The following is a 60,948-nucleotide window of genomic DNA, read 5'->3' on the forward strand; positions in this document are numbered from 1 at the left end:
GGGCAGAGCGCTGGAGCCCGCCTTGGAGGACCAAAGGAGACGATGCTCCCGTCCTGCGTCATTAAAGTCTCCCCACTTCCGGTTTCGCAGCAGGACGCTCTGTCCCACAAGGCTCTATGATCATCACTTCCGGTTTAGCGAGCGACTCTCTCTCCCCCGCGCCAGCGACATATCTATGGTTCTCACACCCGCGTTCCTGGCGACGCTCTCTCTTGAGCCTCTACGTCTCTATGGTCGCCCGCCCCCACTTCCCGCTGACGCCTTTAAAGGGCTGGCGGAGGGGAGATTTTTTTTTTTGCCCTCCGATAGGCCAGAGCTGGGGGGCAGGGGCTATGGGTGGAGTGTTGGGGGAGGGGCTATGGCTGGAGCATTGGGTTGCCAGATGGGTTAACAAAAAATACTGAACATCCCCCCCACCCCAAAAAAAATCAGGAAAAAATTCTGTTAAAAAAAAAAAAGGTCACTGCCCCTTTAAATGGCCCGAGAGCCTCACTCCCCCTCCCCCTCCCCCTCCCCCTCCCCCTCCCCCACCCCCACCCCCACCCCCACCCCCAGCAGACGCTTGTCCCCGCCTACGGGACATTTCACGTTTGGTGTTTTCTGGGGTTTTTTACCGGGCGGGGGACCCGAATAATGGACAGTCCGGGTGACAGGCGGACACCTGGCAACCCTGCTGGGGTGTTGGGGGCGGGGCTGTGGCTGGCGAGTTGGGGGTTGGCAGGGGCCGTGGCGATCACGCATGTGAGGTCACGTCCGGTAGCCGTGTGGCTGCACTGTCACTAAAATACTCCCCCAGCCAGTGCAACCCGCCCCGCTCCTGGGGAGTCCCCTGCTCCCCGCTCATAGACAGGCAGCAGCAGGGAGGAGAAGGGGAGGGACAGGTGGCTCTGCAGGTGCCAATAGGTGCGGGGGTCATAGACTCACAGAACACTAGAAGTGGAAGGGACCTTGACAGGCCCCGAGTCCCGTCGCTTGCCCTCGTGGCAGGACCAAGCGCCGTCTACTCCAGGGCTACTCAGCTTTGGGAGCTCCGGGGGCCGCAGTGATGCTCACAGCACACGCCGAGGGCCGCAACTGAAGTGTGGTTGCATCGACATGCAAATATATGCAAATAGCTTCTTTCACACTGATGGGCACGAATACAAAGATTAGGGCAAGACTACGCAAGACACAGGCCCCATTTCAGTCAGTTCTGCTGATATTAATACAATGCAACATTGACCCGATTTCCACCGTATGACAGAACTTGTAATGAGCAACGACAGTCAAGGAATTACTAACACACATCAACAGAAGACCATTATAATGACGACTCTTTTGTTTTGGCTCCCATCAACGGGCCATGAATCGAGCCCTGTGTAAACCCAAACTGCAGTGTGGACCGCGGCAGCCCACAGCCCACGCGTTGAGTAGCCCTGGTCTAGACCATCCCTGAGACACGTCTACCTAACCTCCTCTTCAACATCTCCAGTCACAGAGATTTCACACCCTCCCTCGACAATTGATTCCAGTGTGTCACCCCCCTGACAGGCAGGAAGTTTTTCCTAATGTCCAGCCTAAACCTCCCTTGCTGCAGTTCAAGCCCATTGCTTTTTGACCTATCCTAAGATGCCAAGGACAACAATTTTTCTCCCTCCTCCTTGTAACACCCTTTTAGGTACTTGAAAATCACGATCATGTCCCCTCTCAGTCTTCTCTTTTCTAAACTAAACAAGCTCAGTTCTTTCAGTCTTCCCTCCTAGCCCCTGTTCTCTAGACCGTCCATCAGTCTTGTTGCTCTTCTCTGGACTTTCTCCAATTTCTCCACATCTTTCTTGAACTGTGGTGCCCAGAACTGGACACAATACTCCAGTTGAGGCTTAATCAGTGCAGAGTAGAGTGGAAGAATGACTCCTCACGTCTGGCTCACAACACTCCTGTTAATGCCTCCCAGAATCATGTTTGGGTTTTTTGCAACAGTGTGGCTATGTCTAGACTTTAGGCTTCTTTCCGAAGAAGCTTTTCCGGAAGAGATGTTCTGGAAAAGCTTCTTCTGAAAGAGCATCCACACGGCAAAAGCACAGTGAAAAAGCAGTCTGCTTTTTTGAAAGATAGCGTCCACATTGATTGGATGCTATCTCGCATTGAAGTTGTGATTACTATGGACAGAGGGACCACCAGGGCTCCTGTGCTTTTTCCAGGAAGCCTCCTCTTCTTTCGAAAAAAACCTCCTCTTTCCTGTCCACACGCCTTTTCCCGAAAGAGCTCTTTCAGAAAAAGGCTTCTTCTTCATAGAAAGTGGTTTACCAATGTCAGAAAGACCCCCTGCATTCTTTCGACTTTCTGTCAAAAGAACGCAATTGCAGTGTGGATGTAAGTGTAGTTTTTCTGGAACAACTCTGCAGTGTAGACATACCGGCTGTGTCTACATTGGCACCCTTTTCCGGAAAAGGGATGCTAATGAGACAAATCAGAATTGCAAATGGCTGCCGCTTTTTTCCGGCTCGGGGCTTTGCCGGAGAAAAGCGCCAGTCTAGACGGGGATCTTTCGGAAAATAAAGCCTTTTCCAGAAGATCCCTGATTCCTGATTTTAAGAGGAATAAGGGATCTTCCGGAAAAGGCTTTATTTTCCGAAAGATCCCGTCTAGACTGGCGCTTTTCTCCAGCAAAGCCCCGAGCCGGAAAAAAGCGGCAGCCATGTTCATGCAAATGCCACGGGGGATATTTAAATCCCCTGCGGCATTTGCAATTCCGAAGTGTCTCATTAGCATCCGTTTTCCGGAAAAGGGTGCCAATGTAGACACAGCCCCCCTGTCACGCTGCTGACTCATATTTAGCATGTGGTTCACTCTGACCCCTAGATCCCTTTCTGCAGGACTCCTTCCCAGACAGTCGCTTCCCGTACTGTGTGTGGGACACGGATTGTTCCTTCCTAAGTGGAGCACTTTGCATTAAACTTCATCCTATTGACCTCCGACCATTTCTCCAGTTTGCCCAGATTAATTTGAATTATAATCCTCTCCTCCAAACCACTTGCAACCCCTCCCAGTTTTGTATCATCTGCAAACTTAATAAGCGTCCGCTCTGTGCCAATATCTAAATCGTTGGTGAAGATATCGAACAGAACTGGTCCCAAAACAGACCCCTGGGGACCCCCCTTGTTCTGCCCTGCCAGCAGGATTATGAACCGTTAATAACGACTCTCTGAGAACGGTTCTCCAGCCAGTTATGCCCCCGCCTTAGAGTAGCCCCATTTAGGTTGTATTGCCCGAGTTTATTGCTAAGAAGGTCGGACTGTGTGAAATGCGTTGCTAAAGTCTGGGTATCCCACGGCCACCGCGGCTCCCTTCTCCACAGGACTCGCGATCCCATCGAAGAAAGCGATCGGATTGGGGAGCTGGCTTGAAAGCCGCTTCCTGCCTGCCCCTGCGATGCTGCCTCTGATATGGAGGCAGTAGGGGGGAGGTGCATGTCGTTCTCTGGATGAACCGATAAGCGGCTTGCTGGGCAATTGTTTAAAAGGCCGAACGCTAATATCCCCAGTGGGACTGCGGAGGGGGAGGGGCTCCGGAGATGAGGGGAAACAGGCTGGATGGGAGGGGCTGGGGCTGAAGTGGGGCAGGAGATGGGTGAAGAGGAGCCAGTCGGGGGAAGGGCTTGGCTCCCCCAAATCCCTCCCACCTCGCTGCTGCCTGGGGTCTGGGGGTGCCGAGGGACGGGGCTGGGACCTGGCAAACTCGGGTCTGGATCATTTCCTCCGGAGGGGGGGGGGCAGGGACACGGGTGAACCCCGCCTCCCAGCCCTTCGCCCTGCGGATGGGGGCAAGGTGGGGTCAGCGTGGAGGGCAGGCGGCACTTTGGGGTCAGGGCAGAGGCCTCGCAAGGGGGCATGTATGGGAGGGGCACAGGGCGTTACCTGGACTGGATGGACCTGTGGGTCAGATCTGGGGGGCAGAGGGATGGTCCCGGGCTGAGGGGCGTGAATCTGACCCCTCCCCTCTCTCCCCAGCCAGAGAGGCCTGGCAGCTGAACAGGCTGGCTGAGGTGACCCCTGGGGGCAGCTGTGGGGTGGGGGCTCCATGGTGATTCCTCCCTGAGCCACTGAGGGAAAAGCAAGAGAGCTAGGAGCCAGGACGCCTGGGTTCTCTCCCCAGCTCTGGCAAGGCAGTGGGGTCTAGTAGTTAGATTGAGGAGGACTGGGAGGTAGCTCACAGGCCGGGCTCACCTGGGGCTGAGATGCAGCCACCTCTGGAGCAGGGCAGCTGGGAACAGCCGCACAGAACGCCACACGGGGACGCCTCCTGCAAACTGCAGGGCCCCAAACTGGGAACCAGCCCAGACACCTGGGTTCACATCCTGTCCGTTGGGGGGCGGAGTGGGGCTCGGGTTCACTTCCAATCCGCAGGGCAGCACCCCCCACCTATCCCGAAGGGGGAGCTGGGTAGGGGTCACATCTGGGGTTTTTTGTCCAGTGCCCTCTCCAGCTGCCAGGTTTTTCTTCCCCCTCCCTTATGGCTCTGGTCCTTGGGGTTTGACCCGGACGCCTGGGTTCACACTCCCCTTCTCCCCCCCACCCCCTTTCCTTCTGTTCTTCCCTTCCCCATTCGTGCCTCCTCCATATTCTTGCTGCTTTTCACCTCCCTCCTGCCTTCCCCTCGTCTGCTCCCCTTCCCTGTGCACTCACCCTTCTTCCATTCACTCAGTCTGTCCTTTGCCCGCCCGTCCATCCCTTGGGATGCTCTGTCCCTCAGCTGGGCTCCTGCCTCCCTCCCTCCATCCCCCACCATCCATCTCACACCCACCGTCCTTCCTTTCTAGGGGCCGAGTGGGCCACACGCTAAAAACGAATCAAAAGGGCGACGCTGTTGCAAAAACAGCAAACGTGATCCTGGGAGGCACCGACAGGAGGGTGGGGAGCAAGACAGGAGGAGTCGTTCTCCCGCTCTGCTCTGCTCTGCGCTGGTCAGGCCTCCGCTGGGGGATTGTGGCCAGTTCTGGGCACCACGCTTCAAGGAAGATGTGGAGACATTGGAGAGGGTCCAGAGAAGAGCAACAAGACTGATGGCCGGTCTAGGGAACAGGAGCTGGGCGGGCAGACAAAGAACGGGGCTTGGTCAGTTTGGAAAGGAGAAGACTGAGGGGGACATGAGTGAGGCTTTTCAGGTATCTAAAAGGGTGTCACAAAGAGGAGGGAGAAAACTTGTTCCCCTGGCCTCTGAGGACGGGACAAGGAGCAAGGGGCTTGAATTGCAGCCAGGGGCGTTTAAGTTGGACCTTAGGAAAATCCTCCTGCCTGGCAGGGGGTGACACGCTGGGATCCATTGCCCAGGGAGGTTGTGGAATCCCCATCTCTGGAGACATTGAAGAGCAGGTTGGATAAACGTCCATCAGGGATGGGCTAGACCATGCGGGGTCCTGCCATGGGGTCAGGGACTGGACTCGATGACCCTCGCGGTCCCTTCCAGTTCCGGGATCCTACGATTCCGTCCAGCCCTTGGGACGTTCTGCGCCTCTGCTGGGTCCCTCTCTCCCTCCCTCCGTGCACCCCCAGCCCCACCCACCCTCCAGCCAGCCCTTGGGATGCTCTGCCCCTCCGCTGGGTCCCTCCCTCCGTGCACCCCCACCCTCCATCCATCCACCCACCCACCCTCCAGCCAGCCCTTGGGATGCTCTGCCCCTCCGCTGGGTCCCTCCCACCGTGCACCCCCACCCCCACCCTCCAGCCAGCCCTTGGGATGCTCTGCCCCTCCGCTGGGTCCCTCCCTCCGTGGACCCCCACCCCCACCCTCCAGCCAGCCCTTGGGATGCTCTGCCCCTCCGCTGGGTCCCTCCCTCCGTGCACCCCCACCCCCACCCTCCATCCATCCATCCACCCACCCACCCTCCAGCCAGCCCTTGGGATGCTCTGCCCCTCCGCTGGGTCCCTCCCTCCGTGGACCCCCACCCCCACCCTCCAGCCAGCCCTTGGGATGCTCTGCCCCTCCGCTGGGTCCCTCCCTCCGTGCACCCCCACCCACCCACCCTCCAGCCAGCCCTTGGGATGCTCTGCCCCTCCGCTGGGTCCCTCCCTCCGTGGACCCCCACCCCCACCCTCCAGCCAGCCCTTGGGATGCTCTGCCCCTCCGCTGGGTCCCTCCCACCGTGCACCCCCACCCCCACCCTCCAGCCAGCCCTTGGGATGCTCTGCCCCGCTGCTGGGTTCCTGCCTTCCGTTCATTTTTCCCTCCATTCATCTCTGCCCGTGTCCCTCTCTTCTCTCCTCCCTGCACTTTCCCACCACCCAGCTCTTTGGTCTTTGCCCTGATCTGCTGGTTTTCTCCTTCCTCCCCCTAGTCCATCTTCCTGCGTCCCTGGGCCCTGGCTTTTGGGGTCCTGGCTCTGCCCCCCAACAGGGGGGCTGCGATGCACTTGGCCACGGGCTGATCTCCCTCCTGCCCTCCTGCCCTCCACACCTGCAGGGAGGGGGCGGGGCCAAGGGTGCCTCCTAGCTGAAGCCCTGCCCCCCAATGGGGGGGGGGGGAGATTTGCAGGGCTATGTCCTTCATGAATTCTAATTCTGTTCTCTGTTCTCCATGGGACTGGGGGGGCTGCACCGGGGGAGAAACTGGAGTGTCAGAGAACCCCCCCCCGGTAGCGGGATGGGGGAAGTACCTAGAGGCAGTACAGAAGTTGCATCAACCCAGATGCCTAGACAGGGGCTGGCCCCAGCAATAGAACCCAGGACTCCTGGCTCCCAGCTCCACTCCAACCACTAGCCACCACTCCCCTCCCAGACCCACGGAGGGAAGCCAGGTTCTCAGCCCCGCCCCTCCGCCTCTAGCCACCACTCCCCTCCCCAAACCAGGGACAGAACCCAGGAATCCTGGGTCCCCTCCCTCCTACTCTAACCACTAGTCTCCCCTCCCTTCCCAGACCCAGGGAGAGAACCTAGGGATCCTGGGTCCCCTCCCTCTCACTCTAACCACTAGTCTCCCCTCCCTTCCCAGACCCAGGGAGAGAACCTAGGGATCCTGGGTCCCCTCCCTCTCACTCTAACCACTAGTCTCCCCTCCCTTCCCAGACCCAGGGAGAGAACCGAGGAGTCCTGGCTCCCGACCCACCTCACCCCCGACACCGGGATTCGAACCCGCCACCCTCCATCCCCCGCTCCCTTTGCCGGGGAGTGACAGTCCCCCCCCCTCGTGACGTCACCCCTAGCTCTTCCCTCCTGCGGCTGACCCCCGCCGGAGGCTGTTCCGGATCTAGCCCTGCCCCCCTCCCTCCGCCTGTCTCCAGACAGCTCCAAGATGGAAGTCCTCAATCAGGTACGCACCTGGCTAGCTCAGCACCATAGACAGCGATCGGGGCGAGCGGGGATTCCACCGGGGGAGAGGGGGGGGGGGGCACGGGACTGTCGGCTCCCCCCCAGGCAAACCCCCCCGCACCTCCCCTGGGCTGGTGTTTTGCAGCAGCAGCTGGAGCGGTTACGTCCAAAGGCAGCGCCCTGCGAATCCGGGGGGAGGGGGCAAGCGGGGGGGGGGGCAGGGTATTTGCTGCAGACGGGGGGCAAATCTGAGCTGGGTGCGTGGGGGGCACAGAGGGGCTGGATGGGACGCGCTGAGGTTATCGGGGGTAGCATCTTCCCCGGCTGCAGATGGGGGGGGGGCTGAAAATGATGCGGGGGGGGGGGGCAGGTTGGGTGTAGGTAGCTTGCAGTTGGGTGGGAATTGCAGGCTGTTTGGTGGGGGGGGGGCGCTAGGGGACAGGGTAGCTCCCTGCTGCAAGGGGGGGGCGAATCCAAGATGGGTGCGTGGGGGGCACAGATGGGGGAGGATGGGGGGATCTGACATTAGGGGGGCCCAGCTTGAATGCAGGCAGACTGCAGTGGGTCTGGGATTGCAGGGCATGGGGGGGTTCTGGAGCTCGGCTATTCCCGTGCTGCAAAAGGGGGGGCGATGGGCTGGCCGTGTGGAGGGAGGCTCGGCGGTGGCGCTGGGGGGATGTTACCAGATATGTTGGAGTGGGGGGAGGTGGGGGGAGGATGACACCCCCCTCCCTTTGCAGCAGGGGTGGGGGCGGGGAAGGAAGATGGCTGACCTGCTGCAGTGAATTCATTGCCTGCCGTAGCGCTCGGGTGGGGGGGGGGGGGGTTTGGGGGCTCACGCAGGGAGGGGGTGAGACTATTCTCCCACCAGCTGCTGCTGCAGAGCCGGGCTTGGGGGGGCAGGGAACCCTTGGGTGCAGGATGTCTTGGCTGGAGGAATAGGAGGGTGCAGACCGGGGGGGTCGCGGGGGGGTCTAACTCGGGATAGCGAGTTTGGGGGTGAACATAGGGCCACAGGGGTTGGGTGGATATAACCTGGGGGGGCAGAATATTCCCCCAGCTGCAGCAGGGTGGGGGGGGAATGCAGCAAAGACCCCCCATTGGGCAGGCGGGGTTGAGGGATTCAGGTGGGGGGGGGGCTGCTTATGAATCGAGGTTAACATGGACCTGCCCCCAGCAGGGGGGGCCGGCCTGGGGGGGCTGAGCGCACTGAGGCCTTTCCCGTATGGTTATTCCCCGTAGGGAGCCGTGGGAGGAACCGTCTTGAGATGGGTTTTCTCCCCAGCATGGGCAGTGGGGTCTGGTGGCCAGGACTCCTGGGTTCTCTCCCTGGCTCGGGGAGGGCAGTGGGGACTAGCGGTTAGAGTGGGGGGAGCTGGGAGCCAGGACTCCTGGGTTCTCTCCCTGGCTCAGGGAGGGCAGTGGGGACTAGCGGTTAGAGTGGGGGGGGCTGGGAGCCAGGACTCCTGGGTTCTCTCCCTGGCTCGGGGAGGGCAGTGGGGACTAGTGGTTTGGGGGGGGGCTGGGAGCCAGGGCTCCTGGGTTCTCTCCCTGGTCGGGGGGGGGGGGGGGGCGGGCTGGGCGTAAGGGAGATGGCAGCTGTTTTAATATCCGTCCCGCCCTGCCCCCTCTGTCTCCGCCTCCGCCTGGGTTCCCAGCTCGTGGCAGGGGGGCAGTTCCGGACCCTGAAGGAGCCGCTGGGGTTTCTGAAGCTGCTGGAATGGGTGAGTGCCCCGCGGCCGGCCCCAGGCCCTGGGGCGGAGGACTCCTGTTTGCACGGCCTCTGAGCTGGCCTAGGCCTGGGGAAAGGCCCTGTGCCCCGCCCCACCTGAGGAGCAGGATGGCGAGGGAGGGGCTGTGGGGTGTGGGAAGGGGACGGATGAACAAGGGGTTATCACAGCCTGCTTGCCCGGCACTCCTGGGGAGATCAGACAGCGAGACACTTCCAGGCCCCTGCTGCTAGTTCTGGAGCACTTCCAGACTCCCCTCCTCCTCCTGCTGGTTCTAGAGCACTTCCAGACTCCCCTCCTCCTCCTGCTGGTTCTAGAGCACTTCCAGACTCCCCTCCTCCTGCTGCTGGTTCTAGAGCACTTCCAGACTCCCCTCCTCCTCCTGCTAGTTCTGGAGCACTTCCAGACTCCCCTCCTCCTCCTGCTGGTTCTAGAGCACTTCCAGACTCCCTCCTCCTCCTGCTGGTTCTAGAGCACTTCCAGACTCCCTCCTCCTCCTGCTGGTTCTAGAGCACTTCCAGACTCCCCTCCTCCTCCTGCTGGTTCTAGAGCACTTCCAGACTCCCCTCCTCCTCCTGCTGGTTCTAGAGCACTTCCAGACTCCCTCCTCCTCCTGCTGGTTCTAGAGCACTTCCAGACTCCCCTCCCCCTCCTGCTGGTTCTAGAGCACTTCCAGACTCCCCTCCCCCTCCTGCTGGTTCTAGAGCACTTCCAGGCTCCCCTCCCCCTCCTGCTGGTTCTGGAGCACTTCCAGACTCCCCTCCCCCTCCTGCTGGTTCTAGAGCACTTCCAGACTCCCCTCCCCCTCCTGCTGGTTCTGGAGCAATTCCAGACTCCCTTCCCCCTCCTACTGGTTCTGGAGCACTTCCAGACTCCCCTCCCCCTCCTACTGGTTCTGGAGCAATTCCAGACTCCCCCCCCCTGGTTCTGGAGCACTTCCAGACTCCTCTCCCCCTCCTGCTGGCTCTGGAGCAATTCCAGACTCCCCTCCCCCTCCTGCTGGTTCTAGAGCACTTCCAGACTCCATTCCCCCTCCTACTGGTTCTGGAGCAATTCCAGACTCCCCCCCGCTGGTTCTGGAGCACTTCCAGACTCCCCTCCCCCTCCTGCTGGTTCTGGAGCAATTCCAGTCTCCTCCCATCCTGCTGGTTGTGGAGCAGTTCCAGACCCCCCCCCTCCTGCTGGTTCTGGAGTGATTCCAGATCGATTAGCGGGACATTTTTGCCACGTTCTAGACCCATGTACCCAGCTGGTTGTGGAAGGGTTCCAGAGCCCTCAGCCCTGCGGGTTCTAGAGCCATGCCCCGTCCCCGGATCAGACCTGTGGGCCCCTCCAGCCTGGCATCTCCCCACACCAGGCCCAAAGCCGACCAGCCAGGTCTCCACTGCCCCGAGTGGCCCCCCCCAGCATGGGGCAGGGGGAGGGCGGGGGAAGCACGAGAACCGAGGCGGGAGGCCGATGCAGCCAGATGGACAATTGGGTCAGACGGGTTCTTATCTCGTCCCGGCTCCCTGTGGGGATTAGAGGGGGCGGGCCCAGCTAACCCTCGAATTACCCACAATTCCTCTGGGCTCCATCCCCCCGACCCTGGGTTTAATCTAGGCTGCAGCCAGCTCTCCTGCCCCTCCCCCCCCCCCCCCGCCCACAGCTCTCCTGCCCCTTCCCCGGGGATCTTACCCGCCCCCCCCACAGCTCTCCTGCCCCCCCCGCCCCTGCCCCCCCCGCCCACAGCTCTCCTGCCCCTCCCCTGAGGTTCTCACCTGCCCCCCCGCCCACAGCTCTCCTGCCCCTCCCCTGAGGTTCTCACCTGCCCCCCCCGCCCACAGCTCTCCTGCCCCTCCCCTGAGGTTCTCACCTGCCCCCCCGCCCACAGCTCTCCTGCCCCTCCCCTGAGGTTCTCACCTGCCCCCCCGCCCACAGCTCTCCTGCCCCTCCCCTGCCCCCCCCCAGCTCCCCTGCCCCTCCCCCGGGGTCTCACCTGCCCGCCCCGCCCACAGCTCTCCTGCCCCTCCCCTGAGGTTCTCACCTGCCCCCCCCCCCCCGCCCACAGCTCTCCTGCCCCTCCCCCGGGGTCTCACCTGCCGCCCCCCGCCCACAGCTCTCCTGCCCCTCCCCCGGGGTCTCACCTGCCCCCCCCCCGCCCACAGCTCTCCTGCCCCTCCCCTGAGGTTCTCACCTGCCCCCCCCACCCACAGCTCTCCTGCCCCTCCCCCGGGGTCTCACCTGCCCCCCCCGCCCACAGCTCTCCTGCCCCTCCCCTGAGGTTCTCACCTGCCCCCCCCCACCCACAGCTCTCCTGCCCCTCCCCCGGGGTCTCACCTGCCGCCCCCCGCCCACAGCTCTCCTGCCCCTCCCCTGAGGTTCTCACCTGCCCCCCGCCCACAGCTCTCCTGCCCCTCCCCCGGGGTCTCACCTGCCCCCCCCCCCACAGCTCTCCTGCCCCTCCCCCGGGGTCTCACCTGCCCGCCCCGCCCACAGCTCTCCTGCCCCTCCCCCGGGGTCTCACCTGCCCGCCCCGCCCACAGCTCTCCTGCCCCCCCCCGCCCCCCGCCCCGCCCACAGCTCTCCTGCCCCTCCCCTGGGGTCTCACCCGCCCCCCCCGCCCACAGCTCTCCTGCCCCTCCCCCGGGGTCTCACCTGCCCCCCCGCCCACAGCTCTCCTGCCCCTCCCCCGGGGTCTCACCTGCCCCCCCACCCACAGCTCTCCTGCCCCTCCCCCAGGGGTCTCACCCGCCCCCCCCCCACCCACAGCTCTCCTGCCCCTCCCCTGGGGTCTCACCCGCCCCCCCTTGCCCACAGCTCTTCTGTCTTTCTCCTGGGGGGTCTCACCCACCCCCCCGCCCACAGCTCTCCTGCCCCTCCCCCAGGGGTCTCACCCGCCCCCCCCCCCACAGCTCTCCTGCCCCTCCCCGGGGTCTCACCCCCCCTCTCGCCCGCAGCTCTTTGCCATCTTTGCCTTCGCCACGTGCGGGAGCTACAGCGGGGCGTTCCGCCTGAGCGTGGAGTGCGCCAACAAGAGCGAGAGCGACCTGAGCATCGAGGTGGGGTTTGGCTACCCCTTCAGGTGAGCGGGGGGGGGGGGGGCTCCCAGGGGCCGACCCTTCAGGTGAGCGGGGGGGGGGCTCCCAGGGGCCGACCCTTCAGGTGAGCGGGGGGGGGGCTCCCAGGGGCCGACCCTTCAGGTGAGCGGGGGGGGGCGGCTCCCAGGGGCCGACCCTTCAGGTGAGCGGGGGGGGGCGGCTCCCAGGGGCCGACCCTTCAGGTGAGCGGGGGGGGGCGGCTCCCAGGGGCCGACCCTTCAGGTGAGCGGGGGGGGGGCGGCTCCCAGGGGCCGGACCCTTCAGGTGAGCGGGGGGGGGGCGGCTCCCAGGGGCCGACCCTTCAGGTGAGCGGGGGGGGCGGCTCCCAGGGGCCGGACCCTTCAGGTGAGCGGGGGGGGGGGGCGGGGGGGGCGTGCGGGGGGGGGGGGCTCCCAGGGGCCGACCCTTCAGGTGAGCGGGGGGGGGCGGCTCCCAGGGGCCGACCCTTCAGGTGAGCGGGGGGGGGCGGCTCCCAGGGGCTGGACCCTTCAGGGCCCCGCACTCGCCTGCCCCCCCCATGCCTCCTGCGCGTCCCCCGGCCCGCCAGCCCCACCTGCTGCCCCCAGGCATTTAGTGCCACCCGGGGCGCCCCTGTGGCCAGTGCACAGGAGGGGGTGGGGCGCTTCCCTGGGGCCCCCCCCCGGCGGCAGACCACCCCCACATCCCACCCTGAGTGCTGCACCCCCACCTCCTCCCCCTGCCCCCAAACTCCACCCCAGAGCTGGCAACCTGCATCAGTCTGGAGCCTGCCCCCTTCACCCCCTCCTGCACCCCCCTACCCCCTCTGCCCCAGCCTGCCCCTTTCACCCCCTCCTGCACCCCCACCCCTCTGCCCCAGCCTGCCCCCTTCACCCCCTCCTGCACCCCCACCCCTCTGCCCCAGCCTGCCCCCTTCACCCCCTCCTGCACCCCCACCCCTCTGCCCCAGCCTGCCCCCTTCACCCCCTCCTGCACCCCCACCCCTCTGCCCCAGCCTGCCCCCTTCACCCCCTCCTGCACCCCCACCCCTCTGCCCCAGCCTGCCCCCTTCACCCCCTCCTGCACCCCCCACCCCTCTGCCCCAGCCTGCCCCCTTCACCCCCTCCTGCACCCCCACCCCTCTGCCCCAGCCTGCCCCCTTCACCCCCTCCTGCACCCCCACCCCTCTGCCCCAGCCTGCCCCCTTCACCCCCTCCTGCACCCCCACCCCTCTGCCCCAGCCTGCCCCCTTCACCCCCTCCTGCACCCCCACCCCTCTGCCCCAGCCTGCCCCCTTCACCCCCTCCTGCACCCCCCACCCCCTGCCCCAGCCTGCCCCTTTCACCCCCTCCTGCACCCCCACCCCTCTGCCCCAGCCTGCCCCCTTCACCCCCTCCTGCACCCCCCACCCCTCTGCCCCAGCCTGCCCCTTTCACCCCCTCCTGCACCCCCACCCCTCTGCCCCAGCCTGCCCCCTTCACCCCCTCCTGCACCCCCCTACCCCCTCTGCCCCAGCCTGCCCCCTTCACCCCCTCCTGCACCCCCACCCCTCTGCCCCAGCCTGCCCCCTTCACCCCCTCCTGCACCCCCCTACCCCCTCTGCCCCAGCCTGCCCCCTTCACCCCCTCCTGTACCCCCACCCCTCTGCCCCAGCCTGCCCCCTTCACCCCCTCCTGCACCCCCCTACCCCCTCTGCCCCAGCCTGCCCCCTTCACCCCCTCCTGCACCCCCACCCCTCTGCCCCAGCCTCCCCCCCCCCTCCTTCACCCCCTCCTGCACCCCCCACCCCTCTGCCCCAGCCTGCCTCCTTCACCCCCTCCTGTACCCCCCTACCCCCTCTGCCCCAGCCTGCCCCCTTCACCCCCTCCTGCACCCCCCACCCCTCTGCCCCAGCCTGCCCCCTTCACCCCCTCCTGCACCCCCCACCCCTCTGCCCCAGCCTGCACCCTTCACCCCCTCCTGTACCCCCCACCCCCTCTGCCCCAGCCTGCCCCCTTCACTCCCTCCTGTACCCCCCACCCCCTCTGCCCCAGCCTGCCCCCTTCACCCCCTCCTGTACCCCCCTACCCCCTCTGCCCCAGCCTGCCCCCTTCACCCCCTCCTGCACCCCCTACCCCCTCTGCCCCAGCCTGCCCCCTTCACCCCCTCCTGCACCCCCTACCCCCTCTGCCCCAGCCTGCCCCCTTCACCCCCTCCTGCACCCCCCTACCCCCTCTGCCCCAGCCTGCCCCCTTCACCCCCTCCTGTACCCCCCTACCCCCTCTGCCCCAGCCTGCCCCCTTCACCCCCTCCTGCATCCCCCTACCCCCTCTGCCCCGGCCTGCCCCCTTCACTCCCTCCTGTACCCCCCTACCCCCTCTGCCCCAGCCTGCCCCCTTCACCCCCTCCTGCACCCCCCTACCCCCTCTGCCCCAGCCTGCCCCCTTCACCCCCTCCTGTACCCCCCCACCCCTCTGCCCCAGCCGGAGCCTGCACCCAGACTCCAGCCCAGAGCCTTAGGCAGGTGGGGGAAGGGACCATACATCGGCCATAGGCCCGGCCACATGGGTCAGAGCAAAGGCCCATCCAGCCCAGCGTCCTGCCTGCCACCAACGGCCAAGGCCAGATGCCCCAGAGGGAGGGAACAGACCAGGGAACCGTCCGGCGAGCCCTGCCCTGTCGCCCATTCCCAGCCTTGGAGAAACAGGCCAGGGACACCCTCCTGGCCCGGCCTGGCCCAGCCATCCATGGACCCACCCTCCAGGGATTTCTCTAGCTCTTTGTGACCCCTGGCACAGTCCTGGCCTGCACAGCATCCTCCGGCAGGGAGTTCCACAGGTTGGCTGTGCACTGCGTGAAGAAAAACTCCCTTTGGTTTGCGTGAAACCTGCTGCCTGTTCATTTCATCTGGTGACCCCTAGTTCTTGTGACGAGACCAAGTCAATCACTTTCCCTTGTGCACTTTCTCCGCACAAAGGGAGTAGGCTGGGGGAGGAGGGGTGTGGTCTCGGGGTGTTCTGGGCACCACAAAAAGTTCTACACACCTGCCCTGGGGCAGTATTTCAGTATATGGACTAGCACCTCCAGTACGGACAGGGCTGTAGTCTGTGTACAGTGCCCTTGACTCTGGGTTAGACATGAGGATGCACTCGGGGGCTCTGCTCCTGGGCTGCCCGGGCTGTATTTCTAGAAGAGATGACGTGGTTCCTTCTGTACAGACCAGGGCTGTGTGTTTTGTATGGACTGCTCCCAGTTTTGACTGAGCTGGGCTGCAGTTCCTGGATGGGCTGGGCTGGTCGTACAAGGTATGGACTGGTATCTCTTTTCCAGGTCTGGTAGGTGTAGCCCATATATTGTTCGGCACCCCCTACGCAGGCCAGGCAGTATGCTGTATACAGACCTCTCTTGGGTTGACACTGGTCCCCGTGCCTGGAAAGTCTGGGCTATATACAAGCAAAATATAGCCCAGCACCTCTTCCACACACCGGTCCATATTTGCTTTATATGGACCAGTACCTCCTGCACAGACAGGGCTGTATTCTGTATATAGACAGCGTTAGTTGTCCTGGTTGCCATTCGCTGGTATTCCTGGGAGCTCTGGGCTGTATATACAACATATTGACTGGCACCTGCTGTACAAAACTGGTTGATATTTGTGGTCTATGAGCTGATGCCTCCTACACAGGCCGGGCTGTATTCCATATACAGACCGCCTTTGTCTGTGCATGAGTGGCCAGTGTTGGGGTCTTTTCCTGGGAGGTCTGGGCTATACATACAGTGTACGGACCAGCCCCTTCTAGATGACCGAGTCCCCTGCCTTATCCCCACCCCGTCACTGCCTCCAGACTCCACCAGGTCTATTTCAACGTCCCGGCCTGCAAGGGGACCGAGGTGGAGAAGGTCTTCCTCATAGGGGATCACTCCTCCTCGGCTGAGTTCTTCGTCACCGTCGCGGTCTTCGCCTTCCTGTACTCGCTGGCTGCCACGGTCGTCTACCTCTTCATGGAGAACAAGTACCGGGAGAACAACAAGGGTCCCATGATCGTGAGTGTGGGGGGCACAGGGAGCCGGGGGGGGAGGGACTCGGGGCCGGGCACGGAGCAGGGGTGAGCTCCGCCTTCGCTCCCCCAGGATTTCATCGTCACGGCCGTTTTCGCCTTCCTGTGGCTGGTGAGCTCGTGCGCCTGGGCCAAAGGGCTCTCCGACGTCAAGGAGGCCACCGACCCCGACAACGTCATCGAGGTGCTGGAGGTCTGCAAGAGAGAGGGGAACAAGTGCAAAGAGCTTCAGGAGCCCGTCACCTCGGGACTCAACACCTCCGTGGTGAGCCCCGGCCCCCGACAGGCCCAGCCTGGAGGGGATCGCCCCCCCCCCCCAGCCCCTGCCCTGGGCCGGGTGGGATCCGGCGCCCCCGACGTGCATTGACCCTGCCTCCCCCGCCGCTCCAGGTCTTTGGCTTCCTGAACCTGGTGCTGTGGACGGGGAACCTCTGGTTCGTGTTTAAGGAGACCGGCTGGAGCGCCCCCTTCGCCAAGTACCCGCCGGCCGCGCCGGAGAAGCAGCCGGCGCCGGACACCTTCGCCGACTCCTACACCCAGGGCACGGGCTACGCGCCGCAGGATTCCTATGGGCAGCAGGGGGGCTACCAGCCTGAGTACAGCCAGCAGGGCTATGGGCAGCCCGACCCCTACAGCCAGCAGGGGGGCTACGGCCAAGGAGCCCCCACGTCCTTCTCCAACCAGATGTAGACGGGTGAGTGGGGCTGGGAGGGGGCGCTGGCTGGTGCGGGCTGTGGAATGTGACGGGGGGGGTGTCTCCCGGGCATGGGCGGCAGCAACCCACGCCCTGCCCCTTCCAGATGAGGCCACACCCCTTCCAGATGAGGCCACACCCCTTCCAGATGAGGCCACGCCCCTGGTGCCAAGCCCCGCCCAACCCAGCCCGATCCTTCCTGGCCACTGGTAGGAGAGACCTGAAATAGGTGAAAATCAGGAGGGGGGGGGATGCTTCCAACGTCTCATTTGCCCAGCTGTGAAAATCTAAATTGCCGCCCATCAAACGAGAGCTTAAAACCCGTAATGGTGCACAGCCGTGGAAACGTCCATCGGCCCGACGCGTCACCGCCACTGGCTTAGCGGTGCCCATTTCGACTGGGAAAAATCCCAAATCCCAAACCTGTCACCGGGCACAGCCGGGGAATTTGAATCGGGGAACATAAAATTGGTTTGAGAAAACTTGACACCCGTAGTTGGACACGGCTGTTAAAATTTACATTGCGAAAATTAAACCCTCCAAATGCTGAAACCCGCTCATTTTAGCTGCGAGTGTTTAAACTGGGTAACAACGTGGCTCCAGACCCGGACCTTTGCACAGCTGGGCAGCTTTAAACGGGTACAGCTGCAAAATGCTGTAGCCCCCCTTCCTCGGAATCGTGAATCCCAACGATTGGAACAAAGCAAACGCTGCCAAGCCCCATGTCAGTTAATTACCTGGTTCACCTTTTTCAAGGCTTTTCCCATGTCTGTGGCTTTGCTAATGAACAGGAACGCGAGGGCTGAATTGAATGCTCTGGGCCTGTATTAGCCACGCACACCAGCAGCAGTGAATAGAGCAGGACCTAAGGAGACAAGCAGTGGCGCGCTCTGGTTTGGCTAAAATAAACACAGAATCTACTCTAATAGCACAACGGAGCTAACAACACCTGTCTCCACTCGCTGGTGGGGAAGGTGACTTTGTTTAGCTTTTTGAGCCCTGCGGAACATACCCCGCTGGTGCCAGTTGCTTATTGAATCTGGTGGGGGTAACACAAGAGAGGAGAAACAATCCAGCGCTGAAGCGGAAGACACTGAAGGCTTCTTTAGTCAACCCTTTCACGTACTTCCCCGGGAATTATATTTCCAGTTTCGTCTTTGTCTTCCTGTTTAGCACCTGTGGCCTTTCTCTACCATCCCTGGCTCTATACTGAATTCTATTAAAACCACAGGCAAACTATAATGAGGCGAGGAGTTCCGCAGGTCGATAGATAAGTGGGATGCTTCTTTGGGTCTGTTACAGATTCTCAGACAGGACCGCTGTGCTCATCTAGTCTGATCTTCTGTATGCCACTGGGCTTCACCCCGCTGATTCCTAGAGCAGCTCTTTCAGAAACCCATCCCGTCTTGATATCAAAATTCCCCTTGCCGGAGGCTCCCCCCGAGCCTTAGGAAAACCATCGGATGGTGAATTCTCTTGGATAGTCCTTGAGGCGGTGGGGGCAACGTTGCAGCTTGGCCAGGGGGTTCTCTGGCCGGGGGAACTTTCTGTTTCAGGCTGCTCAGCTCCTGCCCCAAAACAAGGCCCCGCCCAGGTGTGGCAGGCAACCTTGTTTCCCACCCCTGGGCGCATCCCATGGCGGCTTCTCCTCTCTGTGGCCCGTTCCAAGCCCCTTCTCCGTCCCAGCCTCTAGCTGGCGAGTCCCCTGTCCACTCCGCCCCCTTCCGGCGCAAAGTTCTCCCAGCTCAGCACGGTGCCAACCTCGCCGTGTCGCGTTCTGCCCCAGCCTGTGCCCGTCGCAGCCCGTCCCTCGGTGGCCTGGCTGCCTCTCCGCGCCGGGTGTCCCTGGGTCAGCACATGCTCTGCTCCAGAAGTGCCGGTTGCAGATCCACTCTGCACGGATGGGGGGGACGCTTTCCCGCTCCTTCCCGCGGGAGCTGTTGTGCAGAGACACCCGCTGCGGAGGCGTCGGATTAGCTCAGGCTGTTCCCCTGGTGCAAAACTCCCCCAGCCTCGTGGTGTTCATCACGCACACACGCAGCGCCGCCATCTGCCCCTGCTGTCTGAGGCCGTTGGACGTTTGTACCTGGGCTCTAGCAACGCCTGTATCGCCTGCCCGGTGTTCCCACAGCGCTTGGCGGAATACGCCCTGATCTCCGTGCGCCGCGCCTCGGCCCGCGCCCGCCTTCCCGCACTGCTCTTAGCTCAGCTACCGTGTGCAGCAGGAGTCGGGGCCGCGGGTGTGACGCCAAACGGGGGTCGCTGGCGCTCTGTGCGCGGGTGGAAAGGCAGCTGGCTCTCCGCCAAGGCTGCGGCGCAAACGCTGTCTCTCCGCGAGCACGCTCGGTGTTGCTCCAGGGGATGGCGACCCAGCCCAGCTGGCACGTGGGACTTGCAGGCCTGGCCGACAGGCGGGACGGATGTTTCTCGGGGCGCCAGCGGGTGCTTCTTGCTCCCTCTCCCGGCTGGGTGTCCCTGGCTTTTGGGATCCCATTTCTGCACCGCGCTCCGAGCTGGCTCCTCTTTCCGATTGGAGATGGCCAGCCGGGGCAGGAGGCCTCTCTAGGGGCTGCCGCCCTAAGACACGTCGGGCCACGGCCGTCAGTGCAGCCGGTTTGGTCCATCCGTCGGCCGGTTGGCTCCGCTCGGCCGTGCTTGCTCCTCCGGGGCCCACGCTGTCCCGTGTCGGACACGGCCTGCCCAGCCGCTTTCCCCCGGAGCCTCGGGATCTGGGGGTCTCCTGGCTGGGTCGGGGACCTGGCCGCTAGCTCGGCTGCCGGCGAGCGACTGCAGAGATTGGTTTCGCTCCTTTGCCGTCGCCGCCTGCCCCGGCCTCGCGGTGCCGCTGGCCCGCGTGTGTCTGAGGACAAGTCGGAGCCACTTTCGCCACCGTCCTTACGAAATCCACGTGAACGCCGCGGGGGCGGCCTGGCAGTTACGCCCCAGGGTTGCAAGACTTCTCTCCCGCCCCCGCCACCTCACCTTCCTTGAGAGATTTGCATCATTTCCCCCTCCCCCCGGCCGCATTGGGCCACAGGCAGAGGCTCCTAACAGCCGCCAGCTCTTCCTTAACCTCTCCGCGGCTGGCCGGAGGCTCACGGCCGTCCGGAAATTCCTCATCTCGGGTCCATGGGGGTCTATGGCTTGAGCTGAGATGCGGGAGACCCGCCAGGCTGGGACAGGACTCTGACCACGTGTATCTTCACCCCACGCCAGCCTGAGCCTTGTGGCCAGGCGCTAGAACCCGAGCAAGCCCGTCCCACCCCCAGGCCAGCAGGCTGTGCCCCCCCAGGAGAACAGTGGGGCCCCTTGGACAGCAGAAAGAGAAACACAGGCAGCGATGCTGGGGTGGGGCGTAGGGGCTGTTGGTACCAGGGGGCCCGGTGCTGAGATGCGGCCAGGGCTGGGGTGGGGCGTAGGGGCTGTTGGTACCAGGGGACCCGGTGCTAAGATGCGGACAGAGCTGGGGTGGGGCGTAGGGGCTGTTGGTACCAAGGGGCCCTGCGCTGAGATGCGGCCAGGGCTGGGGTGGGGCGTAGGGGCTGTTGGTACCAGGGGGCCCGGCGCTGAGATGCGGCCAGGGCTGGGGTGGGGCGTAGGGGCTGTTGGTACCAGGGGGCCCGGCGCTGAGATGCGGCCAGGGCTGGGGTGGGGCGTAGGGGCTGTTGGTACCAAGGGGCCCGGTGCTAAGATGCAGACAGAGCAGGGGTGGGGCGTAGGGGCTGTTGGTACCAGGGGGCCCGGTGCTGAGATGCGGCCAGGGCTGGGGTGGGGCGTAGGGGCTGTTGGTACCAGGGGGCCCTGTGCTGAGATGCGGCCAGGGCTGGGGTGGGGCGTAGGGGCTGTTGGTACCAAGGGGCCCGGTGCTGAGATGCGGCCAGGGCTGGGGTGGGGCATAGGGGCTGTTGGTACCAGGGGGCCCGGTGCTGAGATGCGGCCAGGGCTGGGGTGGGGCGTAGGGGCTGTTGGTACCAGGGGGCCCTGTGCTGAGATGCGGCCAGGGCTGGGGTGGGGCGTAGGGGCTGTTGGTACCAGGGGTCCCGGTGCTGAGATGCGGCCAGGGCTGGGGTGGGGCGTAGGGGCTGTTGGTACCAAGGGGCCCTGCGCTGAGATGAGTCCAGGGCTGGGGTGGGGCGTAGGGGCTGTTGGTAGCAGGGGGCCCTGCGCTGAGACGTGGCCAGGGCTGGGGTGGGGCGTAGGGGCTGTTGGTAGCAGGGGCCCGGTGCTGAGATGTGGCCAGGGCTGGGGTGGGGCGTAGGGACTGTTGGTACCAGGGGGCCCGGTGCTGAGATGCGGCCAGGGCTGGAGTGGGGCGTAGGGGCTGTTGGTACCAGGGGGCCCGGTGCTGAGATGCGGCCAGGGCTGGGGTGGGACGTAGGGGCTGTTGGTACCAGGGGGCCCGGTGCTGAGATGCGGCCAGGGCTGGGGTGGGGCGTAGGGGCTGTTGGGCCCGGTGCTGAGATGCGGCCAGGGCTGGGGTGGGGCGTAGGGACTGTTGGGCCCGGTGCTGAGATGGGGCCAGGGCTGGGGTGGGGCGTAGGGGCTGTTGGGCCCGGTGCTGAGATGCGGCCAGGGCTGGGGTGAGCTGTTTTCATACAGGGCCTTCACCGCGTCTGCTGGGTTGTTATAATGTGTGTGGGGGGGGGGGGCTGGGAGTGTCAGTGTGGCCCCTAGGGGACCCCGAGGAAGGAAAATGGGGCACCGGGCGGGTGTTGCTTTCGAATTGGTTTAGCCCCCTGGATTTCAGAGCGGCAACAGGGTCAGGCCCACTAGACCACAGTCCTTACCCACCCCCAAGAGCCAGGGATAGGCCATCACTCCCAGCTCCTCTCCCCCCCCCGCTCTAACCACTAGACCTCACTCCCCGCCCAGATCTGGGAAACCCTGCAGTGAGGGGAGGGTGAGGGGGCAGAGAAATGCAGGATGTGGGTGCCCGGCCAGCAGGGGGCGCTGGCTGCATGTGTTATCAATGACCTTTGCCCCCTACTGTCTCTCTCTCTCTCTCTCCCTCCAGGTCTCCCCCCCCAGCAGGGGGCGTCATGAGGAGGAGACGCCCGTCCCGCCCCGCCCCCCCATGTCCCCTCTCGGGGGGGCTGGTGGGGGGCCCCCAGGATGAATGTAGATGTTCGTGCTGTTTATATATATTATATATATGAGAAACTACAACTCTAGATAGCTGCGTGCCCCTTCCCCGCCCCCCAGCCCGAGTCTCGCTAAGCCTGCGCCCCCTCCACCCCCCAGGCCCAGCAACAGATAGCTGCACCCCTTTGGGGAGGGGTCAGGTCTCTTGTGGTGGCTGGGGGGCAGCGGTGGGGGTTAGCTGGGAGAGTCCAGTGTTTCTGGGGGGATGGGACCAAGGAGGGTACCTGGGGCATGGAGGAGGGGCATGTGGAGGTGTCCCTCTTCTCTGCTGGGGTGTCACCTGCTGAGAGGCTACTCTAGGAAATGGGGGACCACCCCCCGCCCCCACTCCCTGCCCCTTCTGCAGGGCTCAGGTGGGAGGGGGTACACTGGGGCCTTTCCCTAATACCCTGATTTCCACCAACGGGCGTGGGGTGGGGACGGGGGGGTAGAACCCAGCTGTCCGGGGGCAGCATGTCTGTACAGCCACCCCTTCCCCACAGCCACCCCCCGTCCCCTCGCCCCGTCCCCAGGGCCCCCTGCCCGCCCCCCCGGTAGCACCGCCTATATATCTCTATACGCCATGTCTGTGCTCCAATGCGTGCCGTGCTCGTGAGTTTGGGTTCGTTCGTTCAGCCCCCCCGCGCCCCGCTCGGTGTCGTGAGATTTATTTTTCCTCCCATCTCCGCCAAACGGAAACGGACGTTGACAAAGTCGAGGCAAAGACGAAACAAGGCAAACGCCCGAAGGCCCCTCAGTCCGCCCCACCAGCAACCCCACGACTATACAGAACAAGCTCCCAATAAAAAGAGAAAGAGGAAAAACCCTTTCACCCCGTCTCCTCTCTCATTTCTGGGGGGGCCTGGATAGACAGGGGCCTCCCACCCAGCCCTGAGCTGCAGCCACCTCTGGGGTGGGGCCTGGTTAAAGGGGCACCCACAGTGGGAAATGAGGTTCGGGATGATGGTCGCAGGCAGGACAGCTGCCCCCGATCTCGCCGGGCCCCAACCTGGCACGAAGGCTTGGCTGAGCGAAGCACGGAGCTCACAGCGTGACGTGTTTGTTAGCAGGAAATACGGGGGGGGGGGGGGGGGATGAATTACTCCCTCCCAGTAAAATCAGGCGCTGGGTACCCCCATTTCCTTACCCAACCCCCGAGCTGAGAGCGGCCCCCAGCTCGTTCCCTGTGTGTCAAAGCCCCTGCCCAGAGACCTGTTGTGGCCGGGGGGGGGGGCTGGCTTGAACCGGGCAACTCTCCCCCAGCAACCCAGCCCCAGCTGGAACCTGCCAGAGCAGAGGAGGGGGGCTTATCCCACAGCCCCCACCCCGGGATAAGCCCCCCACCACGAGGAGAGGTGGTAGTCCCAGCACCCTGCTTCACCCCAAACCCATCAGCCTGGCCCCACCCCAGAACCCTCCCCTCCCCTCCCGGACCCCAACCCTCTGCCCCCCTGAACCACCCCCCCAGCCAAAGCAGACACTCGCACGCACCCCTGTGCACACACATTTATTCCGCACATGGATGGAAAAGATGAGAGGGAACATTGGAGTCCGCCCCCGCTGTAACCCCCAGCCCCCCCTCCCCACCCAGACACAAGACAGACCCCAGGAGTCCTCCCCCGCTGTAACCCCCAGCCCCCCCTCCCCACCCAGACACAAGACAGACCCCAGGAGTCCTCCCCTGCTGTAACCCCCAGCCCCCCCCTCCCCACCCAGACACAAGACAGACCCCAGGAGTCCTCCCCTGCTGTAACCCCCAGCCCCCCCCTCCCCACCCAGACACAAGACAGACCCCAGGAGTCCTCCCCTGCTGTAACCCCCAGCCCCCCCCTCCCCACCCAGACACAAGACAGACCCCAGGAGTCCTCCCCCGCTGTAACCCCCAGCCCCCCCTCCCCACCCAGACACAAGACAGACCCCAGGAGTCCTCCCCCGCTGTAACCCCCAGCCCCCCCTCCCCACCCAGACACAAGACAGACCCCAGGAGTCCTCCCCTGCTGTAACCCCCAGCCCCCCCCCCACCCAGACACAAGACAGACCCTAGGAGTCCTCCCCCGCTGTAACCCCCAGCCCCCCTCCCCACCCAGACACAAGACAGACCCCAGGAGTCCTCCCCTGCTGTAACCCCCAGCCCCCCCCCCCACCCAGACACAAGACAGACCCCAGGAGTCCTCCCCCGCTGTAACCCCCAGCCCCCCACTCCCCACCCAGAGCCAACACAACCCAGGTAATGGCTCGCAGCCCCCCACCCCCGCTCTAAGCACTAGCCCCCACTCCTCTCTGAGAACCCAGGCGTCCTGGCTCTCAGACCTCTCCCCCTCTTCCTTCCCCCCAGAGAGCGCCCAGGGCTCTTGGCGCTCACTGTGTGCTGGGGGGCTACATGGGGGTCACGTCCTCCCAGGCTCGGGCCTTCTCTGCCGCCCAGCCCATGAGGGCCGGGGCCCGGGCGAGGAAGATGGCGAGGAGGGTGCGGACGTCGCCCTCGGCCGAGTGGGCCCTGTCGGGCTCCCTGCCGAAGAGCCCCCGGAACAGCGCCCCCAGGTTGTAGCCCCTCTCGCTCCCCAGGCCCAGCTCCTGCAGGGCCCTCAGGGTGTCCAGGCAGCCGGTGCCAGGAGGCAGCTCGGCCCCCACACGCGCCAGCTCCGCCCGCAGCAAGGGGAAATCGTAGTCAAAGCCATTGTGGGCCACCAGGCAGAGGGGGGCGGCTTGGCGGGCCAGGAACCCGCCCAGGGCCCGAGCCACGGCCTGGTCCAGACCCCGCTTGCCGTTCTCCTGCAGGCCCTGCTGGCTGAGCCCCGTGATGTCGGCGGCTTTCGGGCTGAAGGGCTTCAGGGGGTCGATGCACAGGGTCAGCTGGTCCAGGATGCGGGGCAACTGGGGGGCGCCAGCGGCGTCCTGCGGGGGGCGCTGTAGGAGGGAGCGGCGATGCAGGGCGAAGAGGCACAGCTCAGCCAAGCGGGGGCGCTCCTGGGGCAGGCCGGTGGTCTCCAGGTCCAGAAAGACGAAGGTTTGGAAATCCTGAGGGGCCAGCATGGCTGGGGTCGGAGAGGAAGAGGAGTGAGGGGAAGCAGGTGATGCGGCTGTCTCTGGGGTAGAGCAGGGAGCCAGGACTCCTGGGCTCCGTCCCCAGCAATGGGAGGGGAATGGAGTCTAGTGGTTAGGGCGGGGGAGGGAGGGGCTGGGAGCCAGGACTCCTGGGCTCCGTCCCCCCCCCGCAATGGGAGGGGAATGGAGTCTAGTGGTTAGGGCGGGGGAGGGAGGGGCTGGGAGCCAGGACTCCTGGGCTCCGTCCCCCCCCCCCCCCCGCAATGGGAGGGGAGTGGAGTCTAGTGGTTAGGGCGGGGGAGGGAGGGGCTGGGAGCCAGGACTCCTGGGCTCTGTCCCCAGCAATGGGAGGGGAGTGGAGTCTAGTGGTTAGGGCGGGGGAGGGAGGGGCTGGGAGCCAGGACTCCTGGGCTCCGTCCCCAGCAATGGGAGGGGAGTGGGGTCTAGTGGTTAGGGCGGGGGAGGGAGGGGCTGGGAGCCAGGACTCCTGGGCTCCATCCCCCCCGCAATGGGAGGGGAGTGGAGTCTAGTGGTTAGGGCGGGGGAGGGAGGGGCTGGGAGCCAGGACTCCTGGGCTCTGTCCCCAGCAATGGGAGGGGAGTGGGGTCTAGTGGTTAGGGCGGGGGGGGGACCAGGACACTCACCTGCTCAGTGACTGCGTGCCTCAGTTTCCCAGTGTGTGCAGGCGCCCCGCTCTCCCTGCAGGGGTGTCTCTCGCGGTGCCCTGGCGCTGTGTGAGCTGCGGGCGGGCGAGGGCAGGACACCTGTTTGGGGGGGCGGGGCGCTCGTGGGGAAATCGAAACTGGCCAAGGAGAAGTGATGAGTCACACGGGCTCGTATCTCCCGCGGCCTTCTGGGGGCGGTGAGCGCCCTGCCCCCCTCCGAGGGCCCAGGGGCCCTGCCCCCCCGAACCCAGGCGCCCTGCCCCCCCCGAGGGCCCAGGCGCCCTGCCCCACCGAACCCAGGCGCCCTGCCCCCCCCGAGGGCCCAGGCGCCCTGCCCCACCGAACCCAGGCGCCCTGCCCCCCTCCGAGGGCCCAGGGGCCCTGCCCCCCCGAACCCAGGCGCCCTGCCCCCCCCGAGGGCCCAGGCGCCCTGCCCCACCGAACCCAGGCGCCCTGCCCCCCCCGAGGGCCCAGGCACCCTGCCCCCCCGAACCCAGGCGCCCTGCCCCCCCCGAGGTCCCAGGCGCCCTGCCCCCCCCGAGGGCCCAGGCGCCCTGCCCCCCCGAACCCAGGCGCCCTGCCCCCCCCCGAGGTCCCAGGCGCCCTGCCCCCCCGAACCCAGGCGCCCTGCCCCCCTCCGAGGGCCCAGGGGCCCTGCCCCCCCCGAGGGCCCAGACGCCCTGCCCCCCCCGAACCCAGGCGCCCTGCCCCCCCCCGAGGGCCCAGACGCCCTGCCCCCCCCGAACCCAGGCGCCCTGCCCCCCCCCGAGGGCCCAGACGCCCTGCCCCCCCCCCCGAACCCAGGCGCCCTGCCCCCCCCCAGGACCCAGGCGCCCTGCCCCCCCCCGAGGGCCCAGACGCCCTGCCCCCCCCAGGACCCAGGCGCCCTGCCCCCCCCCCCAGAACCCAGGCGCCCTGCCCCCCCCCAGAACCCAGGCGCCCGGGCTCAGCGGGGCGGGCGGGGAGTTCCCCAGCTGGGAGGGGGCGTTGCGAGGGGCGCGAGACCGTTGCCAGGGAGGGGGGGGGGAAGCTGGGCGGACACGCGGGCTAGGGCGTTGCTAGGGCGGGCCGAGCGAGCCGTTGCTAGGGCGGGCCGAGCGGAGCGGAGCGGGGCGGGGCGTTGCTAGGGCGGGCCGAGCAGAGCGGGGCGGGGCGTTGCTAGGGCGGGCCGAGCGGGGCGGGGCGAGCCGTTGCTAGGGCGGGCCGAGCGGGGCGGGGCGTTGCTAGGGCGGGCCGAGCGGGGCGGGGCGAGCCGTTGCTAGGGCGGGCCGAGCGGGGCGGGGCGTTGCTAGGGCGGGCCCAGCGGGGCGGGGCGTTGCTCGGGGCGGCGCGCTGCGCCCTTGCCGGCCCCTCCCCCGCGTGTCACTTCCTGTCGCCGCTGGCGCCTCCTGGGCCCGCTCCGCGCCGGAAGCGCCCGCCCCGCCCCGCCCGCCATGGAGCGGTACCGGGACCTGTCGGACACCGAGCTCGTCGCCCGGCTGCAGCGCTACGGCATCGCGCACGGGCCCGTCGTGGGTACGGGGGGGAGGGGCGCTGGGGGGGGCCGCGGGGGGGGATCTGGGGGGGGCTGGGGGGCCGCGAGGGGGGATCTGGGGGGGGCGCTGGGGGGCCGCGAGGGGGAGCTGGGGGGGGGGCGCTGGGGGGCCGCGGGGGGGGGATCTGGGGGGAGGGGCGCTGGGGGGCCGCGGGGGGGAGCTGGGGGGGCCGCGGGGAGGCAAGAGAAGCAGGCTCTGGGGGGCAGCCAGCGGGGTGTGATGGGAACAGGCGGAGCAGGGATCGGGGGGGGGCAGAGACATTCTGTGAGCTGTGGGGGGCAGGGCACCGTGGGCCCCACCTGACCCCCCCCCCCCTTGTCTCCCGGCCCCCAGGATCGACCCGGAAGCTCTATGAGAAGAAGATCTATGAGTTCGAGAGCCAGCGCACCAAGCTGTCGCCCCTGGGGGGGTCTGTGAGCTACTCGGGTGAGTGGGGGGCCAGGAGGGCTGGGGAGGAGCCAGCAGCCGTAGCCGCTGACATCCCCCCCCCCACTTTTCTGTGTGTCCAGAGCCCAGCACTACCAAGACCTACATCCAGGAATCCTACAGCTACCGCCCGCCAGAGGAGCGGCACCGCTACGGGGACGACAGTGAGAGGGGGCTGCGGGGTGGGAGTGAGGGCCGTGGGCAGAGCTTGGGGGTGGGCAGCCTGGGTCGGGCAGGGCCGGAGGGGGGGGCTGGGCTGGCAGGGGCTGTGGGTGGCAAGTGAGGGGCGCCAGCAGAGCTCAGGCTGGGATGAGCAGCAGACTGTGGGTTGGGAGTGAGGGGCATGGCAGTTTTCCTGGACTTGGGGTACAAAGGTTGGGGCATCTGGGGGTTCCTGTCTCCCATGGGGGGTGGGGGGCTAAAGGTGCCCTCCCACTAATCCCTCCTGTGTGTCTCTGCCTCCAGATTCCAGCTCCACCAGGACGTACACGCGGGAGCTGTATGATTTTCCTCGCCGAGAGGGTCGCACCAGCTACCTTGGGGATGGTGAGGGGGGCAGGCATTTCCTCTGGTGCGGGTGCAAGGGGGGTACAGAGCAGGGAGGATGTGTGGGAACACAGAGGGGAGGGGAAGCTTTGTAACTTCTCAGGCCTGGGCCTGACACCCCATCCCCACCCCGTCCCCCAGGCCACATTGACATTCCTGCACCAGGGAGTTCCAGGGGTGGTGCTCTGGGGGGGGTGGGGGGAGAAGAGCCACGCCCAGCCCCTATCTCACCCCACTCCTCCCCCCCAGATGTGGACAGCGAGTCTTACGAAGAATCTTCCTCCTCCTCCTCCTCGTGGTTCTACGGGTCAGGCCCAGGTCCCATGGGGGAAGCCACTGCCCGCCAGCCGGTAAGTCAGGCCTTATTTGGGGGCAGGGATCTGGGGCAGGGGGCAGCTCCAGTTCTCTCCCTATGCTCTCTGCCCCCCGCCCCAACCCAGACTCTCACACTGTCCCTCCGCTCCCTCCTACTTGGTCCTACCACATCTGACCCCCAATTCTGCCCCATCCCAGCACCCTGGGGCAATCCTGCACTTGGCTGCTGGTCCAGCCTGGCAGGCTGTTGGCGGCTGGGTGATGGGAGGGGCTGGTGAAGCTGGAACTAAGTTGGGTGATGTTGTGTGGTGTAGAGTCAGTCCCTTGCTGGTTGCTCTGCATGGGCTGTGGGTGACCCCCGCTGGCGGCTGTCCGGAAGCATGACCCAGCAGCAGGTGCCTGGCCGCCCCAGGGCACCTTTGTAACAAAAATGTCAACTTTGTAACTGTTAAAGCACCAGCTGTCAGCATAGCCTACCCAAGCAGAGCAAGTACCCTGAACCACAGCCCGAGAAGCGGTCCTCGCTGGCTGTTGCTGTCAGTAGCCCGCCTTTCTTTTTTTTGAGTTGAGTGTCTGCGGAAACCGAGCTTTGCTGGGCTCGATCGATAAGAATCGAATCCTTCCCGCTGGCTCTGCCGCTCCCGTCATGGCAAACGAAAAGGGGAATCGCTGGACTCTAGCTCCTCCCTTTGGTCCCCCCGAGTAAGGCCTCGAGTGTGACTGTCGGGCCCGGGCGCGCTCCTGTTGAAGCACACGCAACCCTGGAGGTGCCCTTAATTCAGTTTAGGTCTCTCCCTTTCGAAGGGAGCTGAATTAAGGCCACTTGCTCTAGTGCTAGAGCACGAAGGGCCCCGGCTTGCCTCTGCGCCCAGCGCTGCCGGGCTGGCACTGCTTAGTGTCTGCTGTTCCAGAGCCAAAGAGGGTGCAGGGGGAGGGAGACTCCCCAAGGAAAGGCTGGTGGTGCAGCGTGTCCCGTGCTGGAGAGATGCAAATGACTCCCTAGACAGAGCCAGGGTATGTGGCTGAGCGAGCTCCTGCCCCATAGCTGGACAGCACCTGCAGCCCCCCATGCCTGGAGTAACCTGATGATTGGGGCCCTACCAATTTCACTGCGGTAGAAAATGTGCCAGGGCTCCCTCCCCCCCCTTAGCAGCCCTCCCCCCACAGCTCCCCCTCCCCTCTTCCCTGTAGAAGCAGCCATCTGTGTGTTCCCTCCCTCCCCTGCAGACTGCTCTGCACGGGCACCTCAGACCCCGGAAGCGCCCAGCTGTGGCAGCAGCACAGAAGTGAGGGGACAGGCCCAAGGGCCTTGGGGGGGGGAGGTTTCAGGTGAACACGTTTGCGAACCAGGCGGGTGTGAAATTGGCCAGCCTGGGGCGTGACGGCCGATGCTTTTCCTTGCAGATCGGCGAGTCCGCGGCCTACGCCCCCAGCAGGACAGAGGAGGCTGAGAGGTGAGACGCAGTTGTTGGGGTAGGGCCCCCCTCCGAGGGGCCAGCTGGCATTGACGGGAGGGGGCTGGAGTCTAAGGGGGGAGCTGTGGGGGTGACTGAGCACTAACTTCTGCCCCTTCCCCCGCAGGGACAGCGTCTCCTACCAGCGGGTTTGCCAGACCCGGCCTGCCCCGCCCCCCATGCGAGTGGAGCCGCGTCGTGCCATCCACCCCCTGCCCCGTGGGGGACCGGGGGGGGCTGCGGGGGAAGGCTCCCGGCGCTTCCTGCCCCTCTGGCTGCAGCTGCTGCTCTTCGGGGCACTGGCCGCCTTCCTGGCCTACGTGTACTGCGTCCTGCAGGGCGGCACCAACGACAACCCCTTTGCCCAGCACCTGGAGGAGTGAGGGGCCCCGCCCCCACTGGGGACACGCCCCAGGGCCCCTGTCTCACCTTGCACCTGGGGCCTCACCCCCTCCTCCCAACTGCCTCTGCTCAGGGATGGTCATTGGGGAGGGGTCCCACAGCTGCCCGCCCACTTCCAGCGGGCCGGGGTGCCTACTGGCGCCCAGCGTATTTACGTAGGGCCTAGGCGAAGTGCCTCCTGGCTCCACCCTGCCCTGTGCGTAGCCTAAGGGGGGGATTTCTACCCCATCCCCCCACAGGTAATGCAATGGCAGGGAAGGGGCCATGACCCTTGGAGGAGGGAGCCCTGACACCTCATGCAGCTCCTGCCCTAATCCAGGCTCATCCCTTACCCCCCCCCCCCCCCCCCCCCCGGCCCCCGGAACCTCCCTGACATACCCTGGTCAGGAGAGGTCGTTGTCCCACACTCGAGTCCTTCCACTCCCCTGGGGGGGATAAATCCACCCCCCTCCTCTCTGGGGAGGGGGAGTTGGTCTCGAAGGGGCAAATATTCGCCATATGGTGCTTTTTAGCTTTGCTTTTATAGTGGGCTTCGGCAGGTGGTGGTGCGGGAGGGGTGGGGGGTTGCTGCATTTTCTAGCAAACAGGTTTGCTGTTCAAACAGACCAGTCATGAAGCCACTCAATAAAATTGGGGCTTTTTTGGTTGTTTTGTAAAATTTGGGCTTGCTTCATTGGGGTGGGGGTGTCCACTGCCCCCTAGAAGTGCCCCAAACCAGCCACCCCTCCCCTGGAATCAGGACTGCTGGGTTCTCTCCCTGGCGCTGGGAAGAGAGTGTCTCTTGGGGCTGGGGGAGAGAGACAGAGGCTGCCTGAGGGAAGCCACAACAGCCCGGGTGTCCCACCTGGCTCGGTTTGGGGACACGTTGGTCTGTGTTCTTGGCGCTCGAAGGCCATGAAAACCAGCCAGCCTTGTCAGGCAGCGTGGAGCCGGGCAAAGCCTCCGGTAGCCTCAGGGTGACCCCTCACCTGGGCTGGGGTCGAGAAAAGGGGACTAAGTGTCTACATGGGGGGGGTGTCCAGTGGGGGCTCCGTTCCACAGTCTTCAGGCGCAGGCAGTGGTGGACAGTGCAGGCCTTGTTACACGGCATCGTCGGAGAGTTCCTTGTCGCGGGGTGTCAGAGCCTGTCTCCCCTACGTAGCACCAGGAGCCCTTGGGAAGAGGCTGGGCTGGACTCGGCAGACATCTGAGCGAAACGTCGGGGGGGCTTCGTTAACAGCAGGCACTGAAGGGTGAGCAGCGTCTTGTGTCTGTCTTCCTAGCCCCCCTCAGCTGAGGCCGGCAGAGCTGCCTTGGGGAACACGGGTGTGGGGGGAATCCATGGCTCTGGGCCCCATAGGGGGTGGGGATCATTGAGGGCTGTAGCATGGTGAAGGGGGCATGTCGTGAACCCCATTGCAGTGTAAAAACCAGGTCCACCTGAGGCAATGAACAGGTGGCTGGCTGAAAGCAAACAGGGATGCCCTCTTGGCCCTGCGGCACTCGGTGCTGGAGCTGTGGGGAGGCCGAAAAATCTATCTGGGGTCAAAAGTTCTAGTATCTCACCACGTATCGAACCGAGACTGGCGGGTTCCTGATTCCCAGCTGCCCCCTTTATAGTGAGTCCTGGGTTTGCTTCTTTCCCGGGCCTGCCCCTTCTTCCAGGAGCTCCCACAGATTGCGGCTGGCGGTTCCCAGGCTGTGCTACATTATATTACTCTCACTTACCGTCCTTTGCTTTAACCTGCCCGGCCCTGGTTTGGCTTCCGTCCCTTCCTGTGTTAATTTTGTGGAGTATCGTCACCATTAACCTTTCTGGTGCAGACTGAAGCAAAACTGGCATCTGTACCCACCTAGATTATGAACCCATCTGTGAGACTTCCTACAGCTCTGCAATGCCACTGAAGGCGTAACTTAGACGGCTGGTCCTTCCCGTGTGTTCCTTGCATTTGTGTCTAGGTGTAATGTTGCTTCCAGGTGGTAATTCCTCTCCCAAGAGCTTAGCTTTTGGCTGTCAGAATCACAAACAGTAGAACTGGAAGGGACCCCAAGAGGCCATCAAGTCTAGTCTCCTGCCTCATAGCAGGACCCAGCACCATCTAGACCATCCCTGGTAGATGTCTGTCCAATCTGCTCTGAAATGTCTCCAGAGATGGAGATTCCACACACCCCCCCCCCCCCAGGCAATTTATTCCAGTGTTTCACCACCCTGACAGGCAGGAAGTTTTTCCTAAGGTCCAACCTAAACCTCCCTTGCTGCAATTCAAGCCCATTGCTTCTTGTCCTGTCCTCAGAGGTCAAGGAGAACAATTTTTCTCCCTCCTCGTGACACCCTTTAAATACCTGAAAACAGCTCATGTCCCCTCTGTCTGCTCTTTTCCAAACTAAACAAGCCCAGTTCTTTCGGTCTTCCCTCAAAGCCCATGTTCTCTAGACCGTTCATCATTCTTGTTGCTCTTCTCTGGACCTTCTCCAATTTCTCCACATCATTCTTGAAATGTGATGCGCAGAACAGGACACAATCCTCCAGCTGAGGCCTAATCAGAGCAGAGTAGAGTGGAAGAATGACTTCTCGTGTCGTGCTCACAACACTCCTGTTCATGTAGCCCAGAATCATGTTTGCTTTTCCCCAACAGTGTCACACTGTTGAATCATGTTTAATTTGTGGCCCACTGTGGCCCCTGGATCCCTTTCTGCAGTACTTCCTAGACAGTTGCTTCCCGTTCTGTGTGACACGGATTGTTCCTTTCTAAATGGGAAATGCACCACTTGTCCTTATTAAACTTCACCCCATTTACCTCCCACCATTTCTCCAGTTTGTCCAGCTCATTTTGAATGATGATCCTATCCTCCAAAGCACTTGCCACCCCTCCCAGCTTGGGATCATCAGCAAACTAAATAAGCGTCCTCTCTATGCCAATATCTAAATTGATGAAGATCTTGAAGAGAACCAGCCCCAAAACGGACCCCTGCGGAACCTCTGCCCTTGTTCTGCCCTTCCAGCAGGATTGTGAACTGTTAATAACTCTGAGAACGGTTATGCAGCCAGTTATGCACCCACCTTAGAGTAGGCCCATCTAAGTTGTATTTGCCTAGTTTATTGATAAGATGATCATGCGAGACCGTATCAAATGCCTTACTAAAGTCTAGGTATACCACTGCCATCGCTTCTCCCTTAGCTACAAGACTCGTTAGCCTATCAAAGAAAGCAATCCAATTTGTTCTTTACAAATCCATGCTGGCTGTTCCCTATCACCTAACTATCTTCCAGGTGTTTGCAGATGAATTCCTTAATTATTTGCTCCATTATCTTTCCTGGTACAGAAGTTAAACTAACTGGTCTGTAGTTTCCTGGGTTGTTCTTACTTTCCATTTTATAGGTGGGCACTAGATTTGCCCTTTTCCAGTCTTCTGGAATCTCTCCTGTCTTCCATGATTTTTCAAAGATGATAGCTAAAGGGTCAGATACCTCCTCTATCAGCTCCTTGAGTATTCTAGAATGCATTTCATCAGGCCCTGGTGACTTAAACACCTAAATTTTCTATGTGACTTTTAATTTGTTTTTTTTTTTAATTTTATCTTCTAAACCTACCCCCTTCCCATGAGCATTCACTGTGTTAGGCATTCCTTCATCATCAGACTTCTTGGTGAAGACCGAAACAAAGAAGTCATTAAGCACCTCTACCGTTTCCAAGTTTCCTGTTATTTTCTCCCTCCTCACTGAGCAATGGGCCTACCCTGTCCTTGGTCTTCCTCTTGTTTCTACTATATTTATAGAATGTCGTCTTGTTTCCCTTTATGCCTGTAGCTAGTTTGAGCTCGTTTTGTACCTTTGCCTTTCTAATCTTGCCCTTGCATTCCTGTATTGTTTGCTTATATTCATCCTTTGTCATTTGACCTAGTTTCCATTTTTGTGACCCCTTTTTGATTTTTAGATCATGCAAGATCTCCTGGTTAAGCCAAGGTGGCCTCTTGCCAGACTTTCTATCTTTCCTCTGCAGTAGAATAGCTTGCTTTTGGGCCCTTAATGTCCCTTTGAAAAACTGCCAACTCTCTTCAGTTGTTTTTCCCCTTAGTCTTGCTTCCCATGGGACCTTACCTACCCTACCAGCTCTCTGAGCTTACCAAAATCTGCCTCCCTGAAATCCATTGTCTCTATTTTGCTGTTCTCCCTTCTACCATTCCTTAGAATCATGAATTCTGTGATTTCATGATCACTTTAATCCAAGCTGCCTTCCACTTTCCAATTCTCAACTAGGTCCTCCCTATTTGTTAAGATCAAATCTAGAACTACTTCCCCCCAGTAGCTTTTTGTCTTCCATGCAGTGCAAGAACTTCTTGGATAGCCTGTGTCCTGCTGGGTTAGTTTCCCAACAGATGTCTGTCATGAGTCTCCACCTTCCAGGGCCTTGCACTGATCTGCCAGCCCTCACATCCGTGTCCGATTTGGCGGGTTTTGAACCACGGGGTGGTCGAGATGCTCAGGAAATGCCAAATTTCTTCCTCGCCACCCCGAGCTGGAGTGGAAACTCAGCAGCAGTGTATCCAAGGGCTCTGGGGAGAAGTGGGCAGTAGCTGCTCCGTTTGCCATTGTATAGGTGGTGAGAGCAGGATGCAGGCTGCCCGAGAGAGATCTCTTGTGCCAGTCTTGGTGCTCAGGATTACCAGATTTGGGATGGGGTTCCCCTGCCCCCGAAAATCTGCAGGGAACTTGGGATTTTAACCTCCTCCTGCAGCATGGGGTGTGGCTCTTCTGCACTTCCCAGCCTGGAGAGGCACTAGCTAGGTCACTTGTTTTCCAGAGTCCTGAGTTAAAGAACTTGGTCGAGACTGAATTTGTCTCAGGGCCGTGTCCAGCCACTGGATGGTGTGACTGTCCTCTGCTAGATGGAAGAGCCTGTTAGTCAATATTTGTTCCCTACATCGATTCTGGGATCAGGTCCCATCACCTTCTCTTTATTCAGCAAAATAGCTGGAGCTCCTGGTCTTTGAACCATTCTCACGCTCTTCTCTGAGATCCCAGATTTCCTACCGGCCTTGAGTTGTGGGGACCAGAACTAGCTGCAGGGTCTCAGCAGTGGTCACACCAGGGCCAAATCCAGAGCTAGCTAACCTTGCCTTGAGCTTCCCATCCCACTAACTCTTTTGGCCCCAGCTTGCAGTGGCAGCTCATGGTCAGGTGCTTCTCTGCCGCAATGCCCAATTCTTCTTCAGGATCCCCATTCCCCATCCAGCAAGCAGGTACCCACAGCACGGTTGGCTTGTACCCAGTTTTCCAAGCACTTCAGTTCTCACTGTCTGCCTTGGGCCACGCAGGACCCAGCCAGTGGCCTGCTCCATCAGGGCTCCCTGTTGGCCAATCTTTTCATCCATTTAATGTGAGCCATGTTAATATTCCATTGAAGTCTTTCTGCACATGGCCTGCGGACACAAATCCATCTCCCTCTGTCCGTGACTGTACTATTACGATTATCAGCCAAACCTGTGAGGGTTTTTTGATTTGGACTTCATAGGATCTAATTTCTGTAACTGTGTGACTGGCGCTAGTCACCCTGCCCTCCTTTCTTTCTGAATTGAATCCTGGCTCAGCCCCAGTGGCTGATATTACCTATCCTTCAGCCTCTAGGCACATCCCCTGGGCCAGACTCAGTGATAATCAACATTAACAGTCCAGTGAACTCCTCAGCCTGCTCTTTTGAAACTCTTGGATGTGAGTGGTGCAGGCTCACTGATCTAAAGGTGTCTGACTGCAGTAGTTGGTGTTTCATGTCTTCCAAAGATACTAGTGGAACAGAAGGAGCATTATCACTGCTGGTCTTTCCCCCCCAAACACTGAATGGAAATATTTATGGGCACCATCTGTTCTTTCCTGCATAATTGTTTCTATTTCCTCATGGACATACATCCTGGTTGCCTGCTGGGCCACTCTATTCTCTATCATCGACCTCTCTCTCCTTTCTCTAGCATTACTAAAGCAAATGCCCCACCCTCTTTTTACCATGCAAAGTGGTGGAGAGCTGATCTTACCCTCCCCATGGGAGGGGGGGGGGGCAGGGACTGCTATGGTATGGTGATCCCTGCTTGAGCCTGCAGGTGCCACATGGTGGGCTGTTGTTCAGAGCACCACCAACAGTGAAGGAGACTAAGTGAGCAGCCCCGGCTCCTGCTACAGCTGAGGTGGCTGCTTCCTGGGGGAAGCTGGGTCATTTGGCTGAGCTCCGCTCTGGTTCAAGCAGCAATGAAGTCAGGGCAGTCCTGTGTTTAGAAGAGGTCCCTCCAGGTAGGCCTGAGGCAATCCTGTACTCCCATAGGTGCTGTCTTCTCCCAGCCTGCCAGAGCTTTCTGGAGTATTCCCTTGCTTCATGGAATCAGGGCTGGACGGGACCCGAGAGGTCATCCAATCCAGGGCGGTGCTGCCCTTGCTCGGCCACCCAGATCTGTGCCATGGGGTAGTTCTAGCAAAGCAGTGGCCTTTGCCTTGTGGGCTGACAATGGCTTCCTGTGTCTCAGGTCACTGCTCCAGCCTTTGTAGACAGCTTCAGCTAGGACCCATACCCCAGCCCTTTTCTTCTGGAGGGTGGAGCCTAGTGGCTCTGGCTCCAGTCCCATTTACAAGCCATGGTGCTGTAGTGTCTTGGCCTTTCCTGTTTTGTCCTTGTGTGTTCATGTTGGGCTTTGGGTCTTGTTTTTGAGTCACGGCAAAAGTATTTCCCAGTGGCCTTCTGTGCTTGGCAGCCCCCCAGCCTGGGTTTGCTGTCTCAGCGGTCATTTTCAACAGAGCCACTAGTTCAGCCTTGTCTACACATGACACCCCCCCCCCCCCCAAACAGAGTGGGGATGAGGCCTAATTCCCCTGAGCAAGGGGCCTAGGGCATTCTCCTGCACACACTACTTAGCTGGTGTATGCCCCAGTGCTGTGTTCAAGTGGGAAGCAGAGGGTTGGTGGGGGCTGCCTAGGAACACCCTCAGGGCTCTGCATGGGGGTTCCCTGAAGGCACTCAAGTACAAAATTGCAGAGGCACCTGGGTGGTTGATGAACTGGGGCTCAAGCCGATAAAGTGAAGCATGACGAAGACAACCCAAGGGCATAAAGGAGTTTGGCAACAGCAGTGCTGAGGAGCAGAGGTGGGGCATGCCCTCCGGCAGGTGACAAGGCACAGGACAGGACAGTACCACTCTGCTTGGCCTTGGCTGGAGAGCCTAGCAGGGATGTGGAGGCACGAAAGGATCCCGCAGCCAGGCAGAGGGCTGGGCACAAGCCACAGCCGCAAAGGCTGCAGGATCCAGGTCTATTTTGCTTGGAAACGAGGAGATTAAGGGGTGATGTGAGAGCATCTTCACACCCTTGGAAGGCTGCCAGAGGAAAGCCGGGGCCAGTTGTTCTCTCGCCCCAGAGGGCAGACGAGGGGCGATGATCTGAACTCAGCACAGCAGGTGGAGATTAACTCTAGGGTCAGAGAAGCAGGACAGCAGGATTGTCCTGGAAGTGCCTTTGCCTGGGGACTTCAAGCGGAGGCCGCAGCCATGGGACAACACAGCATGCCTGGTGGCTGAGGGTCCAAGTGGCTGCCCCTTGTGGGGTGTTCGATCGCGTACAGCAGACAGGCAGGTCGCACTGCATTGCTCCAGCGGTGAGCCCAGCAATTCCAGGCCAGGCACCTCGCCTGCTCTGGACAGGGGGGAGCCGGGGTTGTAAGGTACCAGGTCCCTCCCCTAAGGCTCTTTGCAAACTGGGCTAAGAGGGAGGGCAGGACTCAAGAGCCAGTTCTCACACGGGATAGCGGCTGAGCTCTTCCTAAAGGACCTGGAGAAAGGGGGCTGGCTGCAGCCCCGAGGGACTCAGGCTAGAACTGGATAGGGAGACACAGGGCAGACAAATGGGTTAGAGACCCTGCCCAGGAGCAAGGTGGCCACAGCCCCAGGCGGGCTGCTGAATCTCTAACCCCCAAGAGTGGCACAAGAGCAGGTCAAACTGGAAAAATGGGGGGGGGGGGGAGAGAACAGTGGGGCAGCCATCGCTGGCCCCTTCAAACTCCAGGCAGGGTCACCTGTGCAGCTCCTTGGCTCCCTGGGGGCTGGTGGCACTGGATCCCCTCCAGAGATGGCCCTCTGCCCCTGGCCCGAGTGCTCAGGCCCCAGCAAGATGAAAGCTCCCTGAGATGGGGGGTGTCGTGGGCAGGAGCAGAGCGAGATGACAGGCGGCAGGCAGGCCCCAAGAGCCTGGGCCACATGAAGCATACACAGATGGGGGGAGCCCAGGGAGTGCCCTACTCTGTCAGTGGGCCCTGAGCTCCCACTGTTCAAAGGAGCTGTCCCTGAACAGCCCCCTGCCCACCACAGTCCAGTCCCCCCAATTAAATCTACCTGGGGGAGGGGAGAGCAGCACACTCTGTCCTTTGGGGGGCAGAGGGTGGCCGAGCCCGGAGGAAGTGTAGGCAGGCTAAACAGCAGAGATTCCCAGAGTCGGGTGGCTGAGATGCAGCCAGCTCTGGGGCAGAGCAGCTGAGGAACAGCCACCTGGAACATAGCATGGGGCGGAGATGCAGCGAGCTCTGGGGCTGCCCTGGGACCCTCCCAAACAGCTCCATTAGCCTCCAAAGTTTAATAATAATAAAAAAAATCATAATACAATAAAATAACGCACCCTCCCCCCGCCCCATAGACAGTGATAGGAACACTAAAAAGAGACAGGTTTAGTGTCAGGGCTGGGCCCCTAGGGGGTGCCATGGGGCAGGCTGGAACCAGACCAGGTACCCCCCCCACCAGCCCTGCCGCCCCCTCAGCCCCCCGAAAACCTCAAAGTGGTTCCCCCAATTCCTATAAAAACCATCCTGGGTTGGGAAGGTGGCTGTGCAGCTCCCAGAGGTGGGGGGAGGCAGGGCTGCAGTGTGTGTGTGAGTGAGAGAGAGAGTGGGGGGAAGGGATCTATCCTCCCCCCCCATCAGTCCAACCAGTGGGGGGGCGCTGGTCCGGCCGATCTGGCTGTGCTGGTATCATGGGGGTGCCCCAAGACATCCTCAGTGGATCCATGGGCACAGTTCTGGGGGGCAGCGCCCCCTAGCTGCCGCGGGGGTGTCAGCAAGCCCCCCCGCCCCGTCTCTGCGCCGAGGTATCCATGATACAAAAGGAAGGATAACGTAAAATAATTACATCACTGGGCAGAGTCCGGCTGGGCAGGGGGCCCCGGCGGGGAACGTCCTGGGGGGCAGCTCCCCCCGGCCCCCCCAAGTCAGGGCGCCATCACGTCAGCCGGCCGGTCCGGAGGAGGGGGCCACCGCCGGCGTCACAACTGCTGTGGGAAGAACAGCAAAGGGGGAGTTCGGTGGGGACCCCAGTGAGCCCCCATAAGCTCCAAGGATGCAGCCCGGGGGGCCAGATGGACCCGAGTCCCCATGTGCTCCCCTGCTCACCCCAACACCGTTGTGGCTGTGGGCGGTGCCAGCCCCTGGGGGGGCTACGTCGGGGGGCTCGATCGCCCGGCTCCTCTTTGGCTCTAACTCCTCCTTCGGCAGCGGGGGCAGCTCCCCTCGCTCGGCCCGGCGCTTCCGGCGCCGCTCGGCCTCCCGGCCCCGCGCCCTGCTCCCACGGCGCTCCGCCTGCTCCAGCTGGGGCAAAGAGTAAGGAGGGTGTGGCCCGGCACCTCCGCCCCACCGGCACCCCCCCGCTCCCCCCGGCTCCTCCACCCCACCAGTACCCCACCAGTACCCCCCGCTCCCCCCAGCACCTCCACCCCACCAGCACCCCCCGCTCCCCCCGGCTCCTCCACCCCACCAGTACCCCACCGGCACCCCCCCGCTCCCCCCGGCTCCTCCACCCCACCGGCACCCCCCGCTCCCCCCAGCACCTCCACCCCACCGGCACCCCCCGCTCCCCCCGGCTCCTCCACCCCACCAGTACCCCCGGCACCTCCACCCCACCGGTACCCCCCGCTCCCCCCAGCTCCTCCACCCCACCGCTCCCCCAGCCCCACCCGTGCCTCTCGCTCCCCCCGCTCCCCCAGTGTCCCCCACTCCCCCTACTCCTCCAGCCCCACCCATGCCTCTCACTTCCCCCTCGCTCCCCCAGTGTCCCCCGCTCCCCCTACTCCTCCAGCCCCACCCATGCCTCTCACTTCCCCCTCGCTCCCCCAGTGTCCCCCGCTCCCCCTACTCCTCCAGCCCCACCCGTGCCTCTCACTTCCCCCTACTCCTCCAGCCCCACCCGTGCCTCTCACTTCCCCCCTGCTCCCCGTGTCCCTCACTCCCCCCTACTCCTCCAGCCCCACCCGTGCCTCTCACTTTCCCCTCGCTGCAGCCCACCCCTTACCTCCAGCAGGCGGCGGAAGGTGTCGATAGGGGGGGCCCGAGCAGCCTGCAGCAGCCGCCAGAGACTCTGCCCTTCGTCCAGCGTCACTTCCAGCAGGTCGCCCTCCAGGAGCAGCTCCTCCAGCGCCCGCCAGGGCCCCTCGGGCAGCTCTAGCACTGGGCCCTGCAGCTGGGGTAGTGCTGCCTCCAGTGCCTCCAGGTCTGGGGGGACAGGGTGGTGAAGGGGGCTGGGCCCAGTCTGCATCCCCCAAGCACCCACCTCCCTCTGCCCCGTCTGCCCCACAGCACACCCTCAGTGCCCCCGCGTCCTCCTCCCTCTGCCCCACAGCACACCCTCAGTGCCCCCGCGTCCTCCTCCCTCTGCCCCACAGCACACCCTCAGTGCCCCCGCGTCCTCCTCCCTCTGCCCCACAGCACACCCTCAGCACCCACCTCCCTCTGCCCCGTCTGCCCCACAGCACACCCTCAGTGCCCCCTGCATCCTCCTCCCTCTGCCCCACAGCACACCCTCAGTGCCCCCGCATCCTCCTCCCTCTGCCCCACAGCACACCCTCAGTGCCCCCGCGTCCTCCTCCCTCTGCCCCACAGCACACCCTCAGTGCCCCCGCGTCCTCCTCCCTCTGCCCCACAGCACACCCTCAGCACCCACCTCCCTCTGCCCCGTCTGCCCCACAGCACACCCTCAGTGCCCCCTGCATCCTCCTCCCTCTGCCCCACAGCACACCCTCAGTGCCCCCGCATCCTCCTCCCTCTGCCCCACAGCACACCCTCAGTGCCCCCGCGTCCTCCTCCCTCTGCCCCACAGCACACCCTCAGTGCCCCCGCGTCCTCCTCCCTCTGCCCCACAGCACACCCTCAGTGCCCCCGCATCCTCCTCCCTCTGCCCCACAGCACACCCTCAGTGCCCCCGCGTCCTCCTCCCTCTGCCCCACAGCACACCCTCAGCACCCACCTCCCTCTGCCCCGTCTGCCCCACAGCACACCCTCAGTGCCCCCGCATCCTCCTCCCTCTGCCCCACAGCACACCCTCAGCACCCACCTCCCTCTGCCCCGTCTGCCCCACAGCACACCCTCAGTGCCCCCTGCGTCCTCCTCCCTCTGCCCCACAGCACACCCTCAATGCCCGCCGCATCCTCCTCCCTGTGCCCCACAGCACACCCTCAGTGCCCCCTGCGTCCTCCTCCCTCTGCCCCACAGCACACCCTCAGTGCCCCCTGCGTCCTCCTCCCTCTGCCCCACAGCACACCCTCAGTGCCCCCTGCGTCCTCCTCCCTCTGCCCCACAGCACACCCTCAGTGCCCCCTGCGTCCTCCTCCCTCTGCCCCACAGCACACCCTCAGCACCCACCACCCTCTGCCCCGTCTGCCCCACAGCACACCCTCAGTGCCCCCGCTCCCTCCTCCCTGTGCCCACAGCACACCCTCAGTGCCCCCGCGTCCTCCTCCCTCTGCCCCACAGCACACCCTCAGTGCCCCCGCGTCCTCCTCCGTGCCCCACAGCACACCCTCAGTGCCCCCGCGTCCTCCTCCCTGTGCCCACAGCACACCCTCAGCACCCACCACCCTCTGCCCCGTCTGCCCCACAGCACACCCTCAGTGCCCCCGCTCCCTCCTCCCTGTGCCCACAGCACACCCTCAGTGCCCCCGCGTCCTCCTCCCTCTGCCCCACAGCACACCCTCAGTGCCCCCGCGTCCTCCTCCCTGTGCCCACAGCACACCCTCAGTGCCCCCGCGTCCTCCTCCCTCTGCCCCACAGCACACCCTCAGTGCCCCCGCGTCCTCCTCCCTGTGCCCCACAGCACACCCTCCTCAGTGCCCCCGCGTCCTCCTCCCTCTGCCCCACAGCACACCCTCAGTGCCCGCCGCGTCCTCCTCCCTCTGCCCCACAGCACACCCTCAGCACCCACCTCCCTCTGCCCCATCTGCCCCACAGCACACCCTCAGTGCCCCCGCGTCCTCCTCCCTCTGCCCCACAGCACACCCTCAGCACCCACCTCCCTCTGCCCCGTCTGCCCCACAGCACACCCTCAGTGCCCCCCGCGTCCTCCTCCCTCTGCCCCACAGCACCCACCTCCCTCTGCCATGCCCCACACTGTGCCCTTGGTACCAGCCCGCCTCCTCCCGGGGATACGTTACCAGAGGTGAAGGGGCCCATCTTCTCCGGCGTTGTGGCATCTCCATTTTCTAGGGAGAGCTGCAGGAGACAAGCAGCAGCAGAGCTGAGAGCGTGCCCCCCAATTCAGGCACGGGGGGCCCTCGCTGATGTCCGCCCACTCTGGGTGGAGCTATCGCTCATTATCCAGGAGCTGCCCTCCCCGCAGGCCTCCAGTGCCCGCCCCTACCTTGGGCTGCTCGTTGCAGCTGCTCTCCCGCAGGGCGCCGGCATCCCGGTGCAGGTGCTGGCGCAGGGCCGCCAGGCGCTCCAGGGGCCCGGCCAGCTCGGGCGAGGCCAGCAGCTGGCGGGCCCGGTCCTGCCAGGTGATGGCGCGCTCCGTCAGGCACTGCAGCGCCTCGCCCTCGGGCAGGCGCACGGGCAGCTTCTGCAGGGCCACCAGCAGGGCCAGGATGGTCTCGAGGCGCGGGCGGCGGGAGCGCTGGCACAGCGGGCACAGGAACTTGGCGTCCCACTCCCACCAGGCAGGCGAGGGCTTCTGGGCGCCCAGGCGGGGCCAGGCCACGCAGGGGGCATGGAACCAGTCGCGGCACAGCTCGCAGCGCAGCATGCCGGGCCCGGGCGGCTGCCCGCACACACACGAGGGCAGGCCAGGCGCGGGCGGGCCGGGCTTCAGCCCGTTGGCTCGGCGCAGCCGCACGATGCCCTCCTTCTCCTTCTGCTCGCCCTCCTTGAAGGCCACCAGCTGCAGGGGGGGGGGCGGGGAGTACTCAGGGGGGTAGGGCAGCGCCCACTGCCCATCTCCTTCCCCCCCACGCCTGCCCTAGGCCAGCAGTGCCAGCCCCCTTTCCTTCCCGCCCCTCCACTTCCCCCCCATCAGCAGTGCCAGCCCCCTTTCCTTCCCGCCCCTCCACTTCCCCCCCATCAGCAGTGTCCAGCCCCCTTTCCTTCCCGCCCCTCCACTTCCCCCCCATCAGCAGTGCCAGCCCCCTTTCCTTCCCGCCCCTCCACTTCCCCCCCATCAGCAGTGTCCAGCCCCCTTTCCTTCCCGCCCCTCCACTTCCCCCCCATCAGCAGTGCCCAGCCCCCTTTCCTTCCCGCCCCTCCACTTCCCCCCCATCAGCAGTGTCCAGCCCCCTTTCCTTCCCGCCCCTCCACTTCCCCCCCATCAGCAGTGCCAGCCCCCTTTCCTTCCCGCCCCTCCACTTCCCCCCCATCAGCAGTGCCCAGCCCCCTTTCCTTCCCGCCCCTCCACTTCCCCCCCATCAGCAGTGCCCGCCCCCTTTCCTTCCCGCCCCTCCACTTCCCCCCCATCAGCAGTGCCCAGCCCCCTTTCCTTCCCGCCCCTCCACTTCCCCCCCATCAGCAGTGCCAGCCCCCTTTCCTTCCCGCCCCTCCACTTCCCCCCCATCAGCAGTGCCCAGCCCCCTTTCCTTCCCGCCCCTCCACTTCCCCCCCATCAGCAGTGCCAGCCCCCTTTCCTTCCCGCCCCTCCACTTCCCCCCCATCAGCAGTGCCCAGCCCCCTTTCCTTCCCGCCCCTCCACTTCCCCCCCATCAGCAGTGCCAGCCCCCTTTCCTTCCCGCCCCTCCAGCCCCCCCCCCCCCCCTTTCCTTCCCGCCCCTCCACTTCCCCCCCATCAGCAGTGCCAGCCCCCTTTCCTTCCCGCCCCTCCACTTCCCCCCCATCAGCAGTGCCAGCCCCCTTTCCTTCCCGCCCCTCCACTTCCCCCCCATCAGCAGTGCCAGCCCCCTTTCCTTCCCCCCCCCTCCAGCCCCCCCCCTTTCCTTCCCACCCCTCCACTTCCCCCCTCAGTAGTGCCAGCCCCCTTTCCTTCCCGCCCCTCCACTTCCCCCCCATCAGCAGTGCCCAGCCCCCTTTCCTTCCCGCCCCTCCACTTCCCCCCCATCAGCAGTGCCCAGCCCCCTTTCCTTCCCGCCCCTCCACTTCCCCCCCCATCAGCAGTGCCAGCCCCCTTTCCTTCCCGCCCCTCCACTTCCCCCCCATCAGCAGTGCCCAGCCCCCTTTCCTTCCCGCCCCTCCACTTCCCCCCCCCCTCAGTAGTGCCAGCCCCCTTTCCTTCCCACCCCTCCACTTCCCCCCCGCCTGCTCTACGCCAGCAATGCCAGCTGACCCAATATCTCTCCTGCTGCCTGCGCCCCATTTCCTCCCCCACTGAGCAGACACCCCACAGCCGCCTGCTCACCACAGAGCCAGGATCCCGCAGGTCCTGAGCCGACAGCCCCAGGCTCTCCGTGTCCGACTTGTAGAGGCCGAGCTCCGGCTCTGGCTCCCGCCGCCACTTGGTGCGTTTGGGGCTGGCTGCACCAGCATCCGCACAGGGGCACAGCACCTGGGGGGCAGCGAGGTTGGGCTTTGCCTTCTGTGCCTCCCGCTCCCCCCCCCCACCACCTGGAGTTCACAGATCCACCTGCTACCCCATGGGGCCCACGGTTTCCCCACCAGCTGGTATCGACAGCCCCCTCGCCCGGCTGCCCCCTGAGACCCACACACACCCCCGCACCTTCTGGGAACCCCCGTCCCCTCCCTGCCGCCAGGACAAACAGCCCCACCCCGCTCTCCCTGAGACCCACACACACCCGCACCTTCTGGGAGCCCCCGTCCCCTCCCTGCCGCCAGGACAAACAGCCCCACCCCGCTCTCCCTGAGACCCACACACACCCGCACCTTCTGGGAACCCTCCCCCCGCCAGGACAAACAGCCCCACCCCGCTGTCCCTGAGACCCACACACACACCCGCACCTTCTGGGAACCCTCCCCCCGCCAGGACAAACAGCCCCACCCCGCTGTCCCTGAGACCCACACACACACCCGCACCTTCTGGGAACCCTCCCCCCCGCCAGGACAAACAGCCCCACCCCGCTGTCCCTGAGACCCACACACACACCCGCACCTTCTGGGAACCCTCCCCGTGCCAGGACAAACAGCCCCAGCCCGCTGTCCCTGAGACCCACACACACCCCCGCACCTTCTGGGAACCCCCATCCCGCAGGACAAACAGCCCTGCCCTGCTGTCCCCTGTACCTCCTGGGAGCCACAGCCCCCACTCCACGAGCCCCATGGCGCTGCCCCCACACACCTCCAGCAGAGTGTAGCAGGAGTTCTTCTTGAGGAAGGTCTTGGAGGCCTTCTCACGCCAGGAGTGCGCCGTGCCCACCTGCACCTCCAGCTGGCGCAGCTCCTCCAGCCGCACGGGCAGGTCTCGGCCCACGGCCACCAGCCCCTCCAGGTCGTCCAGGCAGGGGTAGTGATCCCCATTCTAGGAGGAGGGCAAAGGTCAGCACCCCCCAACAGCCAGGACCTCCTCGCCCCACAGCCCAGCCCCTCTGAACCCCCACCCCCCATTCCCCTCTGAACCCCCGACTGCAGGATCACGGCCCCCAGCCCGCACCTGGATCTCCTCCACATCTGCGATCCAGGCCCGGGCTTTGGCCAGCGCCTCCTTCAGGGCCAGGATATTGGGCAGGTGCACGGGGACGTTCTCCGCCTCCTTGATGATGGCTTCCAAGGTGGCCGGAGGATGCTTCTGCCTGGAGGAGACAGGGGGAGGCCGGGTCAGGCCCCCAGCTCCAATCACCAGCCCCCCTTGCCTCCCAGAGCTAGGGAGAGGATCTGGGCTGCCAAGCCCCCTGCTGTGACCACTAGCCACCGCTCCCCTCACACACCCAGGTGTCCAGGCTTCCAAGCCCCCTGCTGTGACCACTAGACACTGCTCCCCTCGCACAGCAGGGGGAGGACCCAGGCGTCCGGAGTTCCAAGCCCCCTGCTGTGACCACTAGACACTGCTCCCCTCGCACAGCAGGGGGAGGACCCAGGCATCCGGGGTTCCAAGTCCCCTGCTGTGACCACTAGCCACCGCTCTCTTTGCACAGCAGGGAGACCCAGGTGTCCAGCCCCTCACCTGGCCTCGAGGCAGAGGTGGGCCTTCTCCTCCCAGCGCTGGGCGATGGTGAGCAGCTCCTGCAGCTCAGCCCTGGCCTTTTCCACAGCTGGGCTGGGGGCCACGGTGGCACCCGCCTGGGCCAGGCCCTGCACGAGGGCCAGGGGCACCTGCTCCCGGGGCGAGCGCAGCGCCCGCTTCACCTCCTCCAGCCAGGCTGCCTGCTGCACCTGGCGCTCCAGCTGGCGCGTCTCGGGCACGGTCACGCCCAGCTGCGCCCCCCGCGCCACCAGCCCCTGCAGCTGGGCCGTGCTTGCAGGCAGCTCCCGCAGGGCCTCCTTCGCCTCCTCCTGGAACTCCAGCGCCCGCTCCAACACCGCCTGCGAGAGGGGTGGGGTGAGAAGTATGTCAGGGCGGGAGCCAACCTTGGATATCCCGAACCTAGCCCTCCTTGCACCCCACCCCCACCCCTCCTCGGCACTGCCCCCAGCCTCCCAGGTACGCCTCAGCCCAATGCCCCCCCGGACGCTCCCTACCCAACCCAGAGACCACCAGCCCGATCCCCCCGGCCAATCCAGACCAGAGCACCGACTGCCGCCTCCAGAGCCCCCCGACGCCTCAGCCCAATGCCCCCCCGGACGCTCCCTACCCAACCCAGAGACCACCAGCCCGATCCCCCCGGCCAATCCAGACCAGACCACCGACTGCCGCCTCCAGAGCCCCCCGACGCCTCAGCCCAATGCCCCCCCGGACGCTCCCTACCCAACCCAGAGACCACCAGCCCGATCCCCCCGGCCAATCCAGACCAGAGCACCGACTGCCGCCTCCAGAGCCCCCCGACGCCTCAGCCCACGCACCTGCACGTCCGCCAGCTGGTGCATGACACAGGGCACACTGCTCATGCGCTCCAGGAAGGCGCGCAGCTCCTCCAGCGAGAGCGGCACGGCGGGCACCCTGGCGAGAGGCGAGCGGGTTAGCCCAGGGACTGCCCGCCGCCAGGGCAGAGCCACAGGGGAGCAGGCTGAATGCCCCACTCACCCAGTCTCCAGGCTGCTGATGAGCCCCAGGGCGTCGGAGACGCAGCGCTCGGCCTCACCCAGGCAGCTCTTCAGCCGATGCAGCAGCTCGTTGTCAGGGAACTTGCGCTCACGGGCCTCTGATTCCAGCGCCCGCAGCTCCTCTAGCGCTGCAACGAGATACGGCTCAGGTGCCCGCCGGCCAGTAGGCCAAGGCCCCTGCCGCACTGCTGGGTGGGGGGAGGGGAAGGGCACTCATGGTGAGAGCTGGAGTGGCGCTAGGAGCCAGGGCTGGGGGAGGTGATGGGGCTAGTGGTTAGAGCGGGGGGGCGCACAGCCAGGACTCCTGCGTTTCACTCTCTCCAGGGAGAACGAGACCTCAGTGCTCAGAGCGCGCCGGTTCAGACCCAGCTCCCAGGGAACCCCGAGGCAGCCGGTGGGTGCTTACTCCTCTTGCGCCCGTCCTCCAGCTCCAGGGCGATCCGGACCTTGTTGGCCCAGGTGTCGAAGGACTCGGCCCGAACCTTCAGCTTGTGCAGCATGGCCGGGAGCTCGTCCAGCGTGTAGCGGTACCTGCAGGCATAGGGTCAGCCAGGCTGGGGCGGGGCAGGGGATCCCCCGGGCCCAGGGGCTGGGCGGGGCAGGGGATCCCCCGGGCCCAGGGGCTGGGCAAGGGATCCCCCGGGCCCAGGGGCTGGGCGGGGCAGGGGATCCCCCGGGCCCAGGGGCTGGGGCGGGGCAAGGGATCCCCCGGGCCCAGGGGCTGGGGCGGGGCAAGGGATCCCCCGGGCCCAGGGGCTGGGGCGGGGCAAGGGATCCCCCGGGCCCAGGGGCTGGGGCGGGGCAAGGGATCCCCCGGGCCCAGGGGCTGGGGCGGGGCAAGGGATCCCCCAGGCCCAGGGGCTGGGGCGGGGCAGGGGGCCCAGATCCCACCTGAGGTACTGGCGGCTGCTGGGGCACTTGCAGAGGTCGTGGATGTGGTAGAGGCAGACCAGGCGGGAGGGGCAGTCGTAGCAGGCCAGTGCCGAGAGGAAACACGTCGTCTTGCACTTGTCACACTGGCGCTCGTCGTCCGGGAGCAGCTCGAAGGCCTCGCGTTCTGCCTCCGTCACGCCCTGGGTAGGGAGAGGGGTGAGCCCGGGCCCTGCGCCCCACTTCCCCCACCTCCAGGCCTGCTGCCCGGCCCCCACCTTGTCCAGCAGGGCCTTGCGCAGCTTGCGCTCCTCCTGCACTAGGATGAACATCTCCTTGTGCACGGCGGCCGCCAGGTTGAGGTCCAGCTTCTCGGGGCAGGCGGCCATCTTGCAGATCAGCTCCTCGTGCGAGAAAACGCAGTAGCGGCGCAAGCGGCGGTAATGCTCAATGCACTGGCGCCCCGCGGGCAGCTGGGAAAAGGGAGGGACCCAGGCATCTGGGCTCACCATCACTGGAACCCAGGCACCCGGGGTCCCAGCTCTAACCACTACAGCCCACCCCCCCCAGGGCCAGAGAGAGCCCAGGCGTCCGGCTCCCAGCTTCCTGCTCTAACCATTAGACCCCACACACACCCCCAGGCCAGAGAGAACCCAGGCGTCCAGGCTCCCACAGCCTCCTGCTCTAACCACTAGAGCCCACCCCCCCCAGGGCCAGAGAGAGCCCAGGCATCTGGCTTCCAGCTTCCTGCTCTAACCACTAGACCCCACACACACCCCCAGGCCAGAGAGAACCCAGGCGTCCAGGCTCCCACAGCCTCCTGCTCTAACCACTAGAGCCCACCCCCCCAGGGCCAGAGAGAGCCCAGGCGTCCAGCTCCCAGCCTCCTGCTCTAACCACTAGACCCCACACACACCCCCAGGCCAGAGAGAACCCAGGCGTCCGGCTCCCAGCCTCCTGCTCTAACCACTAGAGCCCACCCCCCGCAGGGCCAGAGAGAGCCCAGGCGTCCGGCTCCCAGCCTCCTGCTCTAACCACTAGACCCCACACACACCCCCAGGCCAGAGAGAACCCAGGCGTCCAGGCTCCCACAGCCTCCTGCTCTAACCACTAGAGCCCACTCCCCCCCTCTTCCCTCCCCCCCCGTCCCAGGCCAGAGAGAGCCCAGGCATCCGGCTCCCAGCCTCCTGCTCTAACCACTAGAGCCCACTGCCCCCACTCCCCCCCCCGGTCCCGGGCCAGAGAGAACCCAGGCGTCCGGGTTCCCAGCCTCCTGCTCTAACCACTAGAGCCCACTCCCCCCAGGGCCAGAGAGAACCCAGGCGTCCAGGCTCCCAGCCTCCTGCTCTAACCACTAGAGCCCACTCCCCCCAGGGCCAGGCTTGCTCACCCAGTCAGCAGTGCAGAAGTTCACAGCTTCAGCGAAGTTGTAGCCCTGATTGAAGCCGCTGTGATAGGCCCGGGGGAAGGTGATGACGAACTCTCCCGCACACTGATTGGTCCGGACGACCTGGGGGCCAGAGGGGCCCGTGAGCAAGAGGGGGCGTGGCCAGAAGAGGTGCTGGAAAGCCGGGCGGGGCCGCGCAGGGGGCGGGGCACTCACCGGCACGCCATGGGCCATGAGCGTGTTGGGGTTCATGAGTGTGACGAGCTGGTGCAGCAGGTCCGGCTGGCTCTCGAAGAGCTCCGGCGTGAGCTTCTTCATCACGTCCTCCAGGTGCTCGGCCGCGAACGACGGCACCCCGTACCACGTCTTGGGCTCGCCCCTGGGGACAGCGCGGGGTCAGCCAGCGCCCCCTCCCCCTCTCCCCGTACCACGTCTTGGGCTCGCCCCTGGGGACAGCGCGGGGTCAGCCAGCGCCCCCCTCCCCCTCCCCCCGTACCACGTCTTGGGCTCGCCCCTGGGGACAGCGCGGGGTCAGCCAGCGCCCCCTCCCCCTCTCCCCGTACCCCGTCTTGGGCTCGCCCCTGGGGACAGCGCGGGGTCAGCCAGCGCCCCCTCCCCCTCTCCCCGTACCCCGTCTTGGGCTCGCCCCTGGGGACAGCGCAGGGTCAGCCAGCGCCCCCTCCCCCTCTCCCCGTACCCCGTCTTGGGCTCGCCCCTGGGGACAGCGCGGGGTCAGCCAGCGCCCCCTCCCCCTCTCCCCGTACCACGTCTTGGGCTCGCCCCTGGGGACAGCGCGGGGTCAGCCAGCGCCCCCTCCCCCTCTCCCCGTACCACGTCTTGGGCTCGCCCCTGGGGACAGCGCGGGGTCAGCCAGCGCCCCCTCCCCCTCTCCCCGTACCACGTCTTGGGCTCGCCCCTGGGGACAGCGCGGGGTCAGCCAGCGCCCCCTCCCCCTCTCCCCGTACCACGTCTTGGGCTCGCCCCTGGGGACAGCGCGGGGTCAGCCAGCGCCCCCTCCCCCTCTCCCCGTACCCCGTCTTGGGCTCGCCCCTGGGGACAGCGCAGGGTCAGCCAGCGCCCCCCTCCCCCTCCCCCCGTACCCCGTCTTGGGCTCGCCCCTGGGGACAGCGCGGGGTCAGCCAGCGCCCCCTCCCCCTCTCCCCGTACCCCGTCTTGGGCTCGCCCCTGGGGACAGCGCAGGGTCAGCCAGCGCCCCCCTCCCCCTCTCCCCGTACCCTGTCTTGGGCTCGCCCCTGGGGACAGCGCGGGGTCAGCCACCGCCCCCCCTCCCTGTCCCCCTCCCTCCATCCTGGGCACGCCCCGGGGACGGCACGGGGTCAGCCTCCGCCCCGCATCCCCCTGTACCACATCCTGGGCTCGCCCCGGGCTCAGTGGGGCAGCTACTAGCCCACAGCAGGGTCACATTTGTGCCCCCAACTTGTCCCCCCCAGCCCAAGGGACGCCGGAGCCCCTGCCTGGCCCCACCAGTGGAGGTAGTTGATGGAGTAGCTCCAGTGGTCCTCGATGTGCCAGCAGAAGGCGGAGAAGACCATGCCCACGTAGAGCCAGGGCACCTTCATGCCCGAGATGTCGGCGTTGATGTGGCACAACACAGACTGCTGCAGCACCGGCATCACGTTCAGGTTCCAGCCACTGGCCGCGTACTCCTGCAGGGACAGGTGGGGCTGAGACCTGCGGCCTGGCCCCCCGGGGACGCCCAGCCTGCCAGGCAGGGAGCTGGCTGGCTCAGGGCGAGGGACCCACCTCCTCCTCCGGGGACAGCCTCCGCTTGCTGTCGCTGATGGGGAAACCGCTGCCGAACTCCTTGGAGTGGATGTCGGCGCCGTACTCCACCGTCACGTCCTCCTCGATGCTGTTCACCAGGCGCCAGAACTCCTTCTCCACCAGCTCCGTGGGCACCATCTACGGGCACGGTCCGGTCAGGCCCCAGGACCTGCCACCTCCTTCTCCGCACAGGGCCAGGGAGAGACCCACCCCCCACACACTGACTCCCCCGGGCCTCCTCCCCACCCAGAGCCAGGGAGAGACCCCCCCCAATCCAGCCCCAACACACTGACTCCCGGGCCTCCTCCCCACCCAGAGCCAGGGAGAGACCCCCCCCCCCCAATCCACCCCCCACACTCTGACTCCCCCGGGCCTCCTCCCCACCCAGAGCCAGGGAGAGACCCCCCCCCAATCCAGCCCCAACACACTGACCCCCGGGCCTCCTCCCCACCCAGAGCCAGGGAGAGACCCCCCCCCCCAATCCAGCCCCAACACACTGACCCCCGGGCCTCCTCCCCACCCAGAGCCAGGGAGAGACCCCCCCCCCAATCCAGCCCCAACACACTGACCCCCGGGCCTCCTCTCCGCCCAGAGCCAGGGAGAGACCCCCCCCCCAATCCAGCCCCAACACACTGACCCCCGGGCCTCCTCTCCGCCCAGAGCCAGGGAGAGACCCCCCCCCAATCCAGCCCCAACACACTGACCCCCGGGCCTCCTCCCCACCCAGAGCCAGGGAGAGACCCCCCCCCCAATCCACCCCCCACACTCTGACTCCCCCGGGCCTCCTCCCCACCCAGAGCCAGGGGAGAGACACCCCTCCCCCCCCCCAATCCAGCCCCAACACACTGACCCCCGGGCCTCCTCTCCGCCCAGAGCCAGGGAGACCCCCCCTGCCCGGCCCCCACACTCTGAGCTCCGGTCCCCTCCCCCACAGAGCCAGAGAGAGACCCTCCCTCGTCCAGCCCCCCCAACACTGAGCCCCCACACTCTTGAGCTCTGGCCCCCCTACCCAGAGAGACCCCCCCCGCGTCTGGCCCCCCTCCCCATCCAGAGCCAGGGAGATCCCCTCCCTCCGTCAGCCACCTCCCCCCATCCTGCCCAGAGCCAGGGAGAGAGCCCGTCCGAGCCCCTGCCCCCTCCAGCGCCAGTAGGCCACTCACGTGGACAGGCATGTTGAAGTAGTCGGCTTTGAAGGTGTCAGCCATCTCCCCGAAGCTCTGCAGCGTGTACTCCCGCGTGGCCTGCTCGAAGCCGAACGCCTCAGGGGGGCGCTTGCACTCCTGCTAGGGGGCAAGAGGAGGGTCAGGGCCAGCGGGGAGCAGGGACCCCTCCAGAGACACATGGGGAAGCCAGCCTAGTCCATCGTGTACCTTCCCTGCCTGTCCCAGCCACCCCAGTTCCTCTGCACCCCCATGAGCCCCACAGGCACCACATCCAGCCCCCCCTGGACCCTTCCCAAGTCAGCCCCACAGAACCAGCCAGCCCAGTCCCAACCCATACAGCTGCCTCCCAAACGCCTCCAAATCAGCACCACAGAACCAACCAGCCCACACAGATAAGCCCATCCCCCATTCAGCCCCAGGGACCAGCCAGCCCCGCCCCTCACCGCCATGACGCATTTGGGGCAGCGCCAGAGGCCCTTGGGGATCTCAGGCAGGGGGGGCAGCAGGCAGAAGATGTGGTAGTTGTCGTCGCAGCCGTCACACAGCAGCAGCTTGTCGTCCTCGTCACCCCGGGCACAGATCCGGCACACGTAGGAGTCGATCTGAGGGGAAGGGGGGGAGTGTCTGAATTGGGGGGCTGCCCTTCTGGGGTCAGGAGATGGGGCACAGTGCCAGAGCCAGCCACCTCAGGGATCAGAGCTCAGTGGTCCCTGTCATAGGGCTCAGCTGGCTTGGGGGGAGGAGGGGAAGGAGATCCTGTCCCCTTGGGGGTCCCTGTCCTGGGACCCAGCTGGTTCGTGGGGGGGAGAGAAGAGAGAGATCCAGATCCCTTGGGGGCCCCTATCTTGGGGCTCAGCTGGCTTGCCGGGGGGGAGGGGCGGGGGAGATCCAGTGCCCTTGGGGGTCTCAGCCAGTCGGCACCTCAGTCCCCCACTTACAAACTGGGAGCTGCCGTGGCTCCGGCGCAGGCGCATGGTCATCTTGGTGCAGGGCTCAGGGCTGTGCCTCAGCTCCTCCTTCACCTCCAGGAAGGGTCGGGGCGATGCCGGCTCTAGCCGAGAATCCAGCCCAGGGGGCTCCTCCTTCACCACCACCGTGGGGGGACACTCGGGGCCCTCCTTGTCTGGGGAAGGGGAGGGAAGTCAGCACAGTCCAGGAGCCCCCTCCCCCCCCACGCTCCCTCCGGGCCAGGCTCCCCCTCACCTTTCTTCCGCAGGGTTTTATCCTTGGCCACCAGCCCCAGGCCCAGCATCTTGGGGCCTGCACCGTAGATCTGCAGTTTCTTCAGCTCCGGGTTCTTCTCGATGTCCTCCTCTGTCGGCTCTGGCTGCAGGGAAAGGGGCAGAGTCAGCACGGGGCAGGGCTCCAGACGCAGACCCCACCTTGCAGGAGCCATCAAGAGAGCTGCAAACTGGGGAGAGCCAAGAAAGGAGGAGGGGGTGCAAGTGATCCCATAATGCAATGGGCTGGAGCAGGGCCTGCCGGGAGGTGCAGTCCTGTCTCCAATTTGGGGCCGGGGGGGGGGGGGGGGGCAAGGGGACGCCAGACGCCAGGAACTGTACCCAGGCTGCGGGCACTCGTTCAGCTACCAGAGATGAGGGGTTGGCACGTCCGGGGTAGGCCTCGGACTCCTGCAGAAGGGCAAGAAAATGGGGGGGGGGGGAAGCGCAGGTGTCAGCAGTGGGCTCGGGGGCACCACGGGGGTAGCCCCAAGTTTGCAGCCCAGTGGCACAAAGCCCCCCCTCAAGTTCTCCCCACAGCCACTGGCAAAGAGGTAGAACTGGGAGCCAGGACTCCGGGGCAGGGAATGGGGCTGAGCGGGATGGGGGCTGAGCATTTCAGAGGTGGGCACCTGCAAATTTAGAGGCACCAAGTGGACCTGGAGGGAAGGGGCAGAGTAAGGCAAAAGGAGAACCCAGGGGGTCTTGTCTCCCAACAACTGCCCCCCACTGCCCTGCTGGAGAACCTAGGAGTCCTGCTCCCACCTCAGGCCCGTGAGGGCTGTGGGGCTGGGCAGGAGGGCCACTCACCTCCTGCTGCAGCCGCTTGGCCCGGCGCCCGGAGCTGTTAAACTTGGAGGGCTGCACGGACTGGCGCAGGGGGATGCTATGGGGCTTGTACTCCTTGTCCTTCTCCTCGCTGTCGAAGGGCCGTGCGTCGCACTGCTGGGAACAGACGGGGTGAGAACTGGAACAGGCCCCCTTGGCAGGGGGGCCGCGAGCTCGCAGAGCCGGAGTCTGGCTGGGTTCACCCCCGCACCAGCTCCTCCCAGACCTGGGAGGAGGACCCAGCATCCTGCCTCCAGCCCCCTCCCTCTGTGGGCCAACCCCAGGCCCCCTTACCACCAGGTTGGCCCCTGACTGGTACATCTCGTAGGGGTAGATGATGCGTTCGTAGTGGGAGCGCAGCAAGGAGCCAATGTTCTTGCCCGAGGGGTAGGCGAGGCGCTGGGCCACGCGCGCCCACCGCCGGTCCCTGCAGATGGCCTCATAGCCCCCCTCCTCCAGCACCACCTGGGTGGAGAAAGTCCTGAGCCGCCTGCCCTTGGCACCCACCCACCCAGACCTCCCTGCCTCCAGCACCCTTCCTCTGAATCATGGATCCTCCGGAGCTACCAGCCTCCTCCCCAACCCTGCCTGGGACCAGGCCCTTGACCCGTGGGCCCCCAAACTGAGGAGCCCAACCCAAGGCTGCCTGTACCCTTCTCCAGGCCTCCCTGGGCACTGCTGGCACCTCTCGCCCAGCTGTGAGCCCTCAGCCCCTCTCCTGAGCTGCCACCACACCCACTCCCAGTGCTGCCAGCATTGCTCCCCCTCCCACTGCCCCAGTGCTGTCAGCTGGCACCTGCCCTACCTTGCTCAGGCTGTAGAGATCAAGGATGCGCCGCTCCACGTTGGGGATCTTGAGCGAGGAACCCTGGATCTCCCAGAACTTGGCAATCTGGTCTAAGTAGTTGAGTTTCACCCGCGTCTGTGCCTGGGGGCAGGGAGGGGAAGAGTTCACCTGCGAGCTGCCTTTCCTGCCCATGCGGTCCCTCTCCAGCAGGGTTCCCTCTACGACTTTCCAACCATCAGCGGAGCGAGTTATGGCTTGTGCACCAATGCTGGGGTCATGGGCGCTGGTTTGGACGTGTGCCACTGGGGCACCCAATTTATCAACACACGTTCCTGGCCACCGGCGCAGACCCTACCCCCCCCCCCCCCCCCCCCCCGTGGCAGGTCCTGTTCCCTGCCACCGGAGCAAACCCTCCCCCTCCCCCCCCACCACGCGGCAGGTCCAGTTCCCGGCCACCGGAGCAGACCCTACCCCCCCCCCCGCCAGGTCCCAGTCCCGGCCACCGGAGCAGACCCTACCCCCCCACCACCACGCGGCAGGTCCCGTTCCCGGCCACCAGAGCAGGCCCCACCTCCCCGCCACATGGCAGGTCCTGTTCCTGGCCACGGGAGCAGGCCCCACACCCCACACGCAGCGGGTCCCGCTCCCGACCCCTGGAGCAGGCCTCCCTTCTCACGCCACAAGGAGGTTCTGGCAGCTCCCTCGCCAGACCATCTCAGCTGGCCCTACCTGCCACAGCAGCCGCTGCCGCGTGGCTCTCCAGAGGTGGGCAGGGGAAGAATGTTTTGTGTGCAGCTGCACACCATAGTGGGAACTATGCTCCCCGGCCCAGCCCTCCAGCCAAGGACAGGAAGCTGAGAAGCAGCACTGATGCTGAGGGGGCCCTTCAGCCCATAAGCTAACAGTGTCCCACCGGGCATGGAGATGCAGCCACCTCTGGGGCAAGCAGCAGGAGAACAGCCACACATAACCTGCACAGGGTGACTCATCCGGCAGGGAGATGCAGCCACCTCTGGGGCAAGCAGCAGGAGAACAGCCACACATAACCTGCACAGGGTGACTCATCCGGCAGGGAGATGCAGCCACCTCTGGGGCAAGCAGCAGGAGAACAGCCACACATAACACTGCACAGGGTGACTCATCCGGCAGGGAGATGCAGCCACCTCTGGGGCAAGCAGCAGGAGAACAGCCACACATAACACTGCACAGGGTGACTCATCCGGCAGGGAGATGCAGCCACCTCTGGGGCGGGCAGTGGGAGAACAGCCACACATAACACTGCACAGGGTGACTCATCCGGCACAGAGATGCAGCCACCTCTGGGGCAAGCAGCAGGAGAACAGCCACACATAACCTGCACAGGGTGACTCATCCGGCAGGGAGATGCAGCCACCTCTGGGACAAGCAGCAGGAGAACAGCCACACATAACCTGCACAGGGTGACTCATCCGGCAGGGAGATGCAGCCACCTCTGGGGCAAGCAGCAGGAGAACAGCCACACAACACTGCACAGGGTGACTCATCCGGCAGGGAGATGCAGCCACCTCTGGGGCAAGCAGCAGGAGAACAGCCACACATAACACTGCACAGGGTGACTCATCCGACACGGAGATGCAGCCACCTCTGGGGCAAGCAGCAGGAGAACAGCCACACATAACCTGCACAGGGTGACTCATCCGGCAGGGAGATGCAGCCACCTCTGGGGCAAGCAGCAGCAGGAGAACAGCCACACATAACACTGCACAGGGTGACTCATCCGGCAGGGAGATGCAGCCACCTCTGGGGTGGGCAGTGGGAGAACAGCCACACATAACACTGCACAGGGTGACTCATCCGGCAGGGAGATGCAGCCACCTCTGGGGCGGGCAGCAGGAGAACAGCCACACATAACACTGCACAGGGTGACTCATCCGGCAGGGAGATGCAGCCACCTCTGGGGCAAGCAGCAGGAGAACAGCCACACATAACCTGCACAGGGTGACTCATCCGGCAGGGAGATGCAGCCACCTCTGGGGCAAGCAGCAGGAGAACAGCCACACATAACACTGCACAGGGTGACTCATCCGGCAGGGAGATGCAGCCACCTCTGGGGCAAGCAGCAGGAGAACAGCCACACATAACACTGCACAGGGTGACTCATCCGGCAGGGAGATGCAGCCACCTCTGGGGCGGGCAGCGGGAGAACAGCCACACATAACACTGCACAGGGTGACTCATCCGGCAGGGAGATGCAGCCACCTCTGGGGCAAGCAGCAGGAGAACAGCCACACATAACCTGCACAGGGTGACTCATCCGGCAGGGAGATGCAGCCACCTCTGGGGCAAGCAGCAGGAGAACAGCCACATATAACACTGCACAGGGTGACTCATCCGGCAGGGAGATGCAGCCACCTCTGGGGCAAGCAGCAGGAGAACAGCCACACATAACCTGCACAGGGTGACTCATCCGGCAGGGAGATGCAGCCACCTCTGGGGCAAGCAGCAGGAGAACAGCCACATATAACACTGCACAGGGTGACTCATCCGGCAGGGAGATGCAGCCACCTCTGGGGCAAGCAGCAGGAGAACAGCCACACATAACCTGCACAGGGTGACTCATCCGGCAGGGAGATGCAGCCACCTCTGGGGCAAGCAGCAGGAGAACAGCCACACATAACACTGCCCAGGGTGACTCATCCGGCACGGAGATGCAGCCACCTCTGGGGCGGGCAGCGGGAGAACAGCCACACATAACACTGCACAGGGTGACTCATCCGGCAGGGAGATGCAGCCACCTCTGGGGCAAGCAGCAGGAGAACAGCCACACATAACACTGCACAGGGTGACTCATCCGGCAGGGAGATGCAGCCACCTCTGGGGCGGGCAGCGGGAGAACAGCCACACATAACCTGCACAGGGTGACTCATCCGGCAGGGAGATGCAGCCACCTCTGGGGCAAGCAGCAGGAGAACAGCCACACATAACCTGCACAGGGTGACTCATCCGGCACGGAGATGCAGCCACCTCTGGGGCGGGCAGCGGGAGAACAGCCACACATAACACTGCCCAGGGTGACTCATCCGGCAGGGAGATGCAGCCACCTCTGGGGCGGGCAGCGGGAGAACAGCCGCTCAGCGGGCGCCATGGGTACGGCCTCCCAGCTCACCTCCAGCTCGTTGAGCCTCTGGATGCGCGGGGTGAACCTGAAGTTATCCACTTCCACCGCGAAGGGGGGCTGCCAGTCCTGGGGAGAGACGGGACGGGGCCTTTCAGTGGGGCAGCACAGCTGGAGAAAGCCCCAACGCCCCTGCCCAGCACCCTCTGCCCCCGGGCCGGGACACGCTCAGGACCCCCGCGGGGCAGGCTGGTCCCAGCCCCGGGCCAGGCAGCAGCGGCCCCGCGACCCCCAGGAGGCCCCGTGCACCCAGCACTGGGGGGGGGGGGGGGGGCTGCCCCCGGAGCTGTCAGCCCGTTGCCAGACAAAGGCTGGGGCGGCGGCAGCCATGTTGAGCGTGTCCCCGAGGGGGCTGCTCCCCGGCCCCCGGCCCCACTCACGGCGGGCGGGCGGATCTTGCAGATGCCGCTCTTCTCGGCGATGGGCCGGATCTTGGCGATGTAGCCGAGCGGGTCCCGGAACTCGGCCCAGCTGGGCTCGAACACGGGGCACTCGGGGGGCGGCAGGAAATCCTCGGGGGGCTCCGGCTCGGCCGCCCAGGGCCCGCCCCACTCGCCCGCCTCGCCCCAGCCCGCCCGCGGCGGCCCCGGCCGGCCCCGCTCGCCCCCCGCCGGGGGCCCCGCTCCTCGGCCCGCGGGGCCCGCTCCTCCTCCGCCGCCGGGGCCCGCGGCTCCGCCGCCGCGGGGGCCGCCTCCTCCATGTCCGGGCCGCCCCGCCGCCGCGCCGTGGCTCCCCCGCCCCTCAGGGGGCCATGCCCGGCCCGGCCCCCCCTCACTCGAGCCCGCGGCCGGCCTAGGCCCCGCGCGGATCCCGCCGCCGCCGCCGCCGCGCCGCCGCCCCCCGCGCGAGACCCCGCCGCGCCGCGCCGCCCCCCGCCGCTGCCGCTCCTCGGCCCGCTGCCTGGCGCCCCCCCGCCCCCGGCTCAGGCCCCGCCGGCTCCCCCCGGCCTGGCAGCCGCCGCCATCTTGGGGCTCGTTGCGCCTGCCCGCAGCCGCCGCACGGAGTCTCCCTCCGCCGCGGGGGGGGGGGTGCCCGGAGGCGAGGCCGGCGCGGGTCGGGAGTGGGCCCGGCGGGTCGGGAGGGGCCGGGAACCCCCCAGGCTGACAGGACAGGCCGGGCCCCGGGCCCGCGGGGAGGCGGGAGGAGCGGCGGAAGGGAGCGGAAATAGTCCGCGCGGAGGGATACGCCTCTCGCCCCTCCGGTAAGAGGAGCCAACGGGCGGGGAGGGGGGGAGCCGGGACTTCTTGCGCACGTTTAAAGGGCCGCAGTGCGCGTGCGCTCAGGGAGGGAAAACAGGAAGGGGAGGAGGGGGCGGGGCTCTAGGAGACCACGCCCCCTGGGACCTCGCTCCTGCCCCGCCCCCACCTCCACCTCCTCCTCCCTCACTCAGAGCCCCTCCCCCTCCAGCCCCGCCCCCACCTCTTCCCACAATCAGTTCCCTCTCCAACTCCCCCACCGACCCCCCCTCATCGCCCCTTCCCAACCTAGCCCCACTTGCCCCCACACCCACCCCTCCCCCCTTCTCCCACACCCAGCCTCCCCTTCTCCCACACCCACCCCTCCCCCTTCTCCTCCCACACCCAGCCTCCCCTTCCCCCACACCCACCCCTCCCCCCTTCTCCTCCCACACCCAGCCTCCCCTTCCCCCCACACCCACCCCTCCCCCCTTCTCCCATACCCAGCCTCCCCTTCCCCCACACCCACCCCTCCCCCCTTCCCCCACACCCCGTCTCCCCGTCTCCAGCCCCGCTCCCCTCCCCCCTTCCCCCACACCCAGCCTCCCCTTCCCCCACAGCCACCCCTCCCCCTTCCCCCACACCCAGTCTCCCCATCTCCAGCCCCGCTCCCTTCCCCCCTTCTCCCACACCCAGCCCTCCCCTTCCCCAGCCCCGCTCCCCTCCCCCCTTCTCCCACACCCAGCCCTCCCCTTCCCCAGCCCCGCTCCCGTCCCCACACCCAGCCCTCCCCTTCTCCAGTCCCACCCCCCTTCTCCCTTTCCCCAGCCCCACTCCCCTCCCCCTTCTCCCACACCCAGCCCTCCCCTTCCCCAGCCCCGCTCCCCTTCCCCCTTCTCCCACACCCAGCCTCCCCTTCCCCAGCCCCGCTCCC

At 65.0% G+C, this 60,948-nt stretch overlaps 4 protein-coding genes across 5 annotated transcripts; 2 read left to right on the top strand and 2 right to left on the bottom strand.

Annotated features, from left to right (window-relative positions):
* Positions 1 to 7,179: 7,179 nt before the first annotated feature.
* On the top strand, positions 7,180 to 22,735 carry SYP (synaptophysin). The gene is made up of 7 exons (XM_075918587.2): positions 7,180 to 7,284; positions 8,942 to 9,007; positions 11,953 to 12,077; positions 15,876 to 16,074; positions 16,162 to 16,353; positions 16,479 to 16,782; positions 21,797 to 22,735. Exons 1-6 carry the CDS (start codon positions 7,267 to 7,269, stop codon positions 16,776 to 16,778), a joined length of 900 nt encoding a protein of 299 aa, XP_075774702.1. The 5' UTR covers positions 7,180 to 7,266; the 3' UTR covers positions 16,779 to 16,782; positions 21,797 to 22,735.
* Positions 22,736 to 24,136: 1,401 nt separating this feature from the next.
* Positions 24,137 to 25,893, bottom strand: TREX2 (three prime repair exonuclease 2). Its single transcript, XM_075918588.2, has 2 exons — positions 25,593 to 25,893; positions 24,137 to 24,938 (listed from the first exon to the last, which is right to left on the bottom strand). Exon 2 carries the CDS (start codon positions 24,934 to 24,936, stop codon positions 24,280 to 24,282), a length of 657 nt encoding a protein of 218 aa, XP_075774703.2. The 5' UTR covers positions 24,937 to 24,938; positions 25,593 to 25,893; the 3' UTR covers positions 24,137 to 24,279.
* A 993-nt stretch (positions 25,894 to 26,886) lies between these two features.
* EMD (emerin) lies at positions 26,887 to 30,772 on the top strand. 2 transcript variants are annotated; one of them, XM_089770215.1, is made up of 7 exons: positions 26,894 to 27,128; positions 27,482 to 27,574; positions 27,658 to 27,738; positions 28,040 to 28,120; positions 28,370 to 28,470; positions 29,840 to 29,889; positions 30,017 to 30,772. In XM_089770215.1, exons 1-7 carry the CDS (start codon positions 27,047 to 27,049, stop codon positions 30,270 to 30,272), a joined length of 744 nt encoding a protein of 247 aa, XP_089626341.1. In that variant the 5' UTR covers positions 26,894 to 27,046; the 3' UTR covers positions 30,273 to 30,772. The 2 variants fall into 2 exon arrangements, with proteins under 2 accessions (XP_089626342.1, XP_089626341.1); XM_089770216.1 differs by lacking the exon at positions 28,040 to 28,120 and having other exon boundaries at positions 26,887 to 27,128.
* A 7,585-nt stretch (positions 30,773 to 38,357) lies between these two features.
* On the bottom strand, positions 38,358 to 59,656 carry KDM5C (lysine demethylase 5C). The gene is given in 29 exon segments (XM_089770206.1): positions 38,358 to 39,562; positions 39,681 to 39,875; positions 40,576 to 40,775; positions 42,710 to 42,767; positions 42,916 to 43,431; positions 44,893 to 45,039; positions 45,787 to 45,966; positions 46,099 to 46,237; positions 46,609 to 46,967; positions 47,445 to 47,541; positions 47,626 to 47,773; positions 48,052 to 48,176; positions 48,537 to 48,718; positions 48,794 to 48,988; positions 49,906 to 50,025; positions 50,119 to 50,281; positions 51,388 to 51,569; positions 51,667 to 51,825; positions 52,848 to 52,967; positions 53,294 to 53,452; positions 53,789 to 53,973; positions 54,054 to 54,177; positions 54,413 to 54,481; positions 54,881 to 55,015; positions 55,193 to 55,363; positions 55,704 to 55,826; positions 58,831 to 58,908; positions 59,220 to 59,438; positions 59,441 to 59,656. Coding segments are annotated over 29 exon segments (4,656 nt in total). The 5' UTR covers positions 59,540 to 59,656; the 3' UTR covers positions 38,358 to 39,553.
* Between the last annotated feature and the right edge of the window lie 1,292 nt (positions 59,657 to 60,948).

This window comes from Pelodiscus sinensis, chromosome 18, assembly GCF_052426305.1.
Source record: "Pelodiscus sinensis isolate ZL-2025 chromosome 18, ASM5242630v1, whole genome shotgun sequence".
Taxonomy (NCBI): domain Eukaryota; kingdom Metazoa; phylum Chordata; order Testudines; family Trionychidae; genus Pelodiscus; species Pelodiscus sinensis.

What these genes read in the sequence shown, in the direction of transcription:
- SYP (XM_075918587.2), top strand. An exon ending in GGGTTTGGCTACCCCTTCAG is followed by an intron (nt 12,078 to 15,875) that starts GTGAGCGGGGGG and finishes CACTGCCTCCAG; the next exon opens with ACTCCACCAGGTCTATTTCA. An exon ending in CGGGACTCAACACCTCCGTG is followed by an intron (nt 16,354 to 16,478) that starts GTGAGCCCCGGC and finishes CCGCCGCTCCAG; the next exon opens with GTCTTTGGCTTCCTGAACCT.
- TREX2 (XM_075918588.2), bottom strand. Translation starts at nt 24,936, where the DNA reads ATGCTGGCCCCTCAGGATTTCCAAACCTTCGTCTTTCTGGACCTGGAG.
- EMD (XM_089770215.1), top strand. Translation starts at nt 27,047, where the DNA reads ATGGAGCGGTACCGGGACCTGTCGGACACCGAGCTCGTCGCCCGGCTG. An exon ending in GGGGTCTGTGAGCTACTCGG is followed by an intron (nt 27,575 to 27,657) that starts GTGAGTGGGGGG and finishes CTGTGTGTCCAG; the next exon opens with AGCCCAGCACTACCAAGACC. An exon ending in GCACCGCTACGGGGACGACA is followed by an intron (nt 27,739 to 28,039) that starts GTGAGAGGGGGC and finishes CTCTGCCTCCAG; the next exon opens with ATTCCAGCTCCACCAGGACG.